General features: G+C 37.8%; 2 protein-coding genes across 5 annotated transcripts; one reads left to right on the forward strand and one right to left on the reverse strand.

Annotated features, from left to right (window-relative positions):
- Positions 1-2,254: 2,254 nt before the first annotated feature.
- LOC130582982 (inositol 1,4,5-triphosphate receptor associated 1-like) lies at positions 2,255-35,346 on the reverse strand. 4 transcript variants are annotated; one of them, XM_057382004.1, is made up of 21 exons: positions 34,878-35,346; positions 28,582-28,687; positions 27,330-27,521; positions 23,759-23,859; positions 22,547-22,617; positions 21,045-21,218; positions 19,474-19,523; positions 18,993-19,034; positions 17,840-18,430; positions 15,998-16,076; positions 13,493-13,613; positions 12,588-12,618; positions 11,367-11,507; positions 9,550-9,681; positions 8,741-8,882; positions 8,221-8,270; positions 7,538-7,645; positions 6,299-6,366; positions 4,757-4,876; positions 4,045-4,176; positions 2,255-3,088 (listed from the first exon to the last, which is right to left on the reverse strand). In XM_057382004.1, exons 3-21 carry the CDS (start codon positions 27,396-27,398, stop codon positions 2,851-2,853), a joined length of 2,460 nt encoding a protein of 819 aa, XP_057237987.1. In that variant the 5' UTR covers positions 27,399-27,521; positions 28,582-28,687; positions 34,878-35,346; the 3' UTR covers positions 2,255-2,850. The 4 variants fall into 4 exon arrangements, with proteins under 4 accessions (XP_057237987.1, XP_057237984.1, XP_057237985.1 ...); XM_057382001.1 differs by having other exon boundaries at positions 2,255-3,091; XM_057382002.1 differs by lacking the exon at positions 34,878-35,346 and adding an exon at positions 34,802-34,866 and having other exon boundaries at positions 2,255-3,091.
- A 4,946-nt stretch (positions 35,347-40,292) lies between these two features.
- CTR9 (CTR9 homolog, Paf1/RNA polymerase II complex component) lies at positions 40,293-60,563 on the forward strand. The gene is made up of 25 exons (XM_057381997.1): positions 40,293-40,443; positions 42,252-42,350; positions 43,107-43,346; positions 43,711-43,828; positions 44,418-44,507; positions 45,794-45,942; positions 48,200-48,307; positions 48,873-48,980; positions 49,097-49,333; positions 50,079-50,168; positions 50,271-50,399; positions 50,504-50,687; positions 51,263-51,351; positions 51,610-51,795; positions 51,963-52,050; positions 52,281-52,429; positions 54,483-54,599; positions 54,766-54,911; positions 56,297-56,368; positions 57,148-57,283; positions 57,665-57,811; positions 58,250-58,407; positions 58,713-58,809; positions 59,129-59,241; positions 59,486-60,563. Exons 1-25 carry the CDS (start codon positions 40,399-40,401, stop codon positions 59,895-59,897), a joined length of 3,507 nt encoding a protein of 1,168 aa, XP_057237980.1. The 5' UTR covers positions 40,293-40,398; the 3' UTR covers positions 59,898-60,563.
- Positions 60,564-72,089: the final 11,526 nt, after the last annotated feature.

A 72,089-nucleotide genomic window follows, 5' to 3' on the forward strand; every position in this document is an offset into this window, starting at 1 on the left:
CCCTTTTGAAATTCCTTTTGATAGAAAAATTTGTGCTGTGCAGGAGAGACGATAAATGTGTCTTGTTAAAGCGGAAAAATAAATATTGCACCTCAAGAAAACTATTTCAGTGTTAATAGCATAAATAATAGACTGTTTCTTGTTATCTGATGTGATCTTTGAACACAGAAGAGGTTGTTTGGATTTTTTTCCAGATAAAGCAAACTAATATCCAACAAATAAAATTATATTTAGAACAGGTTTTCTGCTTAATCTAGTTTCCTATTAGAAAAAGGTGTTTTAATTACATAACTGAAAAAYATAAGCATGGCTATTTACTATGCTGTCAGTCATCGTGGTTTGTTATTTTTAGTGGACAGTTTTCTCAAAGTAGTTAGTTATAAAAAGAACAATTTTTTTTCTTTCATAAACTTTATCTTCCTTTTTGCACCCCCAGTAAAATCTCTTGCCTCTTTTGGTTCATTTGTSGTAAAATTATACTTGCCTCAGACATGTAAGTAGCTCAGTTCAAATCAGTACAACTACTTGTGGGAATTGTCCCTTGTGCACTCATTCCACAAAAAGCCAGTGTGCTGAATTTCAAGAAAGGATGGAGATCACATTCACCCACTGACCAAAAAGACTTCTTCRCTTGCTTAACATTAAGCAATTAGAGAGTCCTGTTGGTATCAATAACTTTCTATGTTTACTCAAAATAAGTTGCTGGGCTCACAACAGTGCAGATATAGATAAAAGCAAATTAATTCAATTGCAGGCACTATTAATTATTTTTCTTCAGTGCAGCCCAACTTTTCCCCAATCACATAACTATGTGACATAATTTTTGGCACATTTTATTCAGAGAAATCTGAATATTTAGAACTATTTACCTTCAATCTCTATGGTCTTATTAAGTTATCAATATTATTTGTAAAGAATATTAAGTTAACCTGTTTTTAGTAAAGAAGTATTCCAGAAGCAACCGGCTAGTTTCTCCAAATACTGAAAGTACATGAAATATCACAGTAGTTCTTCACAGTCAGAAATTCTAACCAAACCAAACAGATTCCAAGTAATTTAGAAGAAACCTTCTTCTGTTACATTCTTTACCAATTGCAATTTTAGACCAAATGACACTTCCCCATTATCCTTTTTGAACTTCCTTAAGCACACTATTCCTCAGATATATATACCTTAAAATAAAAAAAATAACACCCTACTCATTGCTTACACACTCCTTCACCAGCAGGATACTTGTTGCCAGTGTCAGCTTCATGAATTAAATTCCTGACTGAGTTAGAACCTGATCTCTTTCATAGTCGAGGTTCAGTGTTTCCACCAAAAGAAAACAGAACAATATTAACTGCATCGGAACTGAAATTCCAGTACTTCATAACACTGTTATCCTTCAGCTGAAAAACAGACCCATTTCCCAGTCACAAAATGCCAGCAGAATGCAAGACAGGAGTGCAATCAAACATCACACTGGATTTGCTCTTGTGGCCGTAGCTATGCAAAGACAAACAGCGTTCACCTTCACTCAGAACTGACGGTCACCAGGTACAAATGGCACCTCCAGTGACACACATTTCGGTCTCAGCCCTAGCTGCTGGGTTTTTACAGASAAAGGCTTCACCATTTTCAGATTGCTTGTCTGAAAATGTCAGACTTTCACATTCTTGTGTAAGAACTCACAACTCCCAAAGAGGCAGAACTGGCAAAAAATATAGGCAAAAGATTAATCTATCCTGACATGGTAGTTCAGCTTTGAAAATGGATCAGATCAGTTTTAGTCTTGGCATCAGATTCTGAAAATGAGCTACTGAAAACACACAGTAAGCTCTCCTAAGCCCTCATTGCTCCCATGTCCCAATTCATGGAGGCACTGATTGGGCTCTGGCTGTTCTCAGAACTGTGCTCCTGCTGCAGATCTCAAACACCCATTTCCACTGTCAGCAGTCGGGCAGAGGACATTTGGTGTGATCACCTCTATACAGAGGTTTGAAGAGCTTTGGTTTTATTTTTATATTTTTTTCAATAAAAAACTGAAGATTGCTTTCCATGTCCAAGACTGCAGTATTTTGGGCTTGGGCAGCACATTAACCCTTCAAGGCAGGAACCACTTTCCTTAGTGGCACACATACGTTTTTGCAAATTTTTATATAACAGACGTTCCCAGATTTACTGGATGATACCAACTGTGCCACCTAGACCCCATTTTAGGTTGAGTATTTAATAAAAAAAAAAAAATAAAAAAAATAAAAAAAAAGTGGTGGTCCCATTCTTAAAGTATATTATAAAACATATTTATGTACTTAGCCTTCCATTTAAATAATCATATAGATAATACCTTTATAAAATTACTTTAGCAGCAAGGCAGTTGGTCTTAGAATATAATTATATTCTTCCATGGAAGAGTTTCTACTTCTAACCAATAGTCATGAATAAGGAAATGAATTAGAGTCTTAAAACACATAGGACTTAAATGCAATTAGTACTTCAACAATCAACAATAAATTTATGACATGCAAAATAAAGCACTAAGTGCAAATATAGGTTTTATGATGGTCTTCAAAATGTCAATCTCCTGTGCAAATCATTCTTTCAAATGTCCTGCTGGCTGCTGATTACTGCCACAACCTTATCATGCTTCAATACTGTATTTGTACAAGTTATTTAGAATAACAGGACAGACGGGATTATTTCTCAGACTGCCATCTTGGCAAGATATGCTCACCATGTACCCCAAACATGGTGGTGTGGAGTAACTCACTTGCCTAAGGGATCACGTGTAACAGCCATGGGGAATCACTAAGCACTACCTTTAATGACGGTGCTCTACTACTCAAACTTGCTCAGGGACCTGTTCCTCTACTCTGTGCGTTGCCGCTGCCGGAATCCTGAGTTCCACCAGGAATACTGATGGGCAGCAGAACAGCTGGCCTTCCCTTCAGGTGCCTCTGACTTTTCATCGCAGGAGTTGTAGGAATGGTAGATTCCCAACACCACAGCAAAGATGACTATTGCAGCCACTACAAGCCACACCACATTCCAGTGTTTGCACAGTTTGGGGTACAGGATATATAAATAATTAACGATGACTTCAAGTCTGCTGCAAAATAAAAAGAAATCTGTTATATATTAATCATATGCAAATTTATTATCTTAAGCTTCTCAATTTGAAAGGTGTCACAGGTGGCACCACCATCTTTTTTTCCCAACAAACACCTTGTCAAAGAAGAATCACACTGTCAAGTTTTTCTATGAGGAACTGTACACTCAGGTATTCCAACTCACACTATTCTATGTGACTAATATCTGTGAGACAGCTGGAGACTGTACATTTGCCTCCTATTTCTCCCATCTGTCAGCTGACAAATCTCAGAGCTTGACACCATGTATAATTCTGCACTGTCGAATACCTTGATCTACTAAATGAAACATTACAATTATGTGCTAAACATTTCTTTCTAAGACTGTCATGACAAACGAGATGGCTGCTTYCTGAATGTAGCTCACTTAACAGATGTTTATAGCCAAAATGGTTATGGAATGAATTCTTCAGGATCACAGAAGGGTCCCTGCCTTAACGTGGGATTGGACATGCTACTTGCTTTGGCATTCAATTCTTCTGTAAGGTACAGAGAGCACTGGGTACAGACAGATGCAACAACCGTGTCGCTGTAATGACAGGAACAACACACGGCACAAATGTGGCATCAGATTCGGGAATTACAGCCTTCATGAGACAATGCACATCCACAGAGAGATACACTTCGGCATCTTTATGGAGCATTTTTTACCTCAAATCAGAACAAAACCCCATTGAGATGCGGCATCCTGACATCAACACAGAGCTTTAGACAAAATAGCAAAATCAAAACTTTTTCATTTCACAATTACATTGTCACATACTCTTTATTTCTGTGAAAAGACTGTTATTTCACATATGCTTCCCTAGACTGAAGGAAAACATGACAAGATGAGAGAATAAAACATTCGGTTGGGTACCACAAACAGAATAGGCGGCCCCTCTTCAACGGACATACTACACCACTGTCTCACCTGCTTTTCAGGTTTTTTTCCTCGTCTTCATTCTCACTTTCTTCATGTTCATCATGACTTTCTTTGGGTGTCTCTTCATCTTCTTCCTTCAGTTCCTGAAGTTCTTTGCTTTTCTTCAAGCCTTCCTGATAGCTGTAACACGTGAAACATTTATTTCTTAGTCTAGCCTGTTGTATAAGCATGATCTTATTTAATGACAAATTAGCTTTAGGTTTTGTTACGTGTAATGAAACACAAGAGCAGTGTGACAGCACTTGAACAAGACTAAAAATTAGCTGAAGACATGACTAAGGCACCCTTCCTTAACAGAGGATTGTATTAGAGCTGATACCAAATTTATCATCTTGAACAAGAAAAAGAGGTTGTAGTCATCAGCAGAGAACAACTTGTGTCTGTTGTAAAGGAGCCAGAAATATTTTTTATATTATTTTTCAATGATTTTGAACATCCTCTAGACAATGCTGAGGATAGGTGGTATGTTATATTCTCCAGGATGGGATCAAAATTTTTGTCTCACTCTTCACATAATACAAATTTCGTTGCTTGACATTCAGAAACAGATCCCAAAGCTTTTATTTCTCCCAAACATGCTGTGTAAAGTACTTTGTGACACCAACAGCGTGACTACTGCATTTACAATTACATTTAAAACCRTATGTTCCTAATCTAGTAGCACTTATTTTCAGATGTAGTTCACAAGAAGTATTCCCACCCCTTGTTATATGCTTCCTCTTCTATCTTGGCTTTAGTTTCACGACTGATCTCTTCCAAACCACTCTGTGTCAGCACAGGAGTTGAGGTTTCACAGTCAGGCTCTCCACTTGACTTTCCACTGCCAAAACAAAAAAAAACAGACCAAGAGAAAATTACATCACTGAAAGATATTGTATTTGGAGCATACTGCAATTTTGTGCCTCACGATTTGTCTTTTTTAATGTATATCAGACAACAGAAATGTCTTTCAAAAGAAAAGTATTAAACACTTTAAACACTAGGAAAAATACTAGTTTCAGATGATTTAAGAAGGGTAATCATTATGTTTCTAAGGTAAGAAAATTTGCATTTTTATTCTTCTTAAAAAAAAAAAAAAAAAGAGCCTTTGCTTCCTGGCTTATCTATGGCATTTATTTGCTATGCTTCAAAACATTTCCCTCAACTGTCAAAAAATCATTTCTGAAATTGTAACCTGTTATGCAAGAGGAACATAATAGAAATAATATCAAATACTAATTTTAAAAAATATCGTTTTTATTTGCATTTTAGGTATTCTCCTCTGTTGCCTTCACATGCTTAACTCATACACAGGTTAACAAAAATACAAACACATACCTCACTTTTCTCACTAGAACTTTTCTCAACTAAAAGCATCTTTGAGAATTTAGCCTCAAGATAAGGCATTTTGTATTGCTCTCCTCCTGCAGTGCTCACCTACCATTTATTTGATCTGGGACAGAGAGTTTAAGTGATTGAGACATAACTTAGCAGATCTATCAAAGTTGAGGTTTAATCAGCTCAACAGTGGATCCCATTTCAAGTTTTGGAATCTCACCCATTTTGCAGCCGTTATTTTTCTGGTACTAAAATTGGTGGCTGAATAATTCCATGTGAGTGAATTATTCATCTGTGGGCCATGGATTTTCTCTCAAGAAATCATATTCACATAGACATTATTTTCACTTGAAACAAACCATGACTATAAGCTTGAAGTTCTCAGACACGCAATAGTGCATGTGTTGGACTGTGTAATTCCACGCTATCAGACCAGCTGGCCCATGCACACACACTTATGCTCAAACTTGAATTTCAAGTTCTACCTCTCTGTTACTCGGTAACATGATTTGTTTTCTTAGGTGTGAAATATTGATAAGGTTTTTTCGGTTGTTGTTTATTTTTCCTCACAGAATTTATGTCCGGTTTCAAAAGATGGTCTAGATATTGCAGACTTCTTTTGAACAGCAGCAACCAGTGCTGCAGTTCACTGTTTTTGTTTTCCCAGTTGTTGCATACTTACATTCTTAGTAAACCACAAGGTAAAACAAGGACATCAGATAAATTTTGTCCTGCCTCAACCCTAATCTAAAATACATGAAATTCAATATTCTGTAGTGATGTATGTATTCAAACGCTTTTAATTTGCATGTTTAAAGCATTCTAACAAATAGAAGTAATATCACAGCATTTCAAAATAAGATTTTTAAGTTATCATTTAGTATTAGCATTAAATAGGCAATGAGATGACCTAGACAAAACTCACTTTTCTAGAAGTGCTGGCAGAGCAGGAGTACATGTTAGGTTGCTTTTTCCATTACTGGGTGATTCAGACTGTAAGTAAAACACAGCAATAAATGTTGTATTCATTAAATAGTTAACATTCATGATTAAATAAAGAAAGAACAATATAAATTCATTCATTAATTTCAAATGAGCGTTCAATAAAACAACAAAGGCATTGTGCTGCTTCAGCTTCCTTCCTACGCTCATGAGCGAAGTATCCTTACTATGGTGCTTCCACGTTGCTCCCGTTATCCGCAGTAAGCGGTGGACTTGCACACCAAGGATTTTCTCTGACATTCCCTTCTACCCTGCTCATTTTTTCCCAGAAATTTCTTTGTCCATCATGTATTGATCCCTGAACAGGTAAATTATGCTATTGCTCCTCTCTTATTATCCTAGGAACATTAACTTATTAGCTGAGTTTTCAATGGGAAATTTTAACCAAAAATAAATCAAAATAAACCGTGGCAAACAAACACACCTGGTTCCTGAAACAATTGGCTCTGAGTACATAATAAATAAAATGCACAATCAGATGCTTTTCTTAAAAGTAAAATGGATTTAGCTACTCAGCAAAATCTTCATTCAAATAACCCTACATTTTAAAAAGAAAACTACATAACTTTAAACGTTATGTCTCATCTTAGCTCATCTCTGAACAGTGACTATGTCTGGCAATTTTTTATCCAAAGCATTTGTATGGATTTATTAGGTCCAGATTAGTGTAATTTAATTTATTAAAGTTTTACAAATAAAAGTTCAACACAGACACTGATGGCTCCACCAATCCCAGATCATCAGAGAACCTCTAAATTCATACCACATACATTTATTACATATATTTCTGTTCAGTAGACTTCTGGCAGTAAAGAGCAGCAATCCAACTCCATTCTGTGGTTTCCAGTTAAAATTTCCCTCCTACAGTGCACGACCATCATCACGATTTCTCTCCTGACTGTTACTTCAGTTTAAAAGGAAAATTGCCTCAGCAACAACCAATGTCTCTGAATCAGCAGCCTGCCCTATTCAGCTGTTTCCAAAGGGATCATTTAAAGAGACTGTGAAGGCTTTTGTTCCTTGCCCAACAGGAATGAAGTCTGTCTATCCCTAGACTCCTCCTGTTCACTAGGATGGAGTCAAAATGAGTAACTGTAGCTTGGCCCTGTGCAAAAGGGGTTTAGACAAAAACTTGTACCTTTAAAAAATGGAGTTTACTTACCAGGGATGGCATTGAAGGTATAGGTGAAGCTGTTGGTGATTGACCAGGAATGTTCAAGGAGTTAAATTTAGGAACAACAGCAACACTGACTCTCCTCCGAGGCATATTCTGGGGAAAACAACAATTAATTTTTCTACAACAAAACAGACTGAAGAACAATTCTGGGAGTTAATTTGTGCGGCAAACATGTAGGTTAGCATTCCCTTGGGAAAAGGAGTGTTGGGAGCTAAAGTAAGATCAGAGACTGTTACGCTGAGGTTTTCCACAGAAATCCCTCTAGTATTGTCTGCTAAGAGAAATACTTAGTGTGAGATGAGGTGTGGCACAGGGATGCTCTCATTTCCCTCCATACTGAAAACCCAGGAGTCTCAATCACACAACAGAGATGTTCTCCGTTTTTATTGTCTTTTCAAAGGCCTTTATTCTTGATTAAAGCAGATGCATAACGACACTTGGAAGGTTTGCAGAAATAAACGACTGTACTTTCACATCAAGCATTGCCATTATTGTACAAGGTCATACTCAATCAAGTATCCAAAATTTCAAAGTATGCACTAAATTGAATGGACAATATTGAGAATTTACCAACACTGTTTTGAACACAGCCTAAAAATGTCAATATATGTACAGACGAAGAAATATCACTACATAAAATGTTCATTTTCTTTCTACTGTAGAAATACCTTTCCAACAGTGAGAGACATGGATCTAGAGGAACGAGGAACTCCATCTTCTGCACAGAAACAAAGATAAAGAACGGTCTTAGTCTATGAGCATCTAAAAATAATATGAATAGGCTCCTGCCTGTATTTCAAACTCAGATACACTATATTTATACAAGGCCTCTAGTGACCATGTACGTATTTGTATAAAATTCTGTTCTCAATTACACCTGCAGAAGAAATTTGATATAATACCAAAAAATCAAACCATTACACTTTTACTGAGAGCAGGCAAAAGCCATGTGAAAATGTCACTGGGTCTCATCAGAATTTTGTGAGTGATAGTGATTTCAAATTACTGTACTATAGCATTAAGTATGGCTTATATGAAACATTTTAACTTATTCCTTTAACTTTTAAAAATCTACTCTTCTAGATCAGAACTTGATAAACATGTTTCATGATACTTTAATCATTACTAGCACAAACATATCTCTGAACTGGAGGCAAGACAAACATTTAAATTTGTATTTTTCTTTACCAGAGCCACCATAGCTTCTGCTAGAATTCTGATTGGCAAGTTTCTTGAACTCCATCAGTTCAGCATGATCCTTTTCATATGTTCTTTTCAGATTTTCCACATACTGCATCATTACTTCCGTTGCCTTTGACATACGCTTCTCCTAAGGAAGAAAAGAAGAAATATCCAGGTAACCTCTACATATCTCCAGTAAATCGTTTGCCTCTATGTGTATACTCCTTGTAATAGCTAAATCTGGAAGAGTTGTTCTTAAGGAAACACTGGTGCCCCCATGACTGAAAATCCCCAAGCTAGTTAGAAGACAAATCCACACTTATCTATTTCACAGAAAATCGTAATTTAGTTTGTCATATATTCATATACCTTGCCTATATGCCTGTCTGATTAATTACGTGGTACAGCATATTTGTTTTCAAACCCTCAAAGGCCTTAGTCATTGGCATCAATCTGGTGACTTCAGAGGGCAGAGGGAACAGTCTTGAATCTGGAAGGGTATTGCTGCGCTCTTACTTATACTCACTCTGTCCTTATGCTCTCTAGAGATGCCTGAGCTATTCCCAAAGACAGGTGACTGAACTAGATGAGCGTTTTGACCCAGAAAAGTTTCCTTTTATTTGTGCTGCACTGACTTGAAATGAGTTTCTTGTGATGCAGCTGTAGCTCTAATAATCCATATGCTCCTATTGTACAGATGTTGAATAGCATAATGGGCAATCTTTAACTCAGAGAGTGAATGCAGCCTCTAGCCCTGGCTGGAAAAGAGTGAACACGTGGATCCAGGACACAGTTAAACACCAGGATTTCCTCACCTGGCGAACAGCTCCAACCATCTCGGCGCGGCTCGACAGCCTGGCAGCCAAACGCCGCAGCACCGCGATGTCCTCCAGGAGCTTCTGGTAGGCTTCCCTGTGCTCATAGTGGTGCCACAGGTGAGCTGAAGACTGAAGAGAAAATACAGCAGCGTTATCAACATGTCTTTAGCTCAAACGCAGTGGCCAGAGGCCCAAAATGAGGTAGCAATGTCCAGGCAGAACTCCACATGGAGAGATTAGTCTCAGAGGTGCCAGCACTGCCACCACACACAGCCCAGAGTGCTGCTGCCCTGGCGGAGCATGGTGCTGAAACACGTTTGCAATATTTTCTCTTCTGAAACTTAAAGTGAAATATACCTCACTACCTGTGAACTCCACAGATGCTGAGTTCTTTTCAACTAGCACCTAAAAATGATTGCTGAAGGACAAAGGAGATTTTAATTTGCTGGGCACAAGGCATCAAAAAAAGTCATGTGTACTCTTTCAGTTCCTTGATACTTTCCTTACCTGAAAAGTCAGACATCATAGTCTCAAGGATTGCAAAGCTACCTTGATAACAAATTGCAACCAAAATTTGACTGCAAGAACAAAAAAGGCATAAGGGCTTTTTTTTTTAAAGAAAACTCATGCACAGGATTTGAGATTTTTTCTTGTCAACTGTAACCTGACTATTTTCTCAAACAAATTGTACATTCATGTAGATCAGCCTTCTCTTTAACTTTCTGAATAACACATCAATTGTCACAGGACTGATTAAAAAAACCAGAAAGACTGGTAAAACTGTCATTGAGCCACAAAACATGTGTCTGTCCTACAGAAATTAAGATAACCTCCCAATGAGATTGGAACAGATCTAGGTCTAATATAACAGAGGAGCCATCGCTGCTTTTAATTGCTGGTTAGTTTATTCCATTGTCTAGAACAAAAGCCTTCATGGCAAAGGCAATTTCCACTTTGTTATAAATTACATAAAAACGCTTGTAAAAGCCAGACCGCTGTGTGTGAACTGCTTAAAGGAAAAAAATTCCTAATCACATTTGTCCCATGCTGGCACCATGGTCCTTGGTGCCTAATTAGGGATTATTAACAGAAATACATGGCAAATCTAACAGACTTATTTCAGTCTGAAAAGCCTGAGATTTAATAGACTGTTTCAGCTTGCTCTTTAACACAGGGAACAGAGGGAAGAGCAGCAAAGTACTCAAAACATTTTTTGTTTTTTCAGAAATAATTAATTTGAAAAAGGAGATTTGGAATTCCAGTTTAAAATATGTGAAGATAATAATATTTAACTGCCTATTTTCTTACCTGAGATTGTATCTGTTCTTTAAGTATTCCTCGCTGTTTCATTTCACATATGGGGCCTTCTTTTATCTCAGTTAAGAGGCCTTGAAAGTCATAGATCWTAGGACTCAGGTTTCAGATCATTTTGGTATCTCTCGTATCTGGACATCTCTAATTTACTGCTAAAGAAGGTCTTGCCCAGGAGGACATGGGTCAGTGCTCAAACTGCAGTTCTAAATGTTCTTATTTCAAGGCTTCTTAAAAAAATTGAACAGCAAATTCCTAGTATTTACTTATGGAATCTACTTGGACCAGGGAAGCATCCTCTATGCATTTCCAGCAATGCTGGCCCACTCTGGCAGCATATGCCCTCCTTTCAGAGTAGTAGGCAGCCCACAGCAAGGAGTTTAAGCAGCAAAAAATGAAGTTTTGGGGCTGAATTTACAAGAGCCAAACAGATTTGCAATGTGTGTGCACTTTCATGTACTTTATAGTTCAGGAAAAGAATTCCATAATGGCTGCTTTCTTACCGTAATGGATGCTTTAAAGTTTTCCAGTTCCTTCTCAGCATTCTCTTCAGTAAGATTTCTCTCTCTCTCTGCCTGGTGAATTCTCGATTCCAGCGTGTAACTATCATTTCTAAAGGCCAAGGAGAGCTGGACAAATACATTCTGATTGGATTTAAAAAAAAAGGCATTTTCCAGTAAGTCTTACAGTAATACAATTTTCAAAAACAATTTATGAATGAGGTATGTGTTGAAATACTTGATGATTAAATAAGTACTGAAACGGAAAATTGGACATATTTTTAAAATGGGTTTCCTTTAACAAAATCACTTCTATTTACTTCACTAAAATACAAATACATGCTTTGCTGCCTCTTTTCCTGGATGTTTTTCTGGGAGCTCTATAGAGCAGAGACACAATGAAAGAAGCAGCCTACCAGAAGCACCAGAATCACAAATTATCTGCTTCATAGCTTGACTTCCTCCAAGGGTCTCCAAGGTTTTTAAACAGATAGTCTGTGCAGAGGAAGTCCAGGGACAAGCTCACCATCAGCACTGTTTTATCTAAGGGATAAACACCTACCCCTGAAGCCAGAAAAAGATGAAGCGCTAACATTTTTATTCTCTTGCACCCTGCTTTTAAAAATAGTTTCTTTCTTTACCAGACTCATTATTTCTTAGGACTGATACTTTGCAAATTACAAGGCACCAACAGTTCCAGTAGATTTATGTAAATAACAAACTTTTTCTTGACTGGTATGTGATTAAAAAAAAATAGAAGAAACAAAGCCTTCAACCTAAACAGCACCCGGCAAACAAAATTATTGGCTTGAAAGTAAAATTATTGGCTGAGAAAGTAAAAATTACATGAACAAGCAGCAAGATCTTATTAAAAACTGCCCCAAAGCTACTATTGTCAAATAAAAACACTATTTTAATTATTTCGTTTCTAGTCTCATTTAACCTCAATTTTTTACTACTTTAGGTGTATTGAAATTATTTCCAATGTGAGTGCGTCTTTTATTATGACAGACACACATATATTTTGCTTATTCCGACTCTTTTTACAATTTATACTCTCATATTTCACAGAATTGTTATTTTGATGGAGTTTATCAGAGTTTTTAAAAGGAGAAATATTTTTATGGAAATAAATAATCCCTCCATCTCATTCTAATAACCACCCTTGAACTTAAAGTAACCACTTAAATTTGGAACATATGTTTAAAATAATAACATACTTACCTCGACTTCTTTTTCAGTGAGTGGTGGGGAACTAGAAATAAAAGCAAAAAACTCACATGTTGATGAGTTTTGCCTCTAAAAACAAAGCCATTTTAATATTTAATTGAAAAGAACAACAAAATACATGTTTGAGATTTTTGTTTCCCACTACTTTTCATTCTTGATTACAATCAACCAATGATCTCTCAGAACCTCGTCACCTCATGCATCAATTATATAAAATAATACACATAACAATTCCTTCACAATGCTAAATGTTAAATATTTATTTCATCTGCACAGAGAACCCTTATTGGCTGCTTCAACTGACTGAAGGCTCTGTTGATTTTGGTAGATAACCATGTGGGTGAATGGAGGAATTCGTTTTTGCCAAATAAGTATGGAATTGTTTTAATGTCTTGCAAAACCCAAATCAGTGAATTCATGAGTGATCCTTGAAATACATTTACAAAAAAGGTTCCATTTCCCTGAAAAATTGTCACATGTGGAAAAATTGCAGATTTCTTACGCACCCAAATTCTACCACCGGAAAGCATCGCCTGGACTGGTTTTTTTTTTTTTTTTTGTGGGGGAGAGAAAGAACAGTATTTTCAACGTGAGTTCATATCAGCAGCAGCAATCCTGGAAACCAGGATGGAAACATCTGTTTAAAAATCTACTAGTAGTAGATTAAGGTGTAATTAAGGTTTAAGACTTTTTAGGTAAAAATCACTAACTGCTTCTGAGAGTTGTCCACTTACTGGAACTTGGCTCAGTCCCCAAAATTTTTCAGAAAATCTGTGTTGCACATTCTAAGATGCAACAATTGATCTCCCTGTGAATAGAACTCCAAAAGAAAAGTTGACTGGAAACCACTGGTGTGCCTTCCCCCGGATGATGTCTCTCTACTTTTAATCAGCTTTTACCTTCCTGGAATCGATTTGTGCACTCGCAGTTTTCGCAGCAATACATCAGGAATGCTGGGCATAACATCAGAGCTGTTCTTTGTCTCTTCCTCTTCAGTGGGGGAAGGTAGAGGTGAAGGGCCTAAAGAGATTTTCAGATTTAAAAAGATTAAGTTATTTGGAAAGTCATGCATTCCTTTATGGAATATTTTAGCTGAAGTTTTGTAATAGAATACTGTAATTTTCTACGGCTTTACATGCCACCTGCCAAGATGAAGTTTAGTGTAATGTACCACATTACAGATTTTGAGGAACCATTGATGGTTATAAATTACATCATGTACTTGTCTGCACAGTATGTTCATTGAAACAGGACATAAAAGTTATACTTACATTCTCTACTTCTGTCATTTTCATAAGGACCAGATATGGCTAAAACTTATTTTTTTTTTTTAAATTCATGTTACTTAGGTTCTGTATTTTGATTTTATTTAATTTCATATAATAGTTCCCTTATCTCCTTTTATCTTGTCAGAATGTAATGACGGACTCTCCTGTAGGAAAGGTAGATTCCCCAGTCTGAATCTCAGACTTGGAAAGGAGTCTTTGTACAGCTCTCCTGTTGATATATTTAACCGAAGGATGCTTAGCATGCCATGTAAACAATGTGTAAATCTGGAGACTTAAACATGAAAGAACAGAAAGGGAGAGTCTTTCTAGCAATATTTTAGTTCTGTGCATTTGCTTTATATTAAAAAATGCCAGTATTTACTTAAGAACAGTCAGGTGTGTCCCCATAAAATGCAGCCTGACACCGCAGTGTCTCCAGATGTAATATATTAATATATTCCACTTACCTAAACCTCTGTAGATACAAAGTTGTGTTTATTCAGATGGCAACAGTAACTTGTCATTGATGAAACTATCATGGAGACAGCATATTGGATTCATAACAGTAATAATGAAGTATCTGGCAATTTCCTATTGTTTAAACAAAATTACTACTCCAGTTGAAAAGGTGACTTTTATGACAATGTAAGGAAATAAGTATCCCTAACAAATTAACTAAGAATTTGACCCCTTGCTTGTTTTCCCCACTGAGGACAAAGAGTTGACCCTTAATGTTCTGGCTACCATTTAGATAACTTATCAGACCATATAACTTCATGATACTCATGAGATCTTGCTCGAAAAGCTGGGTAAAAGAATGCTTAGCTTTTCATAATGTTTTCCTCAAGACTTCCAAACCTGCCAAAATGATGTAACAGGCTGGTAAAATGGCATGTCCTTTAGACTTTCAAACACAATCCACTAAACCATTTCTGTGAACTTCTACATTACCAGAGTGACAGGAATAATATTGTCATATCTAAGAAAGCAAAGTTATAATAATTAAATATAGAAGACAAGTCTCTTTTAACCTTGATTCATTCAGACTGAAGATGAGTCTGAAATGTAGTATCTCAACCACCTCTCCATGTAACAGGAACTTTAAGGCCTAATGAGCTAGTCCCAGAGCAAATGTATGAATTAGCAAAATGAACAGTATTAAGAAAAATTGAAATTGTCTTTGGATTTAATCTTGGACGATCAGTTTCAGCTCCTTTCATGATAACCATCTCCATTTCTGTTAATATCACACTGTACAAGTTCAGTCTTAGCTACTTCCAAACAAATATATAGTTTTGATTTCAATATTTCAGGTTGATATATTTGTTTTAAATATTTTAGCTAACCACTACTGCTACTTAATTGTTCCACTTGATGAATTGTCCTCAGSTTTGTATCTTTGCTCTTTATTTTTATTCTGAATCATTTTAGAGATTCAGCTAGACTTTTTTCATTGGGTTAGATTGGAAAAAAGACAATTGGTGCCAGATTTCTTTTTTCTTATTTATGCAGAGCTTAAGGCTTTTTCCTTAAAAAAAAAAAAAAAAAATTCCCTTATTTTTCCTTAAAAATGACAGAAACTGAGCTTGAAAAATCCCACTCATTGTGAGGCACATTTTTCCAGCCCTTCAARCACATTTATGACTTTTCTCTGGCCTTACTTCTTCTCATTCATATTGATGTGGACCAGAAGTGAAAATGTTATCTCAATACGAGCCACATACACTAAAACAAAAAAGAAGGAATAAAGCATTCCACCTCTTATTTTTACTACCAAGGATCAAATTCACCCTCAGGACCACAATATCAAAGGTTACATCCATTCGATCCACCACTGCTGAAATGTTTTTACAGACATTCACTGAAACTTCAGGTCTCAAGTAATTGGGTACAAGCCAGACTCTGTTCTATGTATGCAACTTTTCCCTTGGTCACAATAATACCTACACAGGGTCCTCATGGTTCAATCATCAAGAAAATTAGGTACTTTCCATTGTTGGTCTCTCTTATTTATTTCTTATTTCTGTTCTCCATAATTGCTTCAATTACTACTGCACTTGAAGAAAAAGACATTTCCTTCCACCCCGTAACAGTCAGTTATAAAAACCAGTCTGTCCAGGTGTTATGATAGTGTACCTTTTTCCTGTTCCACTGCTTCGCTAAGTTCAGGAAGTTTTAGTCCAACTAAATTTTGATTTCTCATCAAAATATGCTCCTGTGAAGAAAAACAGCAACATTTCTAAGTAGCTGAATGACAAATTGCAATTTAAATGTCCCTGCCATGTGAACATTAAGTATAATATTTCCTTTAGTTAATAAACATAATAGTGATGTTTACATTAATTTATAGTCAGATGCTCCACAGCATGGATACATGCGCATTCACACACACTACGTATCTCAAATTTCATACAAGCATTATTTAGAAAAATTCTTTGTCATGAAAACAGATTTACAAAATGTGTCTCTTATTCAAGTAAATAAGCAGAGTTTTGGTGAGTGCTTTAATGACTGAGAATAAAACCAGAAATTTTGATTATAGCCACAGTAATAACTAAGTATCCTAGAAAACAGATAAAATTCAGAAAATCAAATGAAACTTTGACATGGACTTTATTAAGACCAGAACGTGGAATTTTACAGCTGCAAGGTAATGCTTCACTGTCACTATATTCTGCCTCTATTCCTTACATGAAGGGAAAAATGCACTCTCAAGTATTAAAATTCGTTGTCTTATTTCTCCTTTTATCATCTCCTCGTTTTCTTCTCTAATCTTATAGATTAATTTATAATCTTATGTGCTTAAAAGATTCTAGGTGATTCAAAATTACAGATTAAAAAAATTATAGAATATCCTGGGTGGAAAGGGACCTTATAGATCATCTGATTACAACTGCCCTGCCATGGGCAGGGACACCTCTACTAGACAAGGCTGCTCAATGCCCCATCCAAACAGGCCTTGAACACTGCCAGGGATGGGGCATCCACAGCCCCTGTGGGCAACTTGTTCCATTGCCTCACCACCCTCACAGTAAAGAATTTCTTCTCAAATTATACAGCTCAAGTGTCTCCATAATCAAAACTTCCAGTACAAACATGTTAAGAATACGTGTGTTATATAAACAGGAAAAGATGAATAACTAAACTGCCATTCCCAAACAATACCATGGGAATGAATTAACTAAAGGGCAGAATTTGAGGCTCTCACCTGTCAGCCCTGTATTAATATTAAAATATTAACTAACAGGGGTCAAGGAAAATATCCTTATTAGGCTGCTCAAGAAAGCACCTGCTGCTTCTTTTTTCTTCCTTCAGAAGTCATTGTTAGCAACAGAGACATGTTCATTGCTTTCTTTTGCTGCTTGATATTTCATTACATTTCTGCTTTTTTCTTTTCGTAGGGTTTAATCCTTAATTTTTACTAATCATTTAGAGTATTATTTAACAAGAGATTAGTTAATAGATATTGCAGACCAAGTCTATTCTTTTAGAAGTTGACAAATTTGCAGCACGTTAGAAATTAGGAACTGTAAGTCTGGGCATACTCTACCTGCCCTTGTTTCAGAGATGCCCACTTTTATTACAGCTCTGGACCCTCTGAGACTTTTTCTGAGAAGGTTCAATAACCAATTAATCATTACAAACCCATTTCCTGTCCTCTGAGATCTTGCAAATGCAAACATGCAGCATCACATGCACACACATCTTTACACATTGAAGATACCACAGGGCACATGATGCATGTTTGAAGACAGCTAAGTACTACAATAATTGCATGGAATTTACTTACAGCTTATCATTTACTAAAGTTGCAAAGGTAAAACATGATACAATTCTGTATTGATTATGCTGAAACTGTTTCCCATGATATCACTGTATGTTTCTCGAAGTGATAAAAATAATGCTAAGAATGCTGGAAGTTTAGTAGGGTATGAAAATGACTTTTTAAAACAGGATACAAGTGGTGATAGGACTTACCTCTCTGAGCTTTGTCAGCTTCTGCATTCGAACTGGTTGAACTTGGATTTGGAGGTCTTTGAAAGTTTTTAGCTGGTTGCTGGATTTATTACCAACAAAGCTTTTCTCTTCCTCAGATGCGAATTTCAAAGGTGTTTTCTCTTTGTGTCCAGGCTCCAAGCTATCCCAGGACACAGCCCGTAACAGGGGAGGACGCAACCCACACAGTTTAAATTGTGGTTTACACGGAACTTTATGGTCCCTCATTTCTGCAACAGGAACTTTTAGCTTTGAGTCCACATTTCCTATTCCTGGTCCTGGTAGATGGGACCTTAAAGGAACATCATTCTCTTTCCCTTTCTTGAGAAATGATTTTCCAAGTTCATTTTCACAAACATTCACGCAAGTGTTAAGAGACATTCTGCCACCATCACCAGATGAAGGGGAGCATTTAGGTAAAGTATCCATATGCTTACGTGGATCAAAGTTTTCTTTTTGGTCTGAGAGCTTCTCTTTGGAGATTTCAAAAACAGCAGAACGAGGAACCAACCTTCCCTGAGAAATCTTTCTTTGATCATTCTGCCTTCTATCAATTAATCCTTTTGAAGCATTCTGAAAGTACAGGAACATGCATAAAACAGAGAAACAAATCCAGATTACTCTTTCCGCCTGCCCAAGGACATATTTTCACTGTAAAAAGCCACTTCCTTTTCAGTGACATTTGCTTTTGAATATGTGCTGCGGACAAAAGAAGCAATTTTTAAAAGGCACTTAGAGAATACTGAATTAGCAATCTCCTCTCCGAACTTTTGAGTTAACCTCTCCAATTCCAGAGTCCATTACAGCAATCTTCCTAAAGGCAAGTTCCTCATCATCTTAATGTAATGGAAGGACTAAAACAGTGCCATTCACCAAAAATGGCTGTAGTAGGTATTTTTACTTTGCTTATAAAGTTATTTAGTACACTGATTTTAACTGAGCTAGAGCAGGGTACACGATATGAAGCAAAGACAGCTGCAAGCCCATGGTCCTTTACTACACTTGAAGGTGCTTCACAGTTTCTTAGAGAAGTATAATTTTCTTTTCATGCAGCATTTTAAGTCACATCAGTAAATAATACGTGTGCTTAGATAAACCAGCAGACTTTGTTCAACTCTCAATGTGAAACACTTACCTCTGCAGTTTGCCTGTCATCCTCTTTCACAGTTCTGTTATTCTAGCAGAAAAAAAAAATAAATAAAAGGAAGAAAAAATTACCTTACAAGGTTATTTTTCACATCTATGCTAAAAATGTTAGATACAGATATTAATGGCTGAATTTTGAATCTCTTAATTTTTACATTGCTTGTCACATTTATTTATGAAATAACTTTAGGGATTAGTTTTTGGCAGAGATTAGGGTTATATTGGATCTCTTTCTGTTTTCTACACTTAACAGATGTTTATGATTTTTCAACACTTGTTACCTCATGGATTTTTGTCTTCAGAGTAAACATTTATTAGTCCCTTAGTGTACAGAGAAAATACCAGTAATCCAAGTTTGGTATATAAAATGGTATTCCAAACATACAGTTTTTATTGGAGACTAAAAAGGCAGCATATCATAATATAGTATAGTAATAACCAGGTTATTGCACAGACTATTCAGCTCTTACCTGCCCTGGAGATACTGATTCAATACTAGTGGTTGTGCATGCATCAGACCCTGAAAGATACACACATAATTAGGGCATATCTCGGTATTTTGCTCAAAATTTTTACTACTATAGCAGTAGCAAACACATATATGCACAGTTCCCCAAAATACATTGAGGACAAAAATTCAAATGTAAAAAATACTATAAAAAAGGAAAAAAAAAACCACCAAACATACAGTAAGTGAAGCACCATCAAAGCTTCTCAAAACTCTGTTATTGATAAAATTTTTAAAATAGAACATGTGACCTTGAAACACTACAGGAATAAAAAGTATAATAAAAAGAAAAAGTATATGCAAAAATTTATTTTGTATGCATTCATAGACTTTATCATATTCAGGAGCGGATGCTCAAATCTACTCTTCTCAAGAAATACTAAACAAATACATTTCTGGTAAGCTTTTATAAGTTAAAGTTTGAGCCTGCAAATGGTTGTATTTGATGATCTTAGAGGTCTTTTACACCTTTAATGATTCTTTGATCTTTTTACCTGATGGAAGAGTGAGAGAGAGTTGCTCGAGATGCTACAGGTGAAACTTTAGGACTAAGAGTAGGGGAAACTGCTTCATTAGAACAAAGACAAAAACAAAAAGGTAATTTTACTTTCTAGGCTTGTACCTACTCTGTTTTCGGAATTCAGATATTTCATGAATATCATAGTCATCAGTCATGCTTTTGTCCAGAGCCTGACAAGCCATTTTAATTGCCAGGGGGCACTTGGCAATTAAGAGTTTAGAGTATGTTTCATGTCTTATACTTGTCAAAAAGGATAAATTTCTATTGAAACAGAATCCTTGTTCTCCTCAGTTTTCTGATACTGTAAGCACTGAGGAGATGAAGCAGAAGAGAAGATTCAGGAGGGATTTAGGGAAAAAAAGAGGTGATGTATAGTTGTGGGGGGTTTTTCCCTCCAGATAGTGTCAGCCCAATTTTAAGACAGAAATTTGTTTGAACTGGCATTTCGAAGCAAAATGAAAGTCCTATTTCATGGTAAAATGGCATTTTGTTCCAGTATTCAAACACTTCATACAAGGGGAGAAGTAATTTTAATTGACATTCTAGAACAAAACATTTTATTCTGCTGCAAATGCAAAAYATTTATATCCTCTTTATGAGAGGATCTAGTCCATTTAGCCTAAGTTATGGCTATGTTCAGAATATGAGTCAGTGCTACAGTGTCTGGAGGGAATGCTTTTTCAGCAGTATGAATCTTGACACTAAAATTTAATTTATCAATAATTTGTGACCATTTTTCAAGTTTCAGTAGAAATTCACGCTTTCTTGTTACACTGTTTGTAGCGTGACATTCAGGCACTTAAAAATTTGACACCTTTTTATCCTGACACATCTGACTACATGGATAGGTCATTTCTGTTTTATGTGGAACTATGAGGAGGACAAGAGGGATTCTGACCTTCAAATTAACCAAGTGCATGTACACAGAAACAATGCATAGATAACAGTAGATGTTTGCATCTACAGATGTTTGAAAGAGAATATAAGATCTGGTTTTCAGGATCTGCACCTACCTGTGGGTGACTCTGGGAGGCTGCTTCTTGACTTTCTGCCCCTGCGTGTTAGGAACCTCTCACTCACTTTCTTTGCTTCTTCTAACAATTCAAGGTTCTTCTTTTTATCTTCCTCTGATATTTTGACATCTGGGAGTGGATCATTTACCAGATCAATCACATGACCGCTGTTGTCTGTGTAGAAAATGTCAGAATTAGAGCTGTACCTCTGATTTCCAGGTACATTGTGGCATGTCAGAGTAACAAACACACAACAAACATAAATTTAGCTTTGAGCTTTTATTTAACAAAAATTAATATCTGCTCATTTCTAATGCTGTTATAATCTCAAGTTTAGAGCAAGTCCTCAAAAACACAGATAACCCTCTACAATTAAGTCACTGTGAACAAAAATGCTCTGAATATGTGAAACTGGCATTTCCAGCTGTGTCTCCAACAGTGTTTTTCTAATGTCTAAATAAAAGTGCCATTAGATCCATCTCAACTAACAGCTGTGGCATTTCTGTTGTAGACCGAATTTTTAATGGAATTTTCATGTTCAGTTTATCAAGGCTAAAAACCCACAAGCTCACCCAGGGAAGATTTATGCACACTAGTTTTAAAAATTAATTTAATACTTCATTAATCTGTGGATTTCAAATTGGTTGAAAACACTAAACTTTGAGCACCAATTTTACAGTACTCCAGCCTATAATGAAGCAAAGACGGCAGTCAGCTGTCAGAAAGCCCTTTCTGTGTAAGTCAGTAAAAATGGCTTTTATAAGCATCTAAAGAACAGCTTGGATGAGGAGGAGGAAAACCATCAGGTAATACAAGAAAAATACTTTAAAATTTGAAAGAGCCATTACAGACCCATCAGTCTTCAGAAAAGTCAAGGACATAAGTAAGCAGCAAAAACTCAAGGGTTTCTGGCTGGTAGGCGTTGGATTGCTTCTCTGTTGGTTTTCGATTTATTTTTTGGGGCGGAAGAAGAAATGCTTTGACTTTAATTCCCTTAAATTTAGTTCAATTTCACAGATGTCAAAAACCATTCTCACAGACTGAATATTCTAAAGTAATCTATTTTCAGTGAAACATGCGTTTTGGTTGAAACTAAGATTTGTGAGTTGGAAGTTTGAGAGATAGTCGTTCCATGACACTTGCCCTGTGCCAGCAAAAGATATTTGCAAGGTATGGTAATTTCTACTTTCCTTGGGCAGTTAAGTTCAAATTTAACAAAGCCAGTACTACTGAACAGTATTTCATATTCAACAAGAAATTTGAAGCGTGTGTATTGTCAACCTTATAAAAACGTTAAGCTAATGCATCACTTATCAACTTGCTAAAAGTAACAATGTGTGTATTTTCCTGAACTGGTCTGCATGCACTTTACCTACAAACTTATGATCACAATTCAACATTCCAGCAGCATTACATGGAATGCACAGGGAAAAACTGTTGCTAATACAGTCAGACTCTATATTTAGAAAACATCCTTCTTGAATTGAATAACCACTTCTTACCAACAGAAGTCAGTGAACTTGTTGAATTCCTGGTGGCACAGTTAGAATGTCTCCTATGAGGACTACGAGGCCTAGAGAGAAAATGAACAAGCAAAAATTGTGGAGTATGCCATCAAAAAGGGTTCCAATTGTCTATAAAAAATTAATATGAGAAAAGAAAAGCACTTCTTTGACTTAAAAAGGAAGACAAAATAAGCATTTATTGCAGTTCCTCTGATCTATAAACAACTGGAAAATGAAGGAGATTGCAGAAAGAAGAAAAATTGCAGAAATTAATCTTACAAAGGAATTCTAAAATCCATTAATAATCTCACCTACTGTGAACCCGATTTCACAGAAATAACCTACATTTCTTTAGATTATTAGCATGACTTAAAAATCACATAAGAATGGTATAGAGCAAAAAAAAAAAATATTTAGTCTTTGTAGATTGTTACTGGTTCTTAAACTAAATTTTAAGGCTGAAATAATTCCTCAGGCTCCCACACTGACACTCGCATGGTACTTTTCTATATTGCAAACAAGCTACAAGTCTCAAACAACTGCAGAAATGCAAATGCTCACCCTGCAAATAATTCTGCTTTTAAAGGGATGCACCAAAATTCTGACTCAAAACTAATCTTATAATCTTGAAGTTTGGAGAAGTACACTATTAAAAATATAAGCAAATTATAGATTTATGATATATAYTTTCTGGTATGTTTTTTCCCATATTTTAAGTTTAGTGGCAGGTCAATAAAATTAAAAAGCAGGTCAGGAAGCATCCTTTATCAGAATAAATATAATAACCTTAATTCAACTCAAAACTGAATTGCAAGTGTCAACTCCAGACAGGATTACTATTTCTATTCAATGATTTACTTTCACATTCTCTTATCCTCAAGGGGGTATTCTTGTCCCATCTATGTGAACAAGCACAAAACTGCTTCAAAACTCATTGTATTACAGTATTCAAACTAGACAAAAGCTGTCCAACTCAATGAGTTGGGTTGTCAGGTTCAGTATTAAATGTAAATCCACTCTTTTCGTCTCAATTATATTCCTGTTCCCCCAACCTGCATCCCAAACACCATCCTCAAAATGCAAAGACAATATGACCAAATCACAAGAGGTACAGCAAAAATATTTTTATACAATATACATTTGAGAGCAATGTTTTAGAAACATAGCACTTCCAATTTAGGGATGGATTGGTAATGCATTATATAGTACCTGTTAACCAGATATTTATCAATTTCTACATCTGGCGTCACAGAATTCTCTGGAAGAACAATAGAAGGTGTGTTGCATGTTGTCCCTTCAACAGTTGTGTCCTGAATGGTTTATGACAAATTAAAAAATACAGTTAAACAGAAATTCAAACCACTGAAAATTGACTCTCTATGTGGAAAATAATGAAGTATGACTTGATTTGGATCCCTGATTTAGGATTCTTGATTCTACTGTAAACAGCCTATTTTTTTTAATAAAATAAAATTTTTTCATGCAGATCCACACATTTATACTCATCATTCTCATATAAAGTTCCTTGGCAAGTTCACCTTGTCAGTCACAGGAGAGCAGGATGGGGAACATGCCAATAAAACACTGCAATGACTTAAATTTAAGAATATCCTCACCATTCTGAAATTGTTAGAATCCAAGGCATATGTGATTCAAGTGCACAAGTGACATTTTATGACAATAGCTTGAAAACAATTTTTAATAATACTTGAAAACGTTGAAAAGTAACTATATTTAGTCAATGACAAAACTTCAGGTTTTGCCCTGCTTGTAAGGCAAATCAGCTGAATACACATGCACAATGTTTATACTAATCTCATGACTGCCAAAAAGCAAAAACTTTTGAATGATGTACCATCAGCCTTGAAGTCACTCAAGCCCATTTTAGGAGTCTAAAAACAGCTCATTAAAAAGAAGAAAAAAAAGAGGCTGCAGCCAAGGCTAATTCAGGTCAGGTAGAAAACCTTAATCCCGGTCAGAAGCTATAGGAGTTCAGCATCTACACAAGTGAAACCTCATGGCCCCTGTTGTCCAAACCTACACTGTCCAGGAGAGGGGCAGGAAGAGCCAGAGCAGGAAGCTCTTTGCAGGGCCAGCTGGCTCCAATCAAAAGCAATTGTTGTACTCTGAGGAGTGCTCAGGCTGCTCCACACAGGTCTTGGAAGAGAAGCTTTAACAGGAAGCTTAAGCTGCCTCATAGTCGTACAACTGCACAAAGATGACACAGAAGATTTCCATCACCCTCCCCCTGTGTGCTTTAACTGTACTCCCTTGTTAGCTTCCAGAGCTGTCTGCTCCTCAGCTCTTCCCAAGAGCTGCCTTGTCTCCTACTACTGGTGGTTCCCTGCTACCCAAGTCTTTGCTTCCTTTTCATCCCAAACCTTTCCCCCAAAAAATGAAGGGAAAACTGACTCCACCTGGATGGTCAGATGGGAACTGCTCCACAAAGGTAACCAGGACTCATCTAGACTTGTAGGGCTGAGAGGGTGGCACAGGCAGTTCATTCCATAACAGAATAGCCAAGAGGACCAGGGATGCTCAGGGTGGAGATAGAACCTGCAGACATTCTGGCTGTTAAATTCTACCAGGCCCTCACTAAGCAGAGAATGTGCTTTTGAAACTTTTATAATCCAGCCAAATTTGGATGGATTTTTACAATAAGTGGGGGGGAAATTTATAAATAGTCTGCTGAAAGACCTTCCATGCCAGACAGTCAGATGACAGAGCTTTACTGCGTAACACCTGAATTCTTTAAAGCTCTGGGGGAAAATAATTTAAAAAGGGGAAAGAAAACCCTCTGCCACCTCGCCATGTTCTTAGATATTAATTAAAATCTGGACAGAACTTCAGAAAAACACAGGCTGCTCTAAGAAGTACCAAAATGGAAACCCACATTTGTTCTATCAAAATTAATTTGAGACACAGAACTCAAGTCTTCCCATCATGGAAAAGGTACTTGAAGCATGCAGAAACCTATATGTGATATAAAGTTCATTTTCTTTTTGTCAGTATTGTTTTGCAATCTGTGTGCATTTGGGCATGCAGGGAGAAGGTGGGGAAGAATCTCCTGAAACAGAATGACGAAATTGTTAGACACCAGACAGCATTTTAGATGAGATGAGATTCCAGAGTTGGAAAATTTTGCTGAATGGCAGAAAACAAATCCACCAGTTGTCAGCTCCTTCTGATGTCCTCTCCTTGCTTTCAAGTCCTTATCTCACAATAATGAGCTGCTTTACTAAGAGTGACTTATGGTCATGCTGTAGAATTTGGTCTGCAGCAAGAGCCAAGGGTGACAACAGCTATGAACAAGATCAAATTTACACAACATTGGTTAGTGGTAAACCTTAAGTAGATTTATGAGCAGTGTTGGTTAAAATCACCCCACTGCTACTTTGTGCCTAAAAATTACCATATATCTAAAATGAAGCATTTTGCATAGTTAATTGAATCATGAACTATCACATTACCATACTTCATTTAAGACCTACCTCTAAAAAGGCTAAAAAATTTATTAAAAATATATATTGTTTTTAGATTAGGTGGTTGGAAATCTTCGTTTCTCCCATTCGACAAGCACCTTCAGAATTAGAATCACTGATGTCTGATCGATGTTCCTATTTTTCCTCTTTGGGTGTGTTTTATACAGCAACTCTTTTGCACTAAAATACTTTTCACATAAGTGAGTTAAAAACCTCCAACAAAATCATCTTGAGTTAATATATGTCATCTGTTGGTAGTCTTGACGATCTTGTATCCAACCAGGGTTGCTTACCATAAGGCAGAAAATGAACAGTCAGCACCATGTCCAATTTAGATGGAAAGCATGACAAACCAGTGTACTGCTCACTGCTGACAATATTTTCCAACAATGTTAAAGTAGAGGATGTTYTCACCTAAAGTGTGGAATGTAGTATCCTCAAATCCAATGACAGTGTTACATCTTTAACCAAGGATGTGCTAGATGTTAAATCTCTTTCGTTACACCAGTTTGCATAAAAATGAAGATTTGGATAACCTGTGATTTCTTAATCACAGTAAGGTTCTTTACTTCAACTAAACTAGCAATTAAAAAAAAATAACTCCAGCTTTTAATACATAAAGTTATTTTTTATATGTGGTACAGATTATTGAAAAGGGGAACACCCATCTCTTATTGATATTTTTATATTTATCTGGAAARAAAAGATGTAAACACATGTAGATGCCACACAAATTTGAGGCAAACTGATGAATATGTCTGGGGAGCACCCACCTGCTCCCAGTATAGTTCCAGCGATTGTTCAGCTACTGCTGTGGCAAATAAAGCACCGAGAAAGACTACAAACCAAAAAAGCCCACTTCCATCTTTCACACATACATGAACTGCACATAGGTGATTTCTGTAAAAGCAATACTCATTGTTCCAAGACTACTGTGAAGTACAAGCCTAAATTCTGTTCTCAAAGTTTGAAGTTTTCTTTAATAACATCAGAAAGGACATTTTTGGACAGCTTTGATATATGTCTGTCCGTTTTGAACCATTTATAAGCCTACAGATCAAACTGATAAACAACTGCTTGAGCAATTTAAGTTCTTATCCCTTAACCCATAAAATATTAGAGGAACTCTAAGAATGTCAACTGAAGAATCACTCATAGCTTCATCACTAAAGCAAAATGCCCTAATAGAGAGCAACAAACAGATTTCCTTTTATATACTTCTAAATATACACAAACAGGTTTCAGCCTCAAGTTTCCAGCAAGTGTCAAAAAACACCATTGTAAGTAAGAGAGCTTACTTTGGCTGTAGGAGAACTGTTGTGCTGTGCCTCTTTTGCTTGTCCCTTGTCTTCAGGTAAGGTTGGCATGGTGGGCAGCGTGAAGCACGTGGAGCTGCAACAATGTGGACTAAGAGGACCATGCACTGCTGGGAGTATCTGCTTCAAGTTAGCCTGAAGGCATAAGCGCTGGGAGGCCTCGTGATCTGCAGGCTGGGTTAGATGCCAAAAATACAAATCAAATCCATTTAAAACTCTGTGCTCTACGAGTGAGATGACTTTACAATAATAAACAGTATTAAGGTTTAAAATTAAAAATGCTTTCTTGTGTTTTATTAACTAAAGCTTTCAAGGTCAAGTATAACTTAGCAAATACATTCAAAAGAGAAAACCATCCTTTCTTGTTGCTATTTCCATCTCTTTCCTCCACTTTACAGATTTTCATTTTGTCACTATGATGTGAGCAAACTACCTTCTCTAAATATCCTTTAAGAAGTAAGCAGCATCCTGGATATCACAGAACAACAGAATGGTTCAGGTTGGAAGGGGCCACTGTGGGTCATCTGGTCCAACCTCCCTGCTCAAGCACGGTCATCCTAGAGCATATGGAACAGGATTGCATCCAGGAAGTTCTTGAGAATCTCCAGTGAGGGACACTCCTCACCCCCTCTGGGCAGCCTGTTCCAGTGCTCGGTCACTGCATAGGGAAGAAGTTCTTCCTCATGTCCAGGTGGAATTTCCCGTGCAACTGTTTCTGCCCACTGCCTCTTGTCCTGCTGCTCAGCACTCAGCAGCTCCTGCTGCTCATCAACAGAGCCTGGATTCATCCTCTGACACCTCGCTGCAGACACTGACAGGAACTGATGAAGTCCCTTCTCCGTCATCTGTTCCACAATATACCTTTTGGTAACTAATAGTCTTAATGTCACAGAGCATGATCTCAGATCTCAGAGGACCAAAATTGGAACCCCAGAGGGTAGCACGGGTCCTTGAAGCAAGAGCCAGGCCTAGGTGAATTTTACAAAGATTTGGTGCACCCCTGCACAAGACAACAGGGTACAAGTCACTTCCGAAGCAAAATAGCAGAAATGCCCAAAGAGGGGAAAAAAATCACTACCTATCAGCTGAGAAAATTCTTGTTATTAGTATCAAGGGGAGGCACTGCATTCACAAGGATAGCATCAGCATGAAAGCCTGTACCAAAGTCTGAGGATGAGCAGTGCAAAGCACAAATCGGTCTTTAGAGTGGCAGCAGATGGATTGAAATACTTACTGTGATACCTGCCCAGGAATCAGGGAACTGTCCTCATCAATACATCAGTGTGCTCATTAACACATCAGTGTGCTCATCAATACATCACTGCATGCCCTGGTCGTGCCTGCAGGTCACACAAAGCATGGTTATCTCAGACCACCTGGYGCACAGACTGGTGTCTGCACTAGAGACTGCTGACTACTGCATTGTAAATTAACCTTCTACAGTTTTCCCTTCCATTTCAGGGGTGGGCAAAGACATGTATTCAGGAACATGTCGGTTTATTGAAGTTGCCAATTACATTTGTCAAAATACATCTGTTGCTTTAAAAAAAAAAAAAAAAAAGAAAAATGTCAAAACCATTCACAAGAAATACTGAAGCAGTCTCAGTAGTGACAAGTGCCTCACCTCAGCTCACAGAAAAAAAAATCTGTGTTATAAAACCTATAGAATGTGTGAAAACTTTGGACTACAGAAGCAGCCAAGGCTCATGCTTTTATTAGGTTTATTTCACATTACATTGAAAATCTAATTTACTCTTTCACTAAAAGAGGAATAAAAGGCCATCTCATGTGAAATTGAATGTAGAACTAATAGACTAAAAATGATCCTACACAAGTATAAGGGTGTTCAGGAAAACTAATTATTTCATTGCAGTTCTTTGATAATTTCTCTGCAAATGATGCAGCATATGTGACATCATTATGAAGATCAAGACACAGACTCTTTGAACAGTGGGCATAAAGATTTTTTGAGCAGTGTATGTTGCAGGGACAGCATGTTTTGAGCTTTTCTAGATACGTTGAACCTGTTACAGGTGAGTTTCCAGCTCTACTGAAGGAAGTGAAAGTTCATGTTTGTATCATGATTTTACCCACTTCTCAGTTTAAATAAGAGTAGAGGAAACTTTCTATGAATCTGTCTTGGTTTGAAAGACAGGTGTTTGCTAATGAAGGCAGGGAAACGCCGATCTTGGTGCTCCTCTGGACAGCAAGAAACTCAGGACGGCAAAGAGACGAGCAGAAATCCTGCGGCTGCGAGACGGGACGGAGCAGAGCTCACCCCCTGAAGCTGGAATCCCCGGCAAGGCACAGGAGAGAAAACCACGGTGCAGCAAGAAGGAACCCAATGAGCAGGAGTGCTGGTCTCCGCAGAGAAAAGGGCAGGCCAACCTTCTCTGTAGCAGCCAGCGAGCAGACTCCTTCTCCCAGCAAAGCAGCGAAACAACTGCAAATCCCCCCCCACCACACAAAAAACACTCTCTCCGACCGTTGAGGTGGGGCATAGGTATCATTGTCTTTGTTAATCACCCAGCCATTAAWAGGATGACCTGGAGATTAGTGTATCCCAGCAACAAATGGGAAAGAAAAAAATTCCCAAAGAAAGGGAACAAAAGGAGAAGAATTTTAACCCACAACAGAATTAAAAGCTTTAAAAATGGTTATTAAGGCAAAATATATTTAAGGTTCCTAATACGATGGAAAGCAGGCATTTATGATTACATATATTTTAATATACTCACAGAGATTAGGCAGATAGCAGTAGCACTGAACATCTGTGTGTTTTGACAATTAAGTATTTTTGTATCAAAGAACAACTATTAGCAACACATGAAGATGAGATGGAAGCAGAGTAACTAAAAAGAGTGACACAGACTTGCTTTTCACCTCTGTAACAAAATCCTGGCATTCTATGCAATTTTTGAGTTTGCAAGAACTCAAAATCAAATTAAAAAAAAAAACAAAACACAAAAAAAACCCCAAAAAAACAACAACAAAACAAAAAAAAAAGAGAGAGAAAATATATAAATCTGGAAGTTTATCCAATCCCTCGTAATGTTTGCTTTATGAATTTATTATGGTTCTGATACATTCCACCCAACAGAATGCTAGATCTGAAAAATCAGGAATGTTTTGAGTCATGGCAAAAGCATGTTTGCATGGAATTGGACAAGCTATTGCACCAAAGTGGTTTATTCCCAGTCTTAGCTGCGTTTTTAGTACATACTAAACTTAAAAAAGTAACGCAAGTTATCTTGAAACAAGAAAGCGCTATTAAGGACATCAAGTTTCAGTTAATTTTTCAGATTTAAAAAGAAAAAAAAACTTTAAAGAAAAAGAAATAAATCAGGAGGCTTGTCTAAGAATAGAAAGGGACAAATCCTGAGCTGTGTTGCCCTAGAGACGCAGCACAGAAAGTACAGCCAAGGGAGAACAGAGGGTAGAAAGATGAATTTATGCCACCTTAACAACCCCCAGATTTGGAGTGGACTGAGCTCAGGCTGTCTCAGACACAATTAGAACTTTACTCTGATTTCCTTACAGAGCTATCTTGCAAATAGGAATAAGCTTCAAATCTMTGTGCTGATCAGTAGGAAAATTTCTTGTTCTGACTTTCCATTTTTTTTTTCCTAATACCTCTCCAGAAAGGCTCACAGCCAACTTCATAATGCATAACTTCAGCTTTACAAAACATTCTGCAGAATTATATAAACAGCAATAAGTTTATTCAGAAGACAAGTCCCTACCCCAAAGCAATTGCTGTACTTGCCCCAGCAGCCCAGTACTTCTATCAGGCATTCATTTCCAGGATGCAAATCATTACAATGGGTAAGAACACAGTGTGTAACTCCTACGAAAAAGGCTTTCCCCACCACCACTGTTTGTTATCTCAACTTTTCAACCCCTTTGCTCTTTGCAGAAAGCTCATTGACTGTATTTTACAGCCAGGAGATCACAGCTCTCTTTGAACAACCACCAGGTGTATCTACATGTAAATTAGGGGACACAAGTGATTCTTAAATATGAATGTGCATCATGACAACACACAGAACATGCTTTAGCTGGGGAAAAAAGCTTTCAGGTTTACGTAAAGACTTGACATGCATTAGCTGGCAGATTTGCACATTTCCCTCCCTGCTTCTCTCATCCTCCTCCCTCCAAGCCATCCGTTTTAACATAAAGAAACATCATATTTTACAGGCCTTACTTGTCCAAACCCACAGATCTCTACAAATGTCTACAATACTACAGGTCCCTGACTACTTGTGGTATCTAAAGACTTAGTGTCTTGCTCATTTTAAAGACAGGTGAAAGTCCTAACAGGTAAGGCCTTCTTGATTTCAGCTGTGAAATGGGGGGTGGGGGGGTGTAGTCTTCTKTGTTGGTTTTGTTGTTTCAATCTTTTAGATATTTAACAAATTGGGCCATTCCTAAGTAAATTTAATTTCTCAAATTAATTCTTGAGAATTAATAATCTTAAATAATGATAGACACACTGAAATTAACCTAAAGGAACAGAAACATAAAGCAAAAAAACCATTATCTCTACCTACTTAGATTAGTGGATTAAATCTAGGGATTTGTTAGAGGATTAAACCTAGGGCTGTTAGAGCCCAAGCTCTCCATCAAAACCTGAGGTTACATGTCTACTTGCTCTAAATAACGAATCCCTCTCTTCTTCTTAGAATCCTTAGGACCTACTTTCCAGGACGGGAAACAGCTATTATTTCAAATCAATACCATAACACCATAACAGTCACAGTCTCAGCTCTCCACAACAGCACTCCACATGTACATAAGCAGTAATTCCTCTCCTGTGTCCCTAGTTTATAAACTTACAGAGATCCATCACCCACTCAGATTTCCCTTCTGTCAGTGATACTGAGATCCAAAACATCTCTTTGACCCACTTTTCAAAGGAAGCACAGGCAGAGAGCACATCACAAGGAAATTCTTCTGCTTAGTTTACAGGAAGGCTGCATGYTAGGACAGCAAAGAGATCTCTCTCTGCCCACAAATCCCCCAGATCTTTCAACAGCCCACAAACCTTGAAGCAGCAAGCATTTTCTTTCCCTTTTCACCCACAAGCCATTTGATGCATCTTTTTCCTGGACTTACACACTTATCTAAGAACAGCAAATAGATGAGGCAAGACGATCCCAAGTGAGATAGACACATACGACCCTTGAAAGGAGAAGCTTTCACATCTGTCTCTCCTAGGACCGACTCCCTATACCTCCATTGTCCACACTCTGTCTTTATCCAGCTTTTCAAAAAGTATTTTGACACCATACAATCCTTAAAAGTTGTCAGGAAGCAGACTGATTGAAAGCAGGATGGAAGAGGCTGGGCCTAAACACTGGAGTTATGAATCTGGCTGCTAGATAATCCTTAATTTCCCATGTTTTGGTCCCACATAAATAGGACTATAGTTATTAAAACTGACTGTGACATATAAAAAGATAGGAGGTAGGGAGGCGTACAGGTTTCCTGTCCACAGACAATTTAGAACTTAATCCAGAAGAATGTGAAACAGATGATTTCTGTAAGTTAAATACAATGATAATCCTAGACACTTACCAGAGCTGATGTTAACACAGAATTTTCACTATGCACAAATACCAACTTATACTTTTGTATTAAATTACTCTTTTGTCATTATAATACCTCTACTGAAGATAAACTTACATGTATGCACTATATTATATATTCTAAGTTACAAAATAAATTGTATGACATAACAACAATAATTGTTGACGTGCTATATCGGACGTGCTGTTGGTTCAGACTTGAAGGAGTTTGGCGCAGATTAGTTATTTCAGCCTACATGCATTGTTAAAAATAAGTTTTGGAAACGGAAACACTTTCTAGAATACCATCTAAAGTTATACATCCTTGCACAAGTTGAAGCGTTGCATAAAACACCACAATTATTGACTAATACATGCAGGAAAAACAAATTAGAATGAGGGTCTTTGGAGGCCAGTAAACACCAGAACACTTTATGAGTGAGGAACCTCAGTATTCAGCATTTAATACACTGAACTAATTCTTAATTTCCACTGTTTTAATATACTTAGATTTCTATGAGTTTCTATGAAGCTCCAAGTGTGGTATGATGGTTGATTTGGCATATAAATGTTGATTTAAAACATGAAGGTCAGCTAGAAGTTCAACCTAAAAGTTCTGAGTTGTTCACTTATGATAGTCCAGAGAAAAATAAAAGGAAAACTATTAGAAATTTTGCAACAAGATCTGAAATGCTTTAACAAGCGTTTATCAGAGTCTCTTGAGCGTGATGAAGTAAACTTTCACTAAAGTGTATGCAACACCTACCATATGAAGTACAAATACAGTAACTGTCAGCACTCACAAGAACACTGTCTCCACTCAGAACTCTAAATTCACCCAGTCTCTGTATGGCAGAAACTAAAAACTACTCTCTAATCCCCCAGCAGACATGGAAATTCACTACTGATTGCAGAGGATTTTTCCACCAGGTGAAAGCCATGCTATGCAGATTTGAAGAATCAACTCACTAACACAAGTCATTACAACTGTGAGTTAGTATCAGAAACAAGTCTTCGATTTCAGCTATCACTTCTTTGCACTGACTTCATTCCTTCATGTTGTTTACACCCTGCTGTCTGTTTACACCCTAATGTCTTAACATACCCATTAGTAAGACAAAACTGTGTTTAAATTTGTCAGGAAAATGAAATACACTTTAGTGCAGGGTACCTACCAAATAGCACAGATGAAACTGAAAACTGAAATATCAGGAAAGGCAAACAGTGAGATTTTTCTATACTGCAGCAGCAAATATGTTTTAACATTTGAAGATGTTTTTCTCTGCACAGAATTCCAATCAAACACAACTTTGTGGTCTTAATTTACATCTGACAAGATTAAACTAAAACACAGATTGCATAAAGAAATGGCTTTGCAAATGCTATTTTAAAAGATAATTCCAGACAAGTAAGCAATCCACCAACATGAACCATTACGGCACTGTTAAAAGCATGAGGGAAGGAAAGTCATACAATTAGGGAAAAAAAAAAAAAAAAAAAAAAAAAAAAAAAAAAAAAAAAAAAAAAAAAAAAAAAAAAAAAAAAAAGAAAAAAAGAAAGAAATCTGAGGCATATCTGTTTCTCCATAACATGTATTTCACCAAACTAAGACTCTCAGTTAGCACAATACAGATGACAGTTCCTGTAAATCAGGTTGCCTTGAATTACTGACTACATACCTTTATTAATCAAGTCTCGGTATAATTAACACACCTTTTCTTTTTCATTCTCATATAGTCCAAAACAGTTTKCAAGATGAACGAGGTTTCATAGACTACACCCAGTTTTTAAGAAGCTAAAATGTGACAAAGAGGTACAATTTGAAGAGGGTGGGGGAGAAGAGGAAAAAACCCAGCTCCCCAGAATCACAACAACAAGGTACTGTACCTTTAAGGAGGAAATACGGTTCCGTTCTGTTTCACGGCTGAAAAAGAGCTTATTCCTGGTTATAGAGATTACTTACCTAAAACTTCAGTTATTCCTCTTTTTCCCCTCGGGCCAGCCTCTCTTTCACTCTTGGGAGCTTTTACCATTTAAGGTCAATGTTACATCTGGCTCTAGTAACTAAAGCTGAAGCAATTTTTAACTCGGAGGTCCAACAGGCTGCCTAACATTAGAATGAGAGTTTAAATTTAAAGTAACTCTTCAGAAAGCTTTTCTTGACTCAAGAGAATTACAGAATTAAAGGCTTTCCTATTCTGGCATAAGTACTCTGGGTACAACATTATGCAGATATCCCATTAGCTTTCTTCAAGTTCAGTGCATATAAGCTCTACTTAGTAACTGCTGATTAAAATGGGCAAGTAGGAGCAACAGATGAAACAGTTTACACCATGTTATGTTAACCCTTAGAATTTTTTACTGACACAAATGCTACTATTTTTCATTTCTCTCCCCCTTCCTTTGTTTGGTCAGAAGGAGTCTAAATCAGAGAGCAAATAGAAGGCATGTGAACTTTTAAAGAATGCTGGCTTTGGTCCAGTCATGGGCTCTGCTCTCCACATGCAGAGGAGGAGTAATTCCCAACCAAGTCCACAGAATTTGCTTGTATCCCATGAGAGAATGTACAAATGAAGCTTGAAGAGAGAAAAGAAACCCAAAACATTTACTGCAGTGCATTCAGGTACCTGCAGAGGAATCATGTGCTTGTGATTCAGAGCTCTCAGCTCTAAACGGACACAGACTTTACTTCAGCCCTTTAGCTACTTCTGACTATTTATACTATAATACTATGAGTATTATAATTACTAATTATAATTATAATCCACAGATCCTAACTAAGAGTTCTTTAATGGTGGAAAATTATTAAATGTAAGAAAGCCAAATCCTGCCCAAAAATCCTTTCACAACTGAAGCAGAGATGAGAAAAAAGAAGGTGGGTAATGTAAAAAAAAATGCAGCATATTGCATGTAAAATTATAGGATAGTAAGTTTTGAGGGGATATATTAGGGATGTTTTAAGAGAAAGGAGTAAACAATGATACTAAATAAAATTCCTTTTGACAATGGCTAATAAGAGCAGTAAGGCAGAAACAGATCAGACAAAGCAGAGACTGGATAATTTGAAAGGGAAAGGGAAAGAAAGGGACTGATGCAAGGCTTGTAGGAGAAGTGGACAAAGATGAGTTGATGGAAACATAGCACAGAAAATAAGAAGCTGAGCACCTTCATGCCACATTGGGTTTCAGCTTGCATTAGAAACTATGCTACGCTTAAGACATTCTTAGCTCCAAAAATCAACACAGTAAAAAAAAAAGTTTCTGAAAAACTTCTTTAACATTGGAGTTTAAGCTTGTTCTCCACATAATGGGAGTAGTTAGGATTTTCCAATACCTTTCCAGGTATTGATGTCCTTTGTCCACTCAGTCCTTGACACTATTACTGACTCTGACAAGGCATTTTAACACAGCTCCTTTCATCTCTTGAATTACTACTTCATTACCCACAAACTCAAGTTCTCAAATAGTCTCTTGTGACTCAGCATGGTTTCAGTCTTCCATTTAGCTATCTGCAGCTACAGAATTTTTACTAGCACCCATAATTCCTCATTTTCCAGTTTTATTATTTTCTCAGAATTTTTAGGCCATAAGTGTCAAATGCTTCATTTGTCTCCATCAGAAGTTATGTTTCTGTTAAATCTGCTTTCATCCCTTTCAGAGCAATGACTGCTTTGAACCCAGCTTGGGCAAGAACAAAAAAAAATAATCTGCTCAAGTGCAAATGAGAGTCCAGTGAGAGAACAACCTGAAGGAGTCACTTGTGGAAGTTGTATATTCCTTCGTTTGAATGGTCTGACCTGTATGCATGATATAAATAAACTGATATATATTGACTGATATAAATAAACTTTCAGTCATATTTGCAGAGGCAACATAGTCCTGAGAGTTTCTTCACTGGCTTCAAAATCAACAGAATTCCTGACTGAGTTCCAGCAGGAGCTCTCTTAGTGGTAATGTGCAAGCCGGAAAAAACAGCTTGGTTTTACATCGCAGGCTGAGCTTGAAGATAGAAATGGCTTTATTTATAAACACACTGCAGCATGGATAGCAATTCCAGCAGCAAGGACTAAAGGCATTAACAGCACTGACTGCTTTGGTTAATAAAACTACCTCAGAACTCCAGGCACACATACATATGCATCCTATGGAGAGACAATGATTTAATTCCTCACACTATTCCGTCTTACTCACTCTGAGGATGGTAGATATTGTTCTTTTAAGTGCAAACCCCCAAATTTCCAGGCAGTTCACAATACTGCATTTCTAGTGCAGTAGCTTGCTACTGCTGTGCCTAAATTCCATCAACAACGCAGACGGAGAATACTAAATCCAGGATCTCTCAGAATAACCATCGTGACTTATCCAGGAATACCAATTTTAGAAGATGTGAAAAGGGGGAAGGAATCCCTGAGACTTAGAGCTGTACATTTTCTTTTCTAAGTGCTGTTACCTGCATCTGGGAAGTTGCATTTAACAGGTACGCAGTTAAATTACTTTTAAATAAATACTTACTGCTGCTCACACATAATCATTATCCACTTGCCATATGGCTTAAGAAGTTGAGCAAGAACATCTCCTCAGAGCAATATGTGGAAATAGGTTCCAAATGATCTAGTGAACCATTCCTTAGAGTACCTTCTTGCATCTTAAAATAACTTTTGCTTCTGTAAATGTAACAACAACATTTACTGGTTCTCTTCCAATCTGAGGCCTTAATTCAAGAAGATAGCCAGGCTTGTGCTTAGTCAAGAATCAATGGCTCTACTTGCATGGATCAAGTTAATTGTAAACTTACGTGTTGATAGGAGATATGAAAACAGGCTTCAAGTATGGCATCCATCCACATTACTTCTCAAACCACAGAACAAAATGTCCCTGGCCTTCCAAGAAGAATGTGCATATAAACACATCAAGTGCTAGGCAGAAACACAGAACAGACATTTCTTAAATAAATTAATAGCTAGAAACACATTGTACTATTACACTGGAGTGTTAAAGTAATCTGATTAATGTTTTTCATCCACAATGTAAGATGATAAAAAATAAAGTGTTTTGCATTATTAATAGGAAGACATGACAGAGAATCATTGGCACAAAGGCCAAGCTTTAAACAGACAAATTTCTTCCTGGAATGAAATAAATTACAGATAATATTCTTCCTACATTACAACTAGTAATTAGATCCAGTAGAATGATAGTTTCCATCTTGAGGGGGAAAGAAACTAAAATGATTATTTTTCTCCCTCATATAAAGATTTATTGTCTTTTTCCCTGGACCAAAAGTTCTTAGTGTGCCCAAGACAAGTTAGGTATTTCTATCCAAACGGTAAAAAATGTTAATGAAACATTAACATAGAGGACCAAAATTATAAGTAAGTACACTGATGAGATCACAAAGTAAACCTTAATAAAGTCTTTGATAATTAATGCTGTGGTTAGGAGTAAATAATAGTCAACCTATAGCTATGTATTGCAGCAGTGCTTCTAATAGAGGCAAAGAAAACATCCATAGAATCTGAGTTCATGAGTACATAAACAGACAGAAGAGTTAGGCTACTTACAGTTTATTATTTTAAATGTATACAAAATATACTGGTCAATTAAAAAAAAAATCTTAAAAGGCCAGGGAATAAGCTTCTAATAATTTTAAGCATTTACCCAAAACAAGGTTGGGTCTCCTGTTTCACCTATTCAGAACATCTACACAGGCAGGAAATCCAAAACATTAAAGAATTAAGATATAAATCATACCCAGGTTCTGCAATGGCATTCATCCTTGCGCTCATGGCAGACTTGGGATTTTGCTCTCCATCTTTTCAGGCACATTAGAAACAGGTTTCACATTTTCAGAAAAATTATCTGTGATGCAAAACAGATTCATGTCAACTTTTTTTATTTTAAACTACATCAGTGGGTATTCGCATTCACAGGCTATTGAGCAGATCATTCAGAGCTCATTTGGCAAGATATAACTCTGCTCACAAAAAGTAAGGATGTTGATCTGTTTAAACATTGTCACTTTCAGTGCATTAGCAAGAGCAGAAGGGATTCTCTAAGAGAAAAAAATAAAGGAGATATAGAAAAAAGTAAATTATCAGAGAAAGGATTTTGAATGCCAGATACATGAAAATCAATTGGTTTTTTTTTTTCTATTTCATTCCTATGTATAGAAGTCAGTATACAGTTTATATTACAAATCACATTAATAAAAAGGATGTGAGAACACCCAGTCACCTCCAGGAAACAGGGAAAGATTTGTTGACATATTCCTGAAAGCTTTCCTCATCTTCAGGCTGATTCTCATGCTTCATCCTTCCTGAGAACTTCAGCACAAGTGTTCTCTGTTATTTTTGGAACTGACTTCTGCACTCAAGTCCTTGCTTCTATAATGATTTTTCCCTTCCTTAAGCTTTCTGTTAAAAACTTGAGGTTTAGTGTGCACAGATTTCAAAATGCAAAGAATTGTTTTAACCGGGATGTAACACGAAGAGGATGTATTTTAAATAAGATAGAGTTCCTCCCCTACTTTCCTAACAACTTCAAAACTACCATTATAGTACCAGGGGACTCTAATTTCTGTATCTATTCTGTAGCTTTTTCTTTCAATTTTCAGTACACAATTAACATTCTACTGAATAGGGGAAATACTTCATTCTAAGCATTTTATGAAAAGCAACTGTCATTATCAAGTACCAATATTTTATACCTGTCAAAAAAACTCCAAAACATGTAATGGATACTAATTTTATCAAAAAGACTAGATGTAGATGGATATATTAAATCTCAATGTTCTTGTGTTAGCCACTAATATTTCCATTAAAACATTATTTAATATGATGCATCTGCCATCATAATTGGAAACACACAATTCGGGAGCCCAGGTGTGCAATTCCTTCTTTACTTTGCACTTCCGTGTGGCTGAATTCCAATGCTATCAGGTTCAGTATTTGTTCAGTATTTAAAAACACTCGCCTGACTTGAAAATAGTTGGCCCCGCTGTGGCTGAAAAATTGCAAAAATGCATTGACCTTATTATATCAGTATTGTAACTGAGCTACCCAGGTAATATCTATTTGGATTTACATATTGGTTTCTCACAAAGTTGCGGAAAATCCGCCCGTTTTAACGCTTTTATTTGGAAATGTTTTGACGATTTTGAGATATCGTGAGGAGAGGCGCCGCCTGAGGGAGTTGTCCTCCGAAGGCCAGAGAACACCCAGGTAAATATACTCGATTTACCGGCGGGTGCGCGTACACACAAACACTCAGCCTCACATTTTAGTGTTATATAGATGTACACGCATAAATTCCAACGAATAGGTGCGCGATTTGTTCTGAAGGAGCGGGCACCGCCCTCGCTCCGCCCCGAGGCCGAGCACGTCCGGGTCGGGCGCTGCCGTGAGGGGAAGTGCGCGCGGCGGCCCCGGCCCGACCAGCGGTGGTTCCGGCCCGGCGAGTGGCGGCTCCGACAGCGCTGTCGCCAAGATGTCGCGGGGCTCCATCGAGATCCCGCTCCGGGACACCGACGAGGCGAGTCGGGCGCGGAGAGGCGGCGGGGAGGGGCAGGGAGGGGGATCCGTGCTGGGGCGCGGGCGGTCGCCGCTGCCGCCCCTGGTTGTGGCGCGGGTGTCTGCGGGCTGCCTGCCCCCCAGCCGGGGTCACAAGTGTGTGTCCGGCCACTTTCTCGCCGCACTTTGGCTTGGCAGATTTTTTTGGTGTTCCTCCAGCACCGTATGGACGCAGGCAGAGCGACAAACTCACTCTCTAAAGTTATTTCACTGTGGGTCTAGAAACTTATATAACTTTATTTAAGGTACGCTGTCACAAGCCAAGGTTRGAAAGATTCAAGAGAAGTATTTGGAAATTTGCAGTGTGTAACAAAGTTCGACGTTAAATCATTCCATAGCAGATGCTAAATTAATAGTAAGTAAGATGTTGAAGCATACTGCTTACAGGTTGAAGAATATTTCTCTGTGAACATCTACATTCTTACTCCTCTATATATACACATATATTTCATAAATACATGTTTACATATCGACATTCGTATATGTACATATATATATGGAAACAAATTTCTATATGGCAGCCATTGAGTTAAGTCTCACAAAAATTACTTTATTCTGTGGAGTTTACATATTTAAGGACTTTTTCTTCTGTGGCAGAAATTTCTGTCTGAGGTGTCAGCATGAATAGTGATCTTCATTCTGCAGCTCAAGCTAGGAGGACTTGGATCCCAAAGTTCTGAATTGATGACCAGAGACTGCTATAAAATACCCCTCCACTCCCCTCCCCTCGGCCCTTTTTTACTTCCATGTTTATTTACTCTGTTGGTCAAATGTATTTCTCGTCAATAACTATTGTAGTTTGTAGATGAGGGCCATTATCTGTTAAACTTCACAGGAGGCACTGTGGAAGGCAAACTCAAAACTAAAGTCAACAATAGTAACAGAAATACTTTTGCTGGTGCTCTAAAGTCTTGGCATAATCAAAACAATAAGCTTTTTTAAACTTGACTGCTCTAATTCAGCCTGCATAGGATTCCTAGCATTGGTAATCAGGGTACAAGCCTGGTTACAACAACTGCACCTCTTTCTTGCTGTAAAATTAACTCATAATGCAGATGACTAATTATTAAAGACAGCATGACTGAGTAAGATGAACGAACAASCAGTTAAATCGTGTTCCCAAATATCCCACCTGGGGAGCACCTGCTCCTTTTTGCTCATTATATAATATCGGAAGATAAGCTCAGTGTGGGAAAATAGTACTCGCAAAACAATGCTTGAACGATGAAAAGTACTTGATGTCATTTACTGGTCATGACAAAAATTGTGAATATTCAGAAATTCAGCTGCTTCAATAGTCTCCTAATTTCCTAGGGCATAAACATGGCTTTTGAAAATTTCAGGACTCTTGAGATAAGTTTAAGGTATTGATTTTTTGACATCTGATGACTTGGAAGATTTTACTCTGAACTAGATATCTGCATTACCTGTAGGAAAAGTTTTAGAAATTCACCAGTGTGTGAAGTCAAGTTGATTATTAGCTGATTCTGAGCGTGAGGTCCATAGTGAAAGAAGCTGAATAAGGATCTCCACTTATTCTCTCTCACTTGTATCGTAAACATTGGGTTGTCTTTTCTCTAAAGAGAGGCAGTCGGTTTTGTCTTGTACAGAACAGAATACATTATCTTTTCTCTCTTTGTCTATAACCTTGTTTAAACACAAATAATTTTTTATGTTTTGCTGTCTGACAGATCGAGCTTCCTTTGAGCTCAATGACAAATAATGTTTTTAATGCTTTGTGAAAAGGTGATCTGTGCTGTTTGTTCCTAGGTTATCGAGCTTGACTTTGATCAGTTACCTGAAGGTGATGAAGTTATAAGTATACTGAAACAGGAACACACCCAACTGCACATATGGATTGCCCTAGCGGTCAGTATAGATACAAACTGTATATTTCGATATGTTATTAACATAATCAAATAATAATTTTTACTTTCTTACTTTTATGACCAGTGATAACTGAAATCCTTACAGGAACTTGATAGGGTCATTCAATCATTGATGTTTCTATTGACATATGCATATTAGGATTTTAGCTTCATCTCTTCTTCCTCAAACAATGCCTCTTGAGGCTTGTTTTCTAAGTTTTTGTCCCCTCAATCCATTGTTTTCCTAGTTTTTGCCTTTGATTATGTGCCTCATAAAAAGGAGGGGGCAATATCTATTGTGGAAAGTATGGGTAAATGTCACAAAGTCAGAGAAGTTCAGAGGAAGACCAGTGGATTCTTGGATTATAAATAGCTCAAAAACTTGTGTTTTAAGGTGGTGAGGCACTGGCACAATTAGCGTGTGGACAGAAGTTGTGGATACCCCATATCTGGAAGTGTTCATGGGCGTGTTGGATGGGCCTTTTGAACAACCTAGCCTAGAGGAAGATGTCCCTGCCCGTGGCAGAGGATTTGGAATGAGATGAACTTCAAGGTCCCTTCCAACCCAGGCCATTCAGTGATTCTAGGAGGGAAAAATATTTGGCATTAACAGTATACCTTTCTCTGATTATACCTACATTTATTTCTGATTTATCCCTGCATCCTGGAAAAAGAGTCTGTGTGATATCTGAAGCATCAACTTGATACGTTACGTACTCACTGGGGTGGCACTATCTGTTAAAAACGTGTTTTGTAGCTGGAATACTACAAGCAAGGCAAAACAGAAGACTTTGTGAAGCTGCTGGAAGCTGCACGCATCGATGGCAACCTGGACTACAGAGACCACGAGAAAGATCAGATGACATGCCTGGACACTCTGGCAGCCTACTATGTACAGCAGGCTCGGAAGGAGAAGAACAAAGACAACAAGAAGGAGCTCATTACCCAGGCCACCCTGCTGTACACCATGGCTGACAAAATTATCATGTACGATCAGGTAAAACTGAAATCTGATGAAAAATTCATTTTTGTAAATTAGTTATTGTAAGGAAAACAAGTATTGATTCACTGAAGGGAATATAGGAACTGCTCAGGCTTTAAAATTTCTTGKTGTAGTGCATGTAAGCAAAACTTTTATCTGAAATGTGTGTGGTGCCCCCAGGAATAACCTGGCACACTGGGTAGAACTACTTCAGTCAACTGTGGAGGTTGAGAAAGAAGGATGGGTTGTTACTCTCTTGCTTGATAATATATAAGAAAATAATTTAATTATAAAAAGCATTATAAGGCAGTTAATCTTTCACAAAGTCCAAACTTCTTTTACAAAGATAAATGTATTGCAAATTCTTTTCCTTGTCTAGAATCATTTGTTGGGAAGAGCCTGCTTTTGTCTGCTTGAAGGTGATAAGATGGACCAAGCTGATGCACAATTCCACTTCGTGCTCAACCAGTCTCCAAATAATATTCCTGCGCTTCTCGGTATGAGTTTATGGATATTTGTAAAAACCTGGTGGTTTTCACACTCTGTGGTTGAGTTTTGGAATTAATTGTGTGCTTCAGAGGGTGCATAGAATGTGATGAGGTGACCTGAAATGTATGGTAGAGACAACTTTAAACTTGGGAAGTATAGGTATGCGGAAGAGCTAGGAAAATGTGTAATGCTAGCTGGAAATCATCTGAGACCCATGGGCATACATCCCAAATCCAGCTATTTGTGCTGCCCTGATGATGGCAATGATGCTGGACACTCTGTTAAAGATGAAGTTACCACTAGTGAGGGCTCTAATACTTGTAATTTTAAATTGTTCACTAGTCTGAGTAAGTGTCTGTCCTCTAGACCAAGAAAGAAGTAAGTTTCTGCAAAAAAACCTGAAAATATAAATTTAATGTGTTTTGATGCTTGGTACTGTCCTGTGCTTGACATCATCAAAGATAATAAAAGTTTTCATTGTCTGAATTTTCTGTTCGTTTTTAACTTTTGAAAATGGACACGGTTCAAGTTTACCAAATAATCCTTGAGCTTCTGGTTTGTAACTGCTTTGTTTTCATTCCTGATATGTTCTAACAGGTAAGGCATGCATTTCTTTCAACAAGAAGGATTATAGAGGGGCCCTTGCCTACTACAAGAAAGCACTGCGTACCAATCCAGGCTGCCCAGGTAAGACCAAGTATTTGTTACTGGAACTATTTGCTCTGCTTGCAAACTGACTTAGCACTTCCTAATTCAAATTCAAAGAGCATTTTTGTGGTCTATATCTGTCAAAAGAACCTCAGCTCTCATTAGAGGGATTTAGACATTCATTGACTTAAAGTATTTCTTAATTGTCAGAGAAGGAGATTGTATTTAGGAAAGAAGTCTTCTTTTTTGTCTAAGTATTACCTTTTAAATAGGTATTAGAAAATGAGATTTTGCATGTGAGAGAAATTAAAGTAGTATGAGGAAGGAGGAAACTGTTAAAGACTCTTGCAGAATTGCACTGCGAGCTGTGGGAATAAGGCTTCAGAAATGGTGTATCAATACTGAAACAAGACATAAAAAGTAAAATTCTACCTATAGCGCACGATGTCAGTTTTTCTGGTGTTGTATTATCTTCTTTATGCCAAAATCTGAGAAAGTGATTGTTAATGGCTATAAAAGTGATACATGGGATTTAGATACAGTAATTCAAGATATTTGCATTAGGATCATAAATACTGGACAGTCTCTCGAGCAGTGTGATGTACTTTGCTGTAATCTTTCTGAAAAAGGTTTATTACAAAGTTGATGTGTGTTCTGTGGTCTGGATTGCCATAAGAATCATGGCTGCAAAAGTGGATTTAGAAATGCAAGCCTTACTTTTCAACCAAGGTCTTTCCTCATTGACCTTTTCTTAGAGATGCAGATTTGAAATTGCTGTTTATAAATATCTCTGTACTCTTTGATCACAATTGCTTTGAAAGGGCGCTGTGATGTGAATTTTCTGTTTTAGTCCATCTGTACGTGGTCATGAAAGTTGGAGGATGGTAAGCAGCCTGTGAATCAGTTGATCATTTGAGGAGAAATACCAGCTAACTTGTTTATTCATCTGTGTTTTCTGAAGGCCTGCTAGTTTTGGGTGAACTTGACCTGCCTTAGAAATTTCCAGCTCTTCCATCTGGCAATTTTTTAAATGTTTTTCTCTATTATTTTTTAATACATTCCCATAAAAGTAATTTTTTATTTGGTATTAGAGTCTGTGGGAGATAGATCAATATTCTGGGGTTTATGAAGAAATAAAGCCTTGCTAATATATTCAATAATATATTTGTTTTGTGGCCAAGTGTGGGCTGCTGCCTTGAAAAATTGTTAGTTGGCTTTACAGGCTTTAAGGAACTATTAAAAATTTTGCTTGCTCTCCAGGTTGTGAAAAATAGGCAGAAAGTTGAAATTTTGGGAATTCTGAATGGTGTCATACTTTTCTCTAGCTGAGGTTCGATTAGGAATGGGCCACTGCTTCGTGAAACTGAACAAGCTGGAAAAAGCTCGCTTGGCTTTCAGCAGGGCTCTGGAGCTGAATTCCAAATGCGTCGGGGCTTTGGTTGGACTGGCTGTTCTGGAACTCAATAATAAGGAGGTGGGTTTTATTTAGCAAGAATCATGCTCAGTTTACTTTCTTTTAGCTAAAAAAGCAAAAATTTTGTCCTTTAGAAGGTCGTCTAGTTTTAAAATGGGTTATAACTTTTATGGTTAAATGATTTTAAGTCTGTGCCACTGTTAGATGATATTATAGATAAGCTCTTGTGAGCAGCACATTCTAACAACTTTCTTCTATTGTTAAAAATCTTAAACTCAGTTGTTTATAGAGGTGTTAGGTATAGAAAAACAGTGCTAGGTTAACTGTTTTAATTAAAATAATAAAAATCTATTATAAGATAAGTGAAGGAAGGTGAAGGTAAAAGATATATTCCCAGGAGATTAGTCCTGAACTTTAAGGAACAGAAACTTTCAAATAAGTTTTAAAGTTTCATTTAGTCATACATGCTGTGGGGTAAACCAAGGAGAAGGCAATAAGAAATTATAACTGGGCTGCTGAAACTATGATAAAGTGGTGATCCTACCTTTCTAGATGATGTATCACTAGAAACATAGATAAGCATATATAGCTTAGTTGGGATCATAACTTCCTTAGCAAGGATTAACCATCTCAGATATTATCATGGATGATGAGACCTTTAAGTGTTTAAAAAAAAGAGTTGTTATCTAATTGTATGTTGTTTAAATTTAGTGTGTTGCTGTCTGTAGTTTCCTAGAAGGATCTTTTGTTAGCACTGAATATCTGAAAATTTCTTGGTTTGCTATTTCATGGGGAAAAAACCAACTCTTGAGACTTCCATGAAGAATCTAAAAGAAGTGGGCATAAGAGGTCATAAAACTACAGAGAGAACCAAAAGTACTCTAAAGTCAAAATTTAATAAATTCCACAGATGCGAAATGGGTGAAATCTGGTATCTTTCTTTTTTTTTTCCTGAAGATGTTTTGACTGAAGTCAAGGGTTGAACACACTCACCTGAAGCTTCAAAAAGCTGTGATTAAAAGCTGAGCCACTCAAAGATATTTTGTGTTCTTTTTAAGAAATGCATCTGTGCTTTACTTCAAGCTGTTTTCCCAACTTATACTACAAAGTTAGGATGACATTGAAGAGTTGACACAGGGAGAGAGAACACTCTGGGTAAAAGATTCTCTCTGACTATCGAACTAATTGGCATCTTTTCTATGCTTAGATGTTTCTAAAGTTTCTTCCTCCTAGAAGATGTTATGATGTCAAATCAGGGTTGAGATCACACTGTATCCTTGGTGAAGTCGGTCTGATCTCTGCTTTCATTTAGGATCATTTGGGACCTCTACTCATCTATTGGATTTGGTTGAAATTGAATGTGAAACTCAAATTATTGGAGAACTTGGACAAATGCATAATGTGATTATAAAACACATTTACCTTTGAAAATTAAAGCAGGAATGATTCAGTATCTCATAATCCGGGCATGTTGTTATGCCAGGTTTGGGAAGATAGTAGCTGTTCAAACTGAAATTGGTATTTTAGCTGCCTTCATGTTACATCTTAACCTAAAGAAGAAAAAAGAACCTAATCTGTTCAATAAGACAGCTTTCTGCCCATCATAACTACAAAGTAAAGCACAGATGTTTGATAATTTCTAAATACCATTTTTGGTGTCTCTGTTCAGAAATAAGTACAGATTTAAGCTGATGTACTTGTGATACAGATGTCATGGTTGTCCCAAATAAAGAGCAATTATTCTATCAGTTGTGGATTTGTACTTGTAGATAAGTCACATTTTTACCCATGGAAAGCTTTCTTTAAGGTATAAAGTTCATTTAGAAAAGAGTAAGTTCATACAGTGAGATTCCTGTGTAAACCGCTCAAACTTGTACTGTATTTTAAAACAAGATCTAAAGTTGTTGTTTAGAATTTGAATATGAAAATATCTTCATTCCACTGTTGAATGAATTGGGTAAAACATTATAACCTAAACCAAACAGGCACTGGGGACACTGAACAGTAGAAGGAACAGAAGGAAGGCTCTCAGGCTCCGTGACATGTCAAAGGACATCATGACTAAATCTTTCGGGTTTTGTGCTTTTTTTTTCCTAGAGAGTCCCGCTCTGCCCTTTTCCATCCCTGTGTGGTAGCTTCATTTCATGTTTTCCATCTGAATTCTGCAGGAAGGAAAGCTGGTAGCTGAACTTGCTTTTTTTCTGTGAGCTCAGTACGATGTTGTCAGAAGTCCTGCAGCAGCCTAGACTGAAGAATAGTTTTGAAGATGGTGATAAGATATTGAGGTGCTGATGATACCTGTCAATGTTTCATTTAGGCTGATTCTATCAAGAATGGTGTTCAACTCCTCTCTAGGGCTTACACAATTGATCCCAGTAATCCGATGGTGTTGAATCATTTGGCTAATCACTTCTTTTTCAAGAAGGTAAGAGATCTATGAAATTTTACGGTTAAATACTTGATGACCTTTGAACAGCAAGGATTTCAGTGTTTGATTCCAACTCATTTCAGCAGGTGCCTAATATCTGTTAATCTAGATGGGCAGAGGTTTTTGATCTGAATTTTGTATAAACCTTTCTCAAGAAAACCAAAAAAAGTTACACTTATTTTAAGTCAAAGTCACCTTTTTGTCCTGAAGGGGTTTTGGGTTTAAGATGTTTGGAGTTTTTGTTGTTGTTTTTGGTGGTGGTGGTTGGTTGGTTGGTTGGTTTTATTGGTGTGGTTTTTTGGGGGTTTTTTTTGGGTTTTTTTTTTTGGTTAGTTGATTAGTTGAGTTTGGGGTTATTGTTGGTTTGTTTTTCCCCCTCCTCACTCTTCCATGCTTTAAAATATGCAACAGAGAAAAGAGTAGTAACAGCTAAAACTTAATATGTTGTTACTCACTACTGTTACGTTTTCCTGCTCTTCATGTTAAAATCATAAATCCCTTGAACATAAATAAAGTGAAGACTTTCAAATTTCATTTCCCTTCCTTTTTTTTTGTTTTTCAGGACTATGGTAAAGTGCAGCACTTGGCTCTTCATGCTTTCCATAACACAGAAGTGGAAGCGATGCAGGCAGAGAGCTGCTATCAGCTGGCAAGGTCTTTTCATGTCCAGGTAGAGCAGATTCTAAAAGACCCCTTTGAGCTCACACTTAAATCTGTGTTATAAAAGTTCAGCAAAGGTTGGCTTTAAAAACACTGACTGTTCTTCATTTAATTCCTTTTAATTAGGAAGATTATGATCAAGCTTTCCAGTATTATTACCAGGCCACTCAGTTTGCCTCATCTTCTTTCGTACTTCCATTTTTCGGATTGGGTCAAATGTACATTTATCGAGGGGACAAAGAGAATGCTTCACAATGCTTTGAAAAAGTTTTGAAAGCCTATCCTAACAATTATGAGACTATGAAAATCCTTGGATCTCTTTATGCAGCTTCAGAAGACCAGGAGAAACGGGATATTGCAAAGGTGAATTTTCCTTCTGCCAGCATTCTACGTTTATGTGCAAGACTAGAACTCAAAAATCAACTTGAAATTAGTGTTTCTTAAATTGAGTAAAACTTGGGATTAGTTAGCTGTAGATACAGGATATTTCATGTGGGCTGTCGTGAGGGATCCTCCTGTCTGTAAAGCTTCACAAATTCTGGATCAAACTGAGACTATACTGAGCTCTAGCTAAAATGTTTCCAGGAACTTAGAGGAGCCCCAGCCTCCTGCTTGTATTTGGTACTAAAAAAAAGGCAGAATTCTTCCCATACATGTTAAAATTCTATGAGGGTGATAAGTTAGCTTGTGATTTCCTGAAGASAGCAAATCAGCTGTTGATTTCCAGAAAACACTTGTCTTGGCTTATCCGGAAGGACAGTTACACTTTGCTTAAACAAAAGGTGTTTTAAATATAATGTTGGGTAAATAAAGGCAAGAAGTTTTACACATCGCTTCTTTASCTTCTCATATTGGTGTAATAGTTTTTGTTTCTGAAACTTGAAGCAGGTGTTCTGTTCCACAGGAAAATAGAATAGTAAACGAAGGAAGCTGATGCATATTTATTACTGTGCAGAAGTTTAGGATGTTTGCTTCTGACCTTCACACTGGTATATTATTCTAGTGTGAAAGTTAATGCCTTCACTCTTTCTTTAGATTTKTTTTTTTCCATTTTTTTTTAAATGGCTATGTCTTCCAAATAGCATCATTATTTTCTGCCGTTTTCCAGGGGCATTTAAAGAAAGTCACAGAACAATATCCTGATGACGTAGAGGCATGGATTGAGCTAGCCCAAATTCTAGAACAGACAGATATACAGGTATTATTACTACACATTGGTTAATTATATCTGTGCTTTTCATAAGAGAATTTAGAGCTCATTCTCTTCTTTCTCTCACCCACTTTCTGTTTCATTCCAAAGGGTGCTCTGTCTGCCTATGGAACAGCCACACGGATTCTGCAGGAGAAAGTGCAGGCTGATGTCCCTCCGGAGATACTGAATAATGTGGGTGCTCTGCATTTCAGGCTGGGAAACCTTGGAGAAGCAAAGGTATGCACTTATTYACTGTTTGAATTGAGTCTCTTGATCACACAGAGGGGTTTTTTTTGACAATATTCTGGGTGCTTCATTCCTCTTTTCTTTCTGTACTTCAGAAATACTTTTTGGCATCGCTGGATCGTGCGAAAGCAGAGGCTGAGCATGATGAGCATTACTACAATGCCATCTCTGTGACAACATCCTACAACCTTGCCAGGCTCTATGAGGCCATGTGTGAATTTCATGAAGCGGAAAAGCTCTATAAAAATATTTTGAGAGAACATCCTAATTACGTTGATTGTAAGAAACATTTGGTATTTAAGTTCCACAGTTGTCCTCATGAATACCAAAAGTCTTCGGTTTGACAGTGTCTTCTGCTCTCCTTATGTCTGTCTTCCCTTGTTTTCACTGTAGTTTTGGGGCTGACCTGTGGCATTTGCCCAATCTGCAGCACACATCATGCCCCAGCCTCATCTGTTGCCTTTTCCCTGCTTGTTTTCCATTGTTACCTGCTGATACCCTTCCCAAAGCTTGTGGAGGTAGAAGTGCTGTTTAAAGTGCAGGGAGGATAATTAGACAACTGATGGATCCTTACTTCTTTGAGGTTTTTCAGTTGTCTTTAACTTAGGAAGCCAATTTAGCACATCTACAATACTTTAACTATTAGAAAGCTGCGGTTTCTGTGTGACCATTGCGGATGGAAGTGCCTCTTCATGTTGTATTTCTTGTTGTGATTAGAATATGAAAGGGGTCTTAATGTTTGCTGCCCTTAGCTGATCAAGAAAAAGATTGCTTTTGAAATTCATGCATGGACAGTATTTTCTTTGTTCAAGGTGATTGATTTTTTTTATCTTATTTTCGATTTTTATTTTCAGGCTACTTGCGTTTGGGAGCTATGGCCAGGGATAAAGGGAATTTTTATGAAGCTTCTGATTGGTTTAAAGAAGCACTTCAAATAAATCAGGTTTGTAACTCTGTAAGACTTTTAAAGTGCTTGAAATAATAAGTTAACTTAAAATTTAATTTTCCTTCTTTTGTGTTTTAATTTTGTTTGTTCACAAAAACTAGGGCAAGAAGAGAGAACTGCCAGATCTGCTTTTGTGTGGTTTGTTTGGGGTTCTTTTTAATATGGAATTATATTTAAGAAGATTAACACTTAAAGGAAAAGTAACCTTGCAAAGGAAAAAAGTGCTTTTGTAACTTACACTGAATTTTTCTTTAGGACCATCCAGATGCTTGGTCTCTGATTGGCAATCTTCATTTGGCTAAACAAGAGTGGGGTCCAGGACAAAAGAAATTTGAAAGAATATTGAAGCAGCCCTCCACACAAAATGATACTTATTCCATGCTGGCTCTTGGAAATGTCTGGTTGCAGACTCTCCATCAACCCACAAGAGACAGAGAAAAGGTACTTTAAAGGGTTTTGTTTAGTTGGTTTTTGTATGTTGTTAGCCTTTCTTGGCTAGAGCCTTTCTTGATGTCTATTTGGCATTTTGCAGTTCATAAAACCTCTGGGCAGATCTTTTAATACCCCACTGTAAAGTGACTGATGAACTAGGGCATTTCTTTCTGCAGGAGAAACGTCACCAAGACCGTGCATTAGCCATCTACAAGCAAGTCCTCCGAAATGACCCAAAGAATTTGTACGCTGCTAATGGCATAGGTGAATATTAGACTCTAGTTTTTCTTTAGAGGTGATCACATTCTTAGGTTTCATGCTTTAATATAGAACTGTTTTTCGGGGCCTGAGCACTGTAGAGTGGAGCCCAGGAAATGGCAGCAATGTCAGTTTTGGATGGGGCACTTGATTGAGGCAGTATTTAATTTTCTGTGGTAGGAGTGCACAGTGCATGATCCTGGAAGCTCACACTGTACATGTTCCTCTCCCCTCAGGAGCTGTCCTGGCACATAAAGGATATTTCCGTGAAGCTCGTGATGTTTTTGCCCAAGTGAGAGAGGCAACAGCAGATATCAGTGATGTGTGGCTGAATTTGGCACATATCTACGTAGAGCAGAAACAGTACATCAGTGCTGTGCAGATGGTAACATCCCCACAGTGAACTACATCATGTGTTGGCTTAGATGACTTCTAGATATTGCTCTGTTGTCATGGCAGCCGAGAAAGTTTCTGAGCAGTATTTTAACAAATTCTGGGCCTATTACTAACAAGCTGTTGGCTGTCAAGTCTGGATTTAAAAACAATCTGCCAAATGTGGGTGAGGGGTAACAAAGTACCTACTAACTTTTTWCCTTTTTTTTTTTTTTTTGGTAGCAGGGTTAGAATTTTGGTTGTAGAATAAATTACTCCTTAGAGGGGTTTAAGTTAGTGTAATTACTGTTTATGATTTACATTCACATGTTTCCAAAGTAAGTAAATACAATTTGCTGCTGAGATTTTTTTTTAATAGCAACAATTCCTATTTTTGTTCTCGTAAATGATCACATGAATAACCACCGCAGCTGTTTTAAAAGCTGACTGTGCCATAATTTCACTCACCACAGTTAGAATAACAAGGTAATTCATGTTGGAAGAAATCTGTTGAGGTCAGCTAATTTGACCTGTCCAAGCAAGTAAACTTTCAAGCGTCAGCCTATTCTGACTTAATTGATTCAATTAGTTGACTAAAAGCATACAAGTAAGCTAAAAAAGCTAGCATATGTTGAACAGGACAGAAGCTAGGAACAAACTTTTGTCATATAAGATTGAGTCTATATTGAGGTTCAAAAATGCTTCATTCAGAGCTATTCTGCAGCTTTTTGTGATGCTTAACAAAGAAATGTTACTGTGCCTTTCTTACGTGGTCAGGAGCTCAGTAGTCACTGTTCTGCAGTGAACTATTGTTAGCAACCTTTGGCAACACAATCACGCTCACTGTGTTGTGCTTGAATAGGGTCTGTTTTTTTTAAACTACTTTGTCTATTTTTTTGACAAAAAAAGTAATGAAAATGTAATTTTAGCAATTTTTTAAGCAGTGAATTACAATGCAAAAGTGGGTATCACCAATCGATTTGGGAGAAAAAATATCTTACTCATTTGCTAATTTATTTAAGAAAAGGTGTTATTAGAAATGTGTTTATTTACTCAAGGGTTTTATTGTTCCCTGGATTCTGCTATGCAGTCACAGTATGAAATACATGATATTGGACTCAAAGGGAGACAAATTGAATTTACTAGCCCATCTTACTGCAGCCACAATAATTATCCTACTGAGTTCTCTACCCTAAAGCATACAAATCTGAGGCACGCTTGAGCTAAACACAAAATCTCTGATGCTAAAGGTGAGTGAAAACTGGATGCTCAAACACTATGTGATCCAAGACTAACAATCTCAGATGTTACAGTTCAGGGCATGTTTTGTACACTTGAGCTGGAAATAAAACTTAACTTTGTATTCCTTGCTATTTTGGAGACTTAGAGAGGGTGAATGACACCTTGAAAAAAAGAGTATGTCACACAGAAGGTGCTTGTTACTGAAAATGATAAGTTCGTTAGCTCTTTAAACCTTTAATTCTAGTTCTACAAAACTTATAGTAATGAGTCATCTTCTATACTTTAGAGAAACTAATATCCCTTGGCATGCCAAGTTCCTCAGCTGGGTGGACAGAAAAAATTTGATGTTGAGTTATCTGGAAAGTTTGGATTTTTTTTTTTTAACAAATTACATCAGGTACATGGAATTACTATATTAGATGTATTTCAATTGGTAAAATATCTTGCATGAATAAAGAAAATAGATCTTTATTTCCCCCCCCCCCCCAACTGTGGAGAATATTTGAGTGGTCTTAAAACAAGTCATGTTGGTTGGGCCTCATTGCAGTAGATGGTACTTAAAAAATATTCTTTTGTATTTAAGACCTACAGAGCCTTTTGGGCTGCTTCCAGTTTCTAGGAAATTCAGGCACTTGCTATGGAATAGGGGAGTGTTCTGGTTAGTGAACAGGAGGTATCCATGTAGCTTAACACACTGCTTAAAAAGACGAAAGGCATATTGGCAGTCATGCGTTTTAGGAATAGAAGCATTTGCTGGAATTAGCTAACCCAAGTAACAAACCACTGTCACCTCTTTGATTTTTTGGTTTTTTTTTTCATTTCAGTATGAAAACTGCCTCAGAAAGTTCTATAAGCATCAAAATACTGAAGTGTTGTTATATTTGGCCCGGGCACTGTTCAAATGTGGCAAATTACAGGAATGCAAACAAACTTTGCTAAAGGTATGGATATAGGACATCATGTATCACAACATAAAATTACTTGTACTTGATGTGTGTTTCTGTTTCTTTAAATTTCGTGGTCTGGGGTTGAAGTGATGTTGTTTATTCTCTGTATGTCATTTCTGTATCACRTTGTGGCTTATCTTAAAAACATGGTTTTTTCCAGGCCAGGCATGTGGCTCCAAGTGATACAGTCCTCATGTTTAATGTGGCTTTAGTGCTACAACGACTTGCTACCTCTGTCCTGAAAGATGAAAAAAGCAATCTGAAGGAAGTGCTTAATGCTGTGAAAGAACTGGAGCTTGCCCACAGGTGAAGATCATTTATTTCAATTCATTATTATCTATTTTGTTGTCCCCTTACAGTATATTTGCAGTATTAGGCCCAAATCTGGTTAGAAGAGCAATCATCTCATACAATGCACTGTGTAATTCTTGAGTTTCTAGCAGAAAACTGAAAGATTGGGCCTGACAAAACGGTGCGTTCAGACTTTTCTCCAGAGTCAGTTTTGTTTGACCAGGTGCCAGTACGCGTTTCTCAACGGATTTTGTTATTGCAGTGACCAAGATGCTCTTCTTCCCAGGAATGCACAGTGGAAAAGATGTTGACAATTACATTACAACTTGAATACCATTTTATGACTTCTTTCAAAGCAAACTATAAGACTTAAAAGCAAATCTGTTTATCATACATAAGCGTAATTAATGACTGGTAGTCCCTTAAAATTARTTTCACCCTCCTTTTGGCAAAAAAAGCCTAACTACTGTCACAGCTTGAGAACAGAGCAGTTTCTTAAATGCATTTGAATTAATGTAGTTCTCTTAAAAAGAATAGTATAACATTTTGTGCAGACGCCAGTGTGATTAATCTGATCCAGTCCTCACCATCCTTGAACAGAGCTGTCAACCATTTATTTTTCTCCTAGGTATTGCTGGTATGGCTGGTCCATGCTTTGTGCGTTCCCAGCTCTGCTGTTATGTTGAAGATACAAGTTCTAATATAAAATTAGTATAAGTTTGTTATTGTCTTGAAGTTATTTATTTTTACCTGTTAACTAAAATTTCTGGAAAATACTCTCTCATAGTCTAGACCTTGAGCAAAGAACTATTTTATTCATATACACAAGAATTTGAGTCTAGCACAAAAACACTTCATTTAAACGGGTCTAAGGGTATATGGGAAGAAACGGTGGCAATATTGATAGTTAGAAAGTAATTTTCGTTTAAATCGGAGAAATTTTTCAAAGCACTGATCATCGTAGCTTTCTGATCTACTTGAAAGTTTTTTGTATTTACAAGGGCTTGTCCACTGTTCTGAAAGGATTTTTGAAAAACAAGTTTTCCTTCCTTCTCTTATGCTGAATTCAAGCATGTAATCTGTGACAGATAAGGAATCAGTTTATTGGGGTCAGCAGTGTACTTTCTGGTAGAAGCCAGAAAATTAAATCTTGGAAATCTCTTCTAGATTTTTCCTCTCCAGAGTGGTTTTAGAATGTTTTAAACTTGGAGAACTCTGAATGCACTTTTTAACTTGTTTTTAACGTTGATGTCACAGAGGAAATTTGTAAGATTTTCTCATCTGTTGAGTTTTACAGGTTTGTAATTCAGGAGGAAATGCTTTTGTTTTAAGGCAAAATTACAATAAATATGTAAGTAATGCCATATTTGCTTACTTGGGTTTCTTATTATTTCCTCCAGGTATTTCAGTTACTTGAGTAAAGTAGGCGATAAAATGAGATTTGATTTGGCACTTGCTGCTACAGAGGCCAGGTAAAAAAAAAACCCAACCCACAAACAAATCCTTCATTCAGATACTAAGTGGAATATTTTTGTCCTGCTTTTTTTATTAAAACTATATTCCAAAATTTCTACTGTCAGTTTGTTAGAACAGTAGGAATACAAGTGCAGGGTCACTCCCTACTACTGTTTTATTCTTTTCCTGTGTTTCACTTCTGCACATTCATGTGAGAAATACAAATACCGTGTATTGGCCATCCTGTATTGTACACTTGAAATGGGTATCATTCAAGCACTTTTTGCAGGGGAGACAATTTTAATACTAAAAGAAATGTCATTTTGATATCAGCTAATAGGGTGTTGAAAGCACCTTGCTCTAATGTTTCATGTGATGTGAACGCTTTATTTACCACTGTTGGGTTTTTTAAGCTAGAATTTTGCCCTACCCTTCTCATTAGATTTGCTAGGTTGTTGTGATTAAATACAAGTTGTTATTAACCATACTTCTGAAGCTGTCCAAATTAGTTGGCATGATTTCTTTATATTCGTGAGTGGGTTTCTTTATATGAATTGGCTAAATTTGAAGTGTGAAGCAATATGTTCTGAAATGATAAATTGCAAGATAAGTTAGCTTACTAGAAATGCTTTAATTTACTCCAAACTGTGCACTGCTCTTCTTTGTGCTCTTTCAAGTAGCTTTTTTTTTTTTCTTTATGGGGACATGAGCACAGCGCTGTGATGCAGGCCGTTTGTAAAAGCATTTCTTTCTGTGTTTACCACCTTGCCTTACCTGAGACCCTTGGATTTTGCAGACAATGCTCTGATTTGCTGAGCCAGGCCCAATATCACGTGGCTCGGGCACGCAAGCAGGATGAGGAAGAGAGGGAGCTGCGTGCGAAGCAGGAGCAGGAAAAAGAGCTGCTTCGTCAGAAACTACTGAAAGAACAGGTTTCATTCTGCTAAATTCTGTGTATTGCATTTTATAAATGGGCACCGGGACAATAGATATGCTCCTTTTGTTCTGGGAGTTTTTTCTTAGAGTAAGTGCTAGCAGAAAATACTACAGGTAACAGGTGATACTCTGTTTTCCTCATAGCCTCAGAAACAGATTTTTTAGTTGTATAATAAAATAAAATAGATGTGCCAGAAGTTTTGCCATCAGACTTTTACCTATTCTGCCATGGGCTTACAGAAAAATTTCTGTTGTGACACAGACCATCAATAAGCAATTTTCCAGTCTCCTGACAGCAAATAATTTCTGTGCCTACTGTTGTAATCACTGTAATGCTGCAAATACAATGGTAACGGTTGGCTTCCCTGATGTTTCAGGAAGAGAAGCGCCTGAGAGAAAAAGAAGAGCAGAAGAAACTTTTGGAACAAAGAGCTCAATATGTGGAGAAGACCAAGAATATTCTGATGTTCACTGGTGAAGTAGAAGGATCAAAGGAGAAAAAACGTGGTGGCGGTGGAGGCAGGGTCGGACAGAATTTTTTGATCTCTTTTTTTTTTTTTTTCTTTTAAACCTCCTTAATTTTCCCCCTTTGATACACGGTCTCTAGCAGGAGCAGAGGTTTTTAATTTCAAGCTCCTAGGCTCCACTGAGTAGAATTGCACAGGTTTAATACTAAAATGTCAGAATTGGGAACTAATACTTAAAAATTCTGTGCATGGTGGCATCACTAAAATCTTTTCAATTCAATTGTTAAAATAACAGAAGATTATCTTACTATCTGCCAATTTGGAATCAGTTCCTAAATGATATCCATCTTGTGCCAACGTTTCCATAGTCTCTAGCAGGCCTGTATTTTTATCTCTTCCAAAACATATTCAGATAGATTTCTGTTTTGACATGTTTTGTGGTAGCTTTCTAACTGGGAGATGAATAATAGGCTGGGTTATCTGTGTTTCTTCCAGCGTTCCAAAAAAGGAACAGGGGAGTTTGATGAGTTTGTCAATGATGACAGTGATGAAGATCTGCCCATCTCTAGAAAGAAAAAAAAGAGGAAGGGCAGTGGCAGTGAACAAGATGGGGAAGAAGAGGAGGGTGAGAGAAAGAAGAAGAAGAGGAGKAGGTAGCTGATACTTTATTTAATTATAAACTAATATTAATTTGATATTAGACTTCCCTGAGAAATAGTAGGGCTTTAAAGTAAATTCTCGGCGGTCTTTTGTAGCAGTTTAAAAATGAACTCTTTCCAAGAGGTCACATGATTATTTTTTACTTATGCACACACATTATAAGACTTAACGACTCTGCAAAAGAAGTAGGAGTAACACTTGATGAAGTGGACATTTCTTGAGACTGGTATTTTTGTATGTTGTAAGGGTTTTTTGCCATATTATGCTTTATGCCTTACAAGATGTGCTTCTGTTTAAGACCCCAGAAGGCAGAAGAGGGGAGTGATGATGAAGAACACGAAAATGGTCCACGACCTAAAAAACGACGTCCACCCAAGGCAGAGAAGAAGAAGGCTGTAAGTTAAACCCTGAATAATTGCATCACTTTCTAAATATGCATTTGGAGTTTAGCATTAGCCTGGTCAAGAGAGATTTATTAGTATTGAAAATTACATCAAAACCTCTTGAAGTCAGCTGGCCCTGGAGCTTATTTCTATCCTCTTCCCTTATTGCTATTGCTACTTCAGGCATGAAAAGGGTATTTCCAAAGCCATCTAGAATTAAATGATAGTAAATGGAAATTTTTTTAAAAGCATGTCTGGTTTTCTGAATGTGTTTCTCCATTTGGGCCCTGTGCCACATGAGCAAGCAGCCCTTTGTTTTCCCCCTGTACAGCCCAAGCCAGAACGTCTGCCTCCTTCAATGAAAGGAAAGATCAAATCAAAAGCCATCATTTCATCAAGTGATGATTCTTCTGATGAGGACAAACTCAAAATTGCTGATGATGGGTAAGAACCTTAATTAACTTTGTATGAACTTAAAGTTTCAAGGCGTGCCTTCTAGGGAAAACGCAGTGTTAATGAGAAGACACAAAAAGAAGTCTTTCATTGTACTCACAGCATCCCTTCCCAGTGCAGACTAATTCCTCTAATTCTTCTAACATTGGCATTACTCAGATTCCGGTGTCCTGCTTTATGTAAAAGCTAAGGGGAGCACCTTTTAATACCTTTTTCCCTCTGCTGTTCCCTACAGTCACGCTAGAAATAGCAACAGTGATTCCGACGACGGGGAGCAGCAGCATAGCAAACGCATTGTTTCTGATAGCGATTCTGATACCAGGAACAAGTCTGGCAGTGAGGCAGGCAGTCCCAGGAGGTCCAGTGCCCGTGCATCCGAGGAGGAGTCCGACAGCGACAGATCGCCGAGGAAGCGGCGGCGCTCCGAGTCGGAGCAGTCTGACAACGAGTCCGTGCAGTCGGGGAGGAGCTGCGGCTCCGGTGGCTCCGAGAACGAATCGCGCCCGGCCTCGCGCAGCGCCGAGTCTGACAGAGACTCTGAGAGAGGCTCTGACCACGAGGGCTCTGCCAGAGCATCCGGGAACGAGTCTGAGCCAGAGGCATCCAATGATGAGGGCTCTGAAGGGGGCTCAGATGACAGTGATTAGAGTAGAATTGCAGACCATCTTTTAAGAAGTTCATGTAAATATATTTACTTATAGGGGAAATAGAATTTTTATATTTGAAAACTGTGATTTAAAGAACCTCAATGTTTTAGTAAGCTGTTGTGAGACCTTCTTGTGATTCTTTCTGTTAGTCACTAATGGATGTTTCTGTAAGTTGGCTTATGCTGTATATTTAATTTGAAACCACTGTAGGTGCACAGAATCTGTCCTGTAGTCAGCACGCCGAGGAAGGAATGCATGTACAAACTATGGAACATAAAATCTCCTTAGGTGATTCAGTGTGGCTAAAACTGTTCTGTGATTATACATGCATAGATGGATCTTAAAATCCTAGCAAAAGGGACAAAGAGCTGTGTATGTATCTTTTTCCTTACTCAGAGTAAAGGTCAGTAGGGAGGTTTTTTCTTACTTTCTGTTAAAGAATAAATGTCCCACGATGCAACTCTTTTATGTTTTCAAGAGTTTGTTCTTCTGCTTGTGTTTTTGTGTTAAATCAGTTGAAAAGATGCAGATCTTAGAAAAATTTTATAAGCTAGTGATGCGGATGTAGATGAAATATTTAAATTGGCTGGTATGGACATTTGAAAGAGCACTGTATTACTTGAGAAACATAAAGTTGCAAGTGTCACAATAAAATGTTCTTGCTTATTTGCTTGAAGTGATTTATTTTGCCCCTTAGAAGGTATAAGCAGAAAACCTGAAAATGTTAAATTTGACAATGGAATCTGTTTTGAGGAAGTGGTCTTAACCGTATTTTAAGTATATGGCCTCTTGGAACTAAGTCCTTGTGCATAATGTGGTCAGGAATAGCTATGAATAATTGTGGTGCTGTAGACTAAATCTGATGTCTCTCTGTGATTCTGTAAAAAATCGGTATTTTGTACCAGTCCAGGGAAATCCTTTTCTTTCTTTCTTTCTTTGGTCATCAAGTCCTCTGTCAGGCATTTATGTAGGTGTGGATAGGGTATTACTACCAGTTTTAATAGACTGTGTAGCCTAAACTGTATTGCTTTTATGGAGGTCTGGATTGTCACTCCTGGTAGTTTGCTTGAAGAACTAACTGAAAGTGAAGTTTCCCATGCTGCTATTTCTGGTTTGCTGTGAGCATGAGCTGTTCTTGTTGGGGATGGGTTTTTTCACGTGTTTATGGACTGTTGGTAACCATAGCAGACAGCAGTATGCAGAATACTTGAGATGTCTCTCTTTGTGGTTCAGTTTGGTATCAAGTTTCTATCCACGGTCTTACCTAAAACTTACATGTTTGGTAGCATCAGAGTAGAAGAAAAACTCTCATGTTCGCTAGGTCAGAGCAAAGCTGAATCATGACCCAGAACCATGAGGAAGTAGTGGATAGCTGAGGTGGGTGTGCTTGATGTCACATGGCTTTCTTTTTTGAGGCTGTGGAGGAGCGTGAGGAAATAGGTGCAACTTAGGAAAACTAATCCATGCAAGGCGAAATAAATGGAGCATGGACAGCAGTGGCAGGTGTGAGAGTTGCCAGCCCTTAACAATAGGAAGGAAAAATATGTACAACACTTACTATGGGATCTTTAGAAACTTTTTTCTGCCTCAGATACATCTCTGTTGTCACAGCTTTCTCTGTTATAGTACTGATTCTGTCTCCCTTTTGAAAAGTCTGAAGGTCTTGTTTGATGTTGTACAGAAAATGTATTTTGTGTAGAGTCCAGTTAGCTCTGTATGAAGTGCTGAGTGGGTCTTCAGACGTAACATCCAGTTTGAGAGAAATGCTTTCARTAAGTGTAAAATAATAGTAGTTTTCATAAATCCCTTGTGTGAGAGGTATTTTTTGTGCTTTCCACTGAAAGGAGTTGTGTAAGGAGAGGTTATGACTTAATACAGCTTGAACTGTATKATGTACAAGAGGCAAATCAACAGGGACAGAAAGGGGACAAGAGATGCTTTTGCTTCACTATTCCTCTGCTTTTATGGAGCAAAAGTGGAATCAAAAACTCACCAGAAAACAGAAGTCGGATTTTCTTTTTTCTTCCCTTCGAAGAGGAGAGTTAATGGGATTTCCTTTTTCTTCCCTTTGAAGAGGAGAGTTGATAAGAGGAAGTTAATGCTGTAATTGGAGAGAAAGCTGTGTTTTCGCTTAATTCGTATTTTCTGATGCTTGTTTTTTGAAAGTGCCATGAATAACATTGCCGTAATCTCTCTTGGCAGCATTCCTTGCCTTCTGAAGTAGGTTGGCTTGCAGCTATTAAATTCCTTTCTTTTTAGCAGTAATCTATTCCTGGATAAAATACAGCAAGTTGGAAGTGTAACACTGCCTTGCTAGGGAAGTGTTTTCATTCCTAGTTTCTGGTTGGCATCCACAGTTGCGTGATGTGGATTGCATCCATTCAATCCACAGTTCCATGGCTGTAGGAAGTGTTTCCTGTTGAGCTCTGTTGCAGCTTAGCACTTTGCTCTCCTCACATGTGAGCAGCATATCTTCTCCAGAGTACAGCAGGAAAGGGTCATGTAGAATTTGCTGTTAGCAAGCAGTCAATTTTTATAAAAATAAAATTACCTCATTCCTGAAATTTATAGATGTGGCCTTTCACAGAACATTTCAAATGTAACTTGACAAAAAAAGTTGCTGGTTTTTTTTTGTTTTTTGAGGAGGGGAAGAGGGCCGAGTTTGTTGGGGTGTGTGTTTAGTTTTTTGGTTTTTTTAATCCACCTACTTAATTTTCTCTTTCAGCAGCTTTTCCACATCACTACTTGGTGGGAAGAAGTAGCTGTGACTGCTGAATAACAAAGCATCTGTGTGTGAATTGATCATTCTCTTTGTAAATGTCCACTTCTGCTAATTTAACTCTGGAAAGCACTGTACTCTGTCCACACAGAAGCAAGGAATATATCTGGGAATGTGCTGCCAAGGAAGGGTTTGGACAGGCAAGACCTAGGGTAGGAGCACAACAGCTACAATTATATCACAAAAAATTATATCAGTTCTTTCTTATAGAAAGTGCCACTTTCTGGGAACAAGTTGCTTTCCACATTAAATATTTCACTGCTTAGAGTAGTGTTTGTTGTAGCAGTTTTAAACTTACATTGGGGGTTAATTAGTGCTGTTGACTTAATCTCCTATTAAGACTAGCAGGCTTTATGGAACAACTTTGCTCCCTACTTTTTCCTCCCTACTTTATCTTGCAGTTTCTTTGCTCTTATGATGTAGAGCTGTGATGACCCCCTTGTTCATTGTAGTTACCTTGCAGTCAATAAATCAGGAGTGCACAAGTTTCCTGGGAAAATTCCTACAGCTGGAGCAGCAGTCAGCAAGGACAAATTCAGTATTAATAGGAGTAACAAAACAAGTTGACAAAATGGATGTGAAAAAGGGTATGTGCTGAATGCTCGTTATTCTCAGAGCCAGTAGTGCTTGCTCCTAATAAAAGTGTTTTTTATTTGGCTAAACACTAATTGCTCTACAGAAGAGGATTTGGAGACAGGATCTCAGGGAACACTGAATATGGGAATACTTAGGAGGGAAATTCAAAGTAAGTCTGCTGAAAATGTGTAGTATTTCCTTCCTGTCTGTGAATTTTGGTCCACACCCACTCAAGCTTTGTACTTTTATACTGGAAATACTTTGAACTCTAGGATTTTTTAGTCTTGGCTACACCTGTAGAAGGTACAGTTGTGTGGTCTTGCAGCTTTAATGTCTTTTTTACCTTTGGTTTGTAACTGTTGGAGAGATTTACAATGCTTATCATAGCTAGATTGTTAAGTGCCTCTAGGTCCTTTATCTCCTCTTTTTAATTCTTCCTTTGCCCTGAGGCAAAAAGTTCTTTTTCTGCAGCCTCCAGAGAAAGGCCTGGTGAAGTATTTGGGACTGGTGAAGTATTTGGCCTGCAAACTGTGTCATATTGGCACTCTTGATCGAGTTTACCTTTCTCTTACAGCTCCATTGGAAATGATAAGTGCAAAAGAGTTCCAACTGCTGCTTCTAAATATATGTCATCCTTATCCTCCATGCATCCCTCTGTCTCCCTTTTTGGAGATGCTCCCCGCATTGCTGTGGTGCGGCCTGAGCTCCAGAAATGCTGTTTGGCTCAACAGAATACAGGAGTTTCATACCTTCCCACCCAGCCTTTGCTGATTAAAATACAAATAGCCAACATTTCTTCTTTAGCTGAAGAAATAGGGTTTTTTTGGCACTTGAGAGTGTTAGTGCAGTAACTTCAGGGGTGTCTTCTGTTGCCTGGAAAGGCTCCAAGCAATACTCTGGCTCTTTAAATGTTTTTGGATCCTTCATGCACATGAATCTGCTCTCTTGCTTCTCTTTAAGGCTGTGCAAATCCCATATGCTGATTGCAATGGCTAAAACATTGTGGGACACATTGAGGAATATCTAAAATATTTTTGGGCACTCTGAGAAATATTGTGGATCCACTCTGGTTTTTAGGGCCTCCTGTCACAGGTGCAGTTGAGTTGGTTGCACMATCTATCTTCAGTGATGTACAGGTCTCAGCAGAATGTTCCAGACTGTTTTTGCTAATTGAGAAGTGACTTTCTGATTTAGGACACAGAGGCCATAGTGGAGAACTCATCTTTGCTGGCTGCTCATTCTATAGGACAGAGGAGGTTATCATTTGAGAAGAATCTGGTGCACTGCTGTATTCCCTCTGTCTGGTTCCACAAATCTATTAGAGAAATCTGCTTTTGGCATCTTCTCACCTTTGCACCTGAAGGTTCTCACTGTACAGACAGTGCTGAACCAACAGACTCCTTTAAGCAGAGCTGGTACTGATTAATACTAATAAATACCACTCTTGCTTTGAGCTGGTGAATGTTAATTATCAATTTTGAAGATGCCTCAGAGAACATGAAGCATCTCTTCATCCATCTCCACTCTTTAAAGACAGGTAACAGCTTTGTTCCAGCTTCCAATAGAGTTTGAACTGCGCTAAACTGTCTGTATCTGTTATGCTGTACTAATTATTCCAGTACATGTTCCATTCTCATGGGAATCTGCCTAACCAAAAGGTAACATTCCTTTTTCTTGTGGGAAGCTGTCCCAGACCAGCTGTAGAGGAAGAATTATTAGAGGAAGCAGCTATTTACTAATACTAAAAAGGAGAGAGGAATTAGATCTCGTGTGGGTTTGCAGGAACAAAGCATGTTCATGCACAAATTCAAATTGGTGATGTTAGTCAAAATGTTCATACAGACAATTTCCTCTCATCTTCATGCAGCTGTTTAATTTTGTGGCCACTGCATCAGGGGAATTGGCATGGACTGCAGGATACTGAACCCATAACTCTTGGAGTATTTCCTTCTGCAGTCTGGGCTGCTCAAGATTTGTCCAGGCACTAGCCAAGTTTTGGCTATGAGGTGATGAGGTGTTGCCATATATTACTGGAAGGGGCAAGGAAGGCAAGAAAAAGCAATGATGTGTCAGATCAGTGCTTAAATATATATTATTTATAGTCTTGATCTTTAATTACTTGGGTCTCTGTATTTCCATCATGGATCTTCTTTGTCGGTTTGCTTTTGCTCTGCACTTGTTCTGTAATTAATGCCCCAAGAGACACTCGCCTTGCCCAAGAGTGTTTCAATTTCTGCTGCCTTTAAACAGTGCAGGGAGAGGGTTTTTTTTCAATGCATATGCAAGAACTGTTGATCTATCCAACTGTAAAACTGGAGAGTTACTGGAAACTGTAACAGTAAAATCAAATGAAATATACATTACAAATAGAAAAAATGTAACATAAAATATACAGRGATCTAAATGGATTCGTGCAGTCCTGTGCTGTGATCCTGGAAGAACCCAGGACTCTCCTCAGCTGACTGCAGTGCAAGCTCTACACAAGTGCGAGTTGGTGGTATCTATAATTACATAGGAATGATTCTCAGTGAAAAAAACCTGCAAGTTTGAAATTGTTCTCCATCCCAGCCTAAACTGTTTCGACTTGTACCTCAGCAGAATGCCCTGTTGCTGTATTCCAGCTGAAGTGATATTGTATTTCTTAGGGTTTTCATTATTTTTGTCTTTGATGTTGCTTTTAAGAAATGTGTAAGAAAACATGGTAGGCAATGGAGCAGGTGAAGATGTGGGATCCAGACTGTACATCAGGACTGAATTTCATGTAGCATATTCTGACACTGATATGTTCAGCAGCAATCAGTCTTTTGTATCCCTTTCAGCTTGTGGGACTTAAATAGAATTGAAGTTGCTTTGGGGCAGGATGATTTCTTACTGAGCTCTACCGAATTTTTGTCTGATCTGCAAGGTCTTTGGAGCATAAATTGTACCTTGATTTGAAAAAAGCAGAAACATTGATTGATTACTAATAGAACCACAGGCTCTTTCTCCTTCTTTGCAATACGAAGTCTAGTGGAAAAGATCTGGGTTTGGTTTTGAATGGTTTAATTTAAATAAAGAAGACTATAAACACATAATTTTGCTATTAGAAAGGTTGAAGTGCTGGCCAAGAGTATAACTTGCAAACAAATYAGGGCCAGAATTGTCTTACAGAATTAAACCTTTATTGCTAAAAGCTGACATCCTTGTTGATCCCCATATTGACGAGCTGGGGTTTGGCCAGGCATGCCTTGATTCAATTCCTGTCCAAATTAAACTGCCATGAATCTGCTTTGCTTTTGCAGAGTACTTTTTGTAGGCAATTAATCAATATCTCCTGGAGAGCTTCAGCAGAGGCTGTGGTTTAGTTGCTCAATCACTAAGGTTGCCAAATAATCACATGCATTTGCTTTGTTTGGGAAAACTTCCTGTGATGATTTATTTAAAAAAAAACAAACCCAACACAACCACACACGAATCATTGGGAGTGGGAGTGGGGGGTGGGTGTGGGATGAAGAACCAAAAAGCCATGACAAACCCTCTCAAAATCCACATGTTAATGTGGATTGTCTGGAAATGCTTCACTGGACAAACCTGCAGGCTCACAGATGTCACAGTCAGGTAATCAGAACTGCTTTAGGTGCAGTCCAGTGATGTATCTCCCTACACTTATGGTCCTATCCTAATATTTAGCATCTTGCCTCCTGCCTTCCAGTTTGGTTTAGTTTAATGCCCAGTTGTGATAGTGTTTGCTGTGAACTCCCTGCTCGATTGTCTCAACTGTAATTTGCTACAAATGCAGACATCACTTCTCTTAATAGTTGAAAGGATGCATTTCTGTGATCTCTTTTCAAGCATCAGTAAATCTGACACGACTAAAAGGAGCCAGTGTTACAACTTTGGGATACAGGAGGAAAGCTACAGCAGGGCTGGTTATTCCATAACCAATAATTTCTTTTCCTGAAGCAGAAATCCTTCTGATTTGCATGTCTCTGATGGAGATGGCCATTTAGATCAACACATGGAATATAATTTTTTGTGGATGGTCTAAGTGGCTCATGGAGCCAGAAAACAAAGTCAATTTAAAATTCAACACTGTGAGCAGAATTCAGCTGAGGCTGTGGGCAGAGAAGGGCAGTGGAAGCCATGTACTGGTTGCGCTTCTTCCCTTCCTGTGAACCGCTGTGCCATGACAGGCAACGAGTGCTGCTTTAGCCCCTGGTAGAAAATATGCTAAATCCACACCTAATCTGGGGAATAATGTTTAGAAAGTTGTTATTTGGTGGTTTTAAAAGGAATTTTTATTCTTTTACAGAAGCAGTAACAGTAATCTGACAACTAAAATGCTACTCTGTAACTTCAGATTGACCTATGAAGTTGAGAGTGTAAAAGGGAATGGTCTTGTCACTTCATTGAATGGAATTACAGCCATGATTAGTGTCAAGTGGAAAAGGATTATTTTGAAAGTGAGCTGGGGCTGTACAGCATAATGGAGAGTTATCTTTGAGAACAGTCATGTAGAATATGAAAAGGATCAGTTTAAAATCAGCTGAGAGAATCAGGGGAGGACAAAGCTAAATTTAAAGCAAACCAAGATTCTTAAATAATAAATCTAGTGAATTTTGTCAGATTGCAGGACCTCTTTACCTACTGTCTGCTTCACAGTGGTTATTTTTTTATTAATGCTGTTGTCCCTGAGCAGCAGGGCATCAATTTCTGTATTCAGTATTGCTACCTTGTTAGATTCTGATTCTTGTTTTACCTGCTGCTTTCTCTAAGCCTCACCTGCAACAACCATGAGAACTAACACTTCTCAGTGTTTTGGGGTTTTTTGTTTTGTTTTATTGTCTTTGGTTGTTTGTTTTGTTTTTGTTTTGTTTTGTTTTGTTTGGCTGTTTGTTGTTTTAAGTGTTCAGCCTTTGTGGCTGCAGTGAAAAGTCTGGATGTCTGAAGAGAAGTGCCCCAGGGATACAAAACTGGAAAAGCAAGGAAGAACAAACAGAATTTACTATGTGTCAAGATTTCTAATTCAAACATTCTGGTTTCAGGTTTTGGTGGACTCATCTCACATCCTCGAATGATTAGGGCGGAAAATGAGGGTAGCACATGTACAGGGTGATGTGTGGAGAAGCATGTGTGTGCTTATTTTCCTTTGTGGTGGTTCTAAATTTCATAGTAACTGTCTCCCCTGGGCTCAGAGAGAGCTGCCTCAGCAACTCAGGGCTGCAGCAGCTGAAGAGGCTGAAGGGAAGTGAGGAACTGACACCCTTGAACAGGGCAAAGAAGAGAAGGGGAAGAAATGTGGGTTAGAGATGCAGAAATGCAGTGTTTTGGAGAAACTCCTAGAGTCTCCAGAAGCAGAAAGATCAAGAGGGAAAAAACAAAAAGACAAAATAAATCTGTATATAATGATTAGTAATTTGATAAAATAAGCATTTGAAAGGTAGTATTAAAAAATAATAATTTCAGAGATCTTGAGAAACATTGTGCTCAAGATTTTCATTATGTGTGTTGCTGGTTTTGTTTTTTTCCCATACAGCTGTATTTCCTGCTTTAGATCCTATAGGTCACGTATCTAAATTTGAAATTCTAATTAAATGCATTACTGTAAGTGCTGTGTAGAGAAAATTCCCATGTTGATTTCCAAATTTCTTTCCCAATGATGAATCAATACTGCCATTAAAAAAAAAAAAAAAATTAGGGCCGGATCAATCACATTTTTAAATTTTCTTCTAGCAACAATGGCAGGTTTTGGTTCAGTGTTATAGGGCCAGGTGGTTTAGGAATTTTATTTATCTTCAGACATCTAAAAATTAGCAGTCTAGACACCTTATAGAGAGAGAGCCATGGCCTGGCATCCCCAGAGGGCGAATCATTCCATCCCAAGGTAATTATATGAGGTAGGTGGAATGAGTCACTGTGAGGAACCTGTTCCTGGCTGTTGCCCCAGGAGTGTATGGATGTCTAGACACCCAGTATTTGGGTAGGTAAGTAAGAGGAATCCCACCCAGCACCACAGGGGCTCAGATTTTGTTTTCTTTATTATTCATTTGAATTAGTTTCCAATTTAGATGTAATATTCCCCTCTCTCTCCTCCCTAGACCGATCCAGTAGGATCAAGTTTACATGGACCTTTATCACACTGAGGAACTGAAAGGGAGATTTCTGAGAGCAGGTGTGAATACAGCTGCCGTCCATCTACCAGCTCCCTTCTTAGGAGATTTTTTTGTTACATTTAGGATTTTTTTTTTGCCCGAATTGTACTTTAGGTCTACTATTCCAGCAAATGCCAACAGCAAGCTTTGTTCACAGTGTCAGCTAAACTAAGGATTGCTTCTTGTGGAGCTATGAAAATGCCTAGCAAACCGCATGTGGGAACTGGGGGCTGCTGGAGGTGCTGGGCTGAGTACACAGCSAGTGCAGTGTTTATGGTGTTGCAGTGCAGGGAGACTCTTCCTCTGGCATTGCAATACCTGCTCCAGGTTCTGTAGGAGGCCCATTTCCATCTTTCTAGGGTTTAGTGTTTCATTTTTCAACTGCTGGTTGTGGGTTTTACTCTACAGCTAACAGGTGTTGTACCAGGATTCAGCTCAATCTAGACTATGTTTTATGTTCCTTATTTAAATGTGAAATCCATACCGCGTATGATGTAAAAAATAACAGGATTAGCTGCTGATCCAAGGAGCAGCCTGTTTCTAAAACAAGAGAGGAAGGAAGCATTTGAATCAATTACATTTCCCCTTACAAACCAGTTTATGTGTGTAGAGTCTTTGAGGAGATTGTGTAAAACATTAAATTATTTCTGAATTGAGTTCTCCTGTCCTTCATGAAGATTACTGTGGAATTTGGCAAGAATTCCACAAGGATTGCTGATAGAATGGCATGTTCTATATTTATAACTGATGTCTTTTAACAGAGCCATTCCAGCTCCTCCCTGCACTGCTACAATCAGTGCTCTCTCACTGACTTCAGGAGGCTCTGCAGGTTTCACCTGTTGCAGGTAGGTTTGTGCTGGTGTTTTACTGCATTATGGTCTCTACCTGCATTGTAAATCCACTGAGATATTTATCTAATGGATTTACGAAGGGCCTTTCATCACAGCTAAATACTTCATGGTCTTAAAAATTAAATTACATCAATTCTATAGATGGAAAACGGTGGGAAATTGGAGGTCACCATGGAAACATTCACTGGAGCAGGAAATGGAACTGCTGTGTTGATCAAGTGAGTAATCAGTTATGTACAGCCTGAAGGGAGTGCAGTGCACCTACCCTGCCTTTCATTGCTGTGTTGTGCTGGGCCTCATCCCAGCAGCCTGGCTTTAAAAATGTTCTTTGTGTGCAGCTGAGAGAGCCCTGCTCTTCCCAGCTTGGCTCATGGGGCTGTTTGAGGATAACAGGGCAGCTGAACCCCAGGCCAGTTCCTGTTTTGTTGTCAATATTGGGAAGGGGGATTAAGACTAATGCTTCTACTGTTGCTCAGAAATAATAACTCAGCAAGCAACTCAGCTTAAAATAATCGAGTAACTGAATGGCATTGCTGCAAGAGGAACAAAAGGAACAAAAATTAATGGGGATATACATTACATGTATGTGTGTATAAATGTACATACAGAAAATCCCAAGGCTTTAATCCTTCCCCTGCTTTATGCCTCTGAGAAGGAACACAGAGCTGGTGCCTTGTTTGTTACTCTGCAGTGGAAACAGCTGTCTCTGAAATCTGAAAGAATGTGCAATCATTTCCTAAAGGGTTACACAAAATCCCTAAAGAAATGCAGACCAAGCCTTCACCTGTCTTTCAGTTTTAAGTCTACGTACTTCTACTTCTCAAATTTCACTTTATCCTACTAAACAGAGAAGCATCAGTTTTCTGACAGAACAAACTATAAACTCTTGCACACACTTTTTCAAACCAGTTAAAAGTCCCTCTTCCTTTCACAAACTACAGTGTTTTTGCATAGCTTCTTAGATAATAACATTCTGGGAATGCTTCACCCATCAGATCCTTCAGGCGCTTCCACTGCTAACATAAACAAAAACTAAATGCAAGATTGAAGTAGGTCTAAACTGCAAAATATTTGAAGATAAAAATCCCCCTCAGCTGGCTGCTTTTCTCACTCCAACCATGCATCCATGCCAAATGTAACTGTTGCCATGGCTGCTTTGTCAAGTCATTAAAAATAACAGTTCACTGGCCTCCAACTACCCTCCCTTAAAGGAAAGGGATGTGGGCTCCCTAAATCAAATCCAGACAAGCTTGTGTCCCTGTACAGCACCAATGAAAAGCCACATTATTCAAGAAACTCCTACCTAAAGAGTCTTAATTTGTTCSTGACCCTCAGAGGAGAAAGCCTGAATCTGTTTGAGAAAATTCTTGGTCGTTTAGAAGTAATGCTTGTTCTGGAATCCCGGGATAGGAGTAGATCCAGGGAGATACTTTACCTGGCTTGTATCTCACTGAATAACAGACTGAGCTTTTTCTGAAGTAACGGCAAGCCTTTTGGGGGGTATCTTGTGATGGATGTGGGACTACCTTGCCAGAAAAAAACCTCAAAGCCGTATTGATAAAGTCTCCTTTAAATTACTGTTCCACTCTCATGTCTGCAACTGTAGCTGTGCAACTTTTCCCTTTCCTTTTTACAGAGCACAGCTCACAGCTCAGCTGCCCTTTCTGTCTGGCTTTTGAGATAGAATGTATGGATATACAATTGTTCCTGTCTATAGCTGTGCCTACAGGATCTTGCCCCCTGCATGGAGCTGTATCTCCCTGCTGGGCAAAGGACTTGCCTTGTGCTCTGGTTATCTGGCCAACATCGCTTGAGGTAAAAAAGAGCACTGATAAATTTACAAGAGATGGTAATT

This window comes from Malurus melanocephalus, unplaced genomic scaffold, assembly GCF_030028575.1.
Source record: "Malurus melanocephalus ecotype Western Australia unplaced genomic scaffold, MMel_1.1 scaffold_545, whole genome shotgun sequence".
In the NCBI taxonomy this organism is placed as follows: Eukaryota; Metazoa; Chordata; class Aves; order Passeriformes; family Maluridae; genus Malurus; species Malurus melanocephalus.

What these genes read in the sequence shown, in the direction of transcription:
- LOC130582982 (XM_057382003.1), bottom strand. Translation starts at nt 27,398, where the DNA reads ATGCCAACCTTACCTGAAGACAAGGGACAAGCAAAAGAGGCACAGCAC. An exon ending in TCACTGAAAAAGAAGTCGAG is followed by an intron (nt 11,508 to 12,587) that starts GTAAGTATGTTA and finishes AAATCCAATCAG; the next exon opens with AATGTATTTGTCCAGCTCTC. An exon ending in GAAAAAAACCTGAAAAGCAG is followed by an intron (nt 3,092 to 4,044) that starts GTGAGACAGTGG and finishes TTTATTTTGCAG; the next exon opens with CAGACTTGAAGTCATCGTTA.